We start from the raw sequence: 64792 nt of genomic DNA, 5'->3' as shown, positions 1-64792 counted from the left end.
TCGAGAGGAGCTGTGGTATCATATGAGGAAGTCAGGAGTGGCAGAGAAGTACATGAGAGTGGCACAGGATATGAACGAGGGGAGGGTGGAGGTGGGCTTACATCAGAGATCAGCTCTGAGACCCTTTATTAGCAATGGTGATGGGCAGGATGACAGATGAGAGTAGACAGGAGTCCCCGTGGACTGTGATGTTTGCTGGTGACATTGTGAGCTGCCGGTCGAGGAGAGGAATAAAGGTCTGTAGGACCACCAAGACCGAATACATGTGTGTGAATGGGAGGGAGGGCAGAGGATGAGGGAGCTCACAGTTCAGAGTGACAGCGAGTGCGATGGAGAGAGTGCAGGCAGGGTGGAGTGATTGGTGACAGGGAGGGTCTACAGGACTGTAGTGAGACCAGCTATGTTATATGGGCAGGTGACGGTGGCACAGAGTTGGAGGTGCATTGGGGGTGACGAGGATGGACAGGATTAGAAATGAGGACATTAGAGGGACAGTTGGGAGACAAAGTCAGAGAGGTGAGATGGCGTTGGTTTGTGCAGAGGAGAGAGAAGAGCTGCCAGGCAAGAGGAGGGCCTAAGCCAGGGGTGGGCAGATTCAGTGCTGGGGGGCTGCAGGTTTTTGTTCCAACCCAGTTGCTTAGTAAGAAGCACTTACTGCTCCAGTAACACTTCTGTTTCACTTTAATGGTCTCGCTCATTAAGATTTTGAACCCTTATTGCTTATTTTAGTCTTAAACAGCTGTAGTCTTGGTCTTTAATTCATCCTTATTAGCACTAAGATGCAAAGGACAAAAGAGAACAGCGTGTCTCCATTTACACCTCTCTGTGTATTTATCATGCACTATTGGCTTTAATTAAATACTTGGAAGGAAAGTGAAGGACTGAGAATAAGTCGTCTCTTCTAGACTTCAAATCACTTGGATGATAAAAAATCTAGGATATGAGAACAGCTTGACATGGCAGAGTTAAAGCACAAACAAGCCATGAAATGAAATAATCGACAAGGATGGGTTACTATATTAAGCAACTGGGTTGGACCAGAAAGCTGCAACCACTGCGGCCCCCCAGGACTGAATTTGCCCACCCGTGGTCTAAGAGAAGGTTTATGGATGTGCTGAGAGAGGACATGCAGGTGACGGGTGTGACATCCTTTAACTTTAGGTGACATTTCTTTAGTTTGTGAGGATTTCATATTTTCAAAACTGAATCTTCACTTGCGTGTTTTCGTTTTTTACCCGGAGAGATTTCCATTTTTTTATTCTTTGTTTAATGATTTAGTGTGTCACCCCAGCACTTTGGGGTCACTGCAGCTGTATGAGGGGTTGCTGAGGTGCGCTGTGTTTCCAAATTCTTGTTCTTTAGGAGAACAAACTGCACCTCTAAACTGTAGAAAAAGGAAGAGGGGCAGCAGAAAAAGAACACGGGGGTTTAGGGGGGTCCACACATCACTGAGTGGGCACAGAATGGGCACGCCCATCTCTTCTACTTGGTGGTTTAAAATGGTGAATTAACAGGAAATGAAGACAGTTAAGAGCTTAAAACTTTTATTTCCTATGACTGTAAATCTCCCACTTCTGAACACTAAAAGGCCAACTCATTAATCGGCAACATCAAGTAGGGGGGAAATGACTGGTGGGACAAGTCTCTGGCAGCCACTGGTGTGTCGTAATGAAGGGTCCTGCCGGTCGGGGCCTCTCACGTTCAGCTTTGGCTACAGGGCTTTGACACCCCCAGTTCCTGAGCAGAAGAAAAGCAGCCAACTGAAGGAGCACCTGGGATATTTTGGGCTTCTTCAGACCCCCTAAATAACAAGACGGTGGCAGGCATCACCCACCACACTGCATTAAAAACAGAAATCAATACAAATAACAAAACCACCACCCAGGAAGCATATTATGCCACGTTGTGCCAGAACAGAAGGAAAAGCCCACTGCCATGCAGACAAGCTTAGCAAAATGACAGCTCCACATGTGGATGGGCAGCATGTGACCAGGGACCACCACCAGTTCACAGTTGGGACGTCTGTCTGATCTCTCTTCTCATATTCTAATAATTTACAGGCCCGTTTACCCTAAACTGAAGCTGTGGCATCGCATGTGACGTCATCGTTCCTGCACAGAAGTAAACCTCGGGGTCTCTTCACGTTTGAAATCCCAACACAACTCCTGTGGGTTCATTTTAAATATGGGTGGTACCAGTGCTGCCTGGCATTAAGGAGACCACAGTTTATGTCCCAGGTCCTGTTTGCGTGTTCTCCCTGTGTCTGGTGGGCTTTCCACCTGTTGTCCAAAGACATGCAGGTTCGGTGAATTGGTAACACTTAATGGGCCCGAGTGTGTGTGCGCGCGCGCGCGGCCTCCGAGGGTACTGGTGCCCTGTCTAGTTTGTTCCTGCCTGGCGCACTATGCCAGCTGGGATAATAATAATTCATAAAGCACTTTTCTCACTACTCAAAGCGCTCAGCAATGGCAGGTTAAGGGCCCAACAGAGCAGGGTCCCTGTTGGCATTTATGGGATTTGAATCGCCAGCCTTCCGATTGCCAGTGCAGATCCCTAGCGTCACAGCTCCAGCTGCCACTGATGCAACAGGCTACAAAGTGACACGACTTCTAAACAAATGTTCTGAAATGACTCTGCCGAGGTGTGGGTGTGTATATATTATATATATTTATTATTTAAAGTCAGTGGACGATTGGCGAGCAGCAGTCAACCTCTCAGCCTACGTGAGCCACTCGGACGACACAAAGACAGTGCCAGGCTTACACAGACCTACTTAAGAGACGACAGTAGAAAAACACAATCAGACTGCGAGAAGAACCAGAGACTTGGCCCCCAGTCCACCACACGGCCCGCCATCTTTAAGGTCAGGCGAGAAAGGAATCCGTGATGGCATGAGACACGAGTGGGCAGCATCTTCCTCTTTCAGCTGCTCATCTTGTTCCATCTCTTCCTGTCCTCGTCATCCTGCTCATCCATAACCCTCCTCTTAGGCCTTCCTCTGTTCCTCTTACCTGGCAGTGCCATCCTTAGCACCCTTCTCCCAGTATACCCAGCATCTCTCCAAACCAACGCCATCTCGCCTCTCTTGACTTTGTCTCCCATCCATCCCGACCCTCTGATGTCCTCCATTTCTAATCCTCGTCCCACCCAATGCAAATCTTAACATCTTTAACTCTGCCACCTCAGGCTCGGAGTGGACATAACGTATAAAAAATATTCCTACGTCACGGGGTGGCAGAGTTGTTCCTGGAGGGCCGCAGTCTTCTGCTCCACTTATTGCTCAAGTAGCACTCTGCTTCATTTCGGTCGTCTCGCTCGTTGAGTTTTTGAACCCTCATTACTTTTTTTTTGTCTTAAACAGCCGTATTCTCGGTTTTTAAAGGCTCCTTATTACCAATAAGATGCACACGACACAGGAAGGCCGCCTTCTCCAGTTATTTCTCATGCACTATTTAGTTTAATTAAATACTTGGAAGGAAAGTGAAGGGCTGAGAATCAGTCGTCTGTTTTGGACTTCAAATCATTTGGATGATCTTAGAAAGGGGAAGAAAATCGAGGATCTGAGAATGAGCCGACACGGCAGAGTTACAACACCAACACGCCATGAAATCAAATTATTCACAAGGCTAAGCAACTGGGTTGGAACAAAAACTTGTAGTCGCTGCCCCCCCGGACCGACTTTGCCCACCCCTGACCTAGGAGAAGCCTGGATTAAGATGTTGGTGATGCCATTAGGGGTGCGCTTATGCTGTGGTGGTCCGTACAATTTATTTTAAAAGGGCCGCAATGGGCTTTAACAGATATGTGCCCACAGCAGGGCTAGGCTACCCATCCGGGCGTGGACCCCAATGCCCCACAGTGGCTGTAAAAATAAAACTGAGCCCCTTGGATAGTTTTTGAAAGAAAAATAGGGGTCCCACCTCCCCACAGCCTGGTCAATCTGCCCACCTAATGGTCCCTTGACCCCTACTGGCCAGCTGGTGGAATGAGCTGCACGCCTCCCGTGTGTTTAAAAGGCGTTTGAAGACCCCTCGTGTTTGTTATTTTCTGGCCCCCTGATTTTAGCTGTTAGAGGTTTTGTCTTTTAGGGAGTTTGACTCTTGGATTTTTATTTTTACCGTTTTTATGTTATTGTCACTAAACTGTACTGGGGCTCCTTTTAATAAACGGCACTAGGCTTGCAGAACACCTCACTGTCACTCGGACCACCAAGGCAGAGGTTTTTTCTTTTTAGTCTTTCTGGTGGGTGTTCAGACTACACACACATTTATTTAAAGAGCTTCTTTAAAAAGTCACATTTCCCACTGCGGACATATAAAGTTCTGTCTGTCTTGATGAGAGTTCTTCACTTTTGGTCCTTCAATTTTGTCCCCTTGTCCTAAACTGACGTTTGCTTGCTTATCTTGACTTCTTGTAAGTCGCTTTGGACAAAAAGCATCTGCTATGCAAATAAATTTAAACGGGAAGACCACCGGTACCCCACTGATTGCCTAAGCTGGTTGGAATGAAAAGCTGCAGGCACAGGTAGGGGCGCCAGGGGGTCTCAAGTTCTGTGGGGTTCGGCCACGGCCAGCATCGTTAACGGGACAGTCGCGTGTCTTGAGCCGGGACCCCATGCCTGCACAGCATCAACGAGCATTAAATATAAAAACGCCCCCCAGTAGAACTCCGCAGTTGTTCTTTTTCTTCACTTGTTTAGAAAGCGCCATGTTAATGTTAACAATCGTCTGCATAAAAACTTAACACCGGCCGAGAATGGCGAACGTTGCCTTAACACAAGCGGGCAGTTGCAAATTAAAACTTTTAATTTCTGTACAAAACCAAACATCCAACTCAATGAAGAAAGAAAAACAAATAAAGTTTGTGCGAGTAACTCGGCGGCAGCCACAAGAGCTCGGGGTCTTTCCGCTCCGTCGCTACCTTACATAATTCTTGGGGTGCAGCTGAAATAACTTGCCGTCCTGCGTTGGCTCGAAGCCGTACTTCTCCAGGTGGATGGGGTCGAACGTGTTCTCCTTGACGTCCTTCTCAATCTGCGGGGCGACCGCTTCATCGAAGAGCCTCTTGGCCGTCATGGGCGCCTCGGTTCCTTTGGACGCGCAGTAAGACACGTAGGGCTTTAGTCGGAAGCCCTGCAGAGAGGGCACCACGAACTCGGGCACCATTTCCCGGTAGGTGATGAACTTGCCGCTTGACACCAGCATTCCGGTACGCCGGGCTCCACGGTTCCTGAAGAAGGTGCGATGCCCCCGCTTGGTGGTGAATTCTGCCACCCGGTCGGCGCCCCTGAACACGCCGCGCGCCAATTCCGACAGCAAACCCATCGCTACGGCACCTCGAGGCTAAAAACACAAAAAGAGTAACCGCCGGATTAATAAAATAAATAAACAGCAGGCGAAAACCGGGGGACAGCGAGCGAGGGAGCTCACCTGCTGGAGCCTACGAGACAGCTGTGACTACAGGAAAACCGCCTGTCCTTGTCACGAAGTAAAAGTGAAGGCGCACTGCAGTCACGGCGCACACGACCGGAAATGAACTTGACGGAAGTACGTCATCAGGCTGTGGCGTGACAGGCAGCGCCACGACCAATAGGCAACGCCAACGCCAGTGAGGTCCCGGGCGCGTGGAATTGGGGTCGGGGAGCAGCAGGTCCAGAACAACAAGCAGAGCGACAGTGACAACCGTGACGACATTAACAGGTACGGGCGGAGTGACGAGGGGCCGCCGAAGTGAACGGGTGAAGGGACGTCATCTGCCGCCAGAGGCACGAGCGTAGCGCGGGAGACGGAGAAAGTGGGCAAGGGGCCGTGAACTGAACTGCAGCCCAACGGCGACTTCCAGCCTGTGCGGTGCCCAGCAGCCGCTCCCGAGAAACTTAAGCATTGACCGCGTGTGTGTCCGGGCTGACCTGCCGGCCAGTGGTCTCCCCAAGGACTCCAGTCGAAAGTCCCACAGCTGGTCTCTTGACTGGCCAAACGTCTCAACGTCCGACACCCCTGGCAGCCCGAGTCTTATCGCTAGCGGGGACCGGGCAGGGCAGCAAGAGGGTGTGTGTGTGTGTGTGAACAAGGGGAGAGGACGGCAAACAAACTGTACGTGTGCATGGAGAGAAGGAGAAGTCGGAGGGCTGTGTGGCAATAAGAACGAGGGGGGCGTGAACGGGCAGAGTGTGACAGCCAAGTGGGTGTGTGACAGGAGAGTGAGGCACAAATCACCGCTCGACAAGAAGTGGCCACTGCGTGCCAGTGCCAGAGAAATGGAAGTCTGTGTTCATGAGAAACAGGAGGAGGGTGATGAAGAGTGGCAGTGCCAGCGTAAGAGAACAAAACTTGATCAGGCTGTGTCTGTCAGGATTGGGGAAAGACGAGCATACGGGCATATAGGAGTACAAGGAAAGTGAGGGTCAGTGCCAGGGAAAGAGAAGCCAGCGTAGGAGAACAAGACACGAGAACATAGCTGGTGTGTCAGGATTAAAGAATGAAAAGTAGGTATTTAGGAGTGTGTGTGAGTGTGTGTGTGCGAAGAAAAAAGTAAGAGGAGTCACACAGTAAGTGACTAGCGGGTGTCAGTGCCAGGGAAAGCAAACGCCTTATCTATGAGAAAAGGGAGTACGAGAACAGTCCGAGTTGGAGAAAGAGGAGAGAGAAGAATGAGAGTGGCAGTGCCAGCGATGAGGGTGAAACATCAGCAGTCGGTGTGTGTCGGGACTAGAGAAAGACGAGTAGACGGGCATATAGGAGTACAAGGAAAGTGAGGGTCAGTGCCAGGGAAAGCGAAAAGAGTAGCCAACGTAGGAGAGCAAGACATAAAGTAGTGTGTGTGTGTCAGGAGTAGAGAAGGAGAAGCAGGCGTATCGGAGTGTCAGTGAGAGGGAAGTCAGCGTGTGAGAGCAAAAAATAAGTAATCGTGTGTGTGTGTGTGTCAGGAGTAGAGGAGGAGGAGGATCGGGAAAAGGAGAGCACAAGTGTCGCTGAAAGAAAAAGGGAAGTACGTGTGCCTGAGAAATCACTTGAGAAAGTAATTAGTGTGTCTCCCTATTAGAGAAAGCAACGTCAGTGTGCATGAGAAAATAAAAAAGAAAAGTACGAGGATGAAGAGTCCGTCACAAAAACAGAGAGATGATGAGAAATCAGGAGTAAGAGGACAGGGTCAGAGCCAAAGAAAGGCAAGATGGCGTGAAAATGAGAAGTCGTATAAAAAACAGAGAGTAAGTGCTCAGTGTGTACGAAGAGAAGGAAAGAGAAATCGACGCGTGAGAACAAATAGCAATGGCTGAGGTCAGGAGTGAGAGAAGTCGGTGTGTCATTAGAGGGAGCAAACAGTCTGGAGTGTCAGCCCCGGAGAAAAGTGAACTTGCTGTGTGTGACGAGGAAAGAGGAATCGGTGGAGGAGAATGTGGAGAAAGTCGTCAGTGCCGGAGAGAGACGTTTGAAGAGTGAGCCACCACCGGAGAAAGAGGAAAATCAGGGTCTGACCCACTGGGACCCCCCAGGCATGCCGAAGGGGTCTTTATTCCTTGATTAGAAGGGGGATTGAGCAGGAGCTCCATGTGTGTCAACGTCAGATAGAGAGAAACAAACGAAAGGGCAAGAGGAGTCCATCAAATGACAGAGAGTGCGGTGAGGAGCGGCCGCCAAGTGAGCGCAGATACAACGGCAACATGCATTTCTAGGGCACATTTTCATACAAGTGGCGCAGCTCAGAGTGCTTTACAAGACGAAGAAAGACAAGTTTATAAAAAGAAAAACAAGGTTAACTAAATAATAAAGAATAAAGTAAAGTCCGATGGCCGGGAGAGCGGCAGAGTAAGAAACTCAGGAGTGTGTGTAAGCTGTGTGTGTGTCACAGAGGGCGTGTGAGGACAGGAGATGTCACAGCGAGTGCCAGCATTGGATATGACAAGGTAGGAGAATGTACAGAAAGCTTGGCCAAGGAGCGCCTGGCATCTTAATGGCCTCGCGCCAGCTCTGTGTTTGTGACGACCCCCTGCTCTGTTGGGTGACACATTTTGTAGTTTGAATCAAATCAATAAGCAGTGACAGGGTGGCCAGGAGCATCCACTGCATTATGGAGTGTCACAAGGCTGAGACGTGAAAGACTTCACAGCATGAAGGCCAAGAGAGGTGGCAGACTGGGTTAGTCGACGCGTGTTTATGGCAGCTGGCAGGCGCCCAGCCGGGCCAACTTCATTACACGATCAAAGAAACTTCACAGGGGTCCGTGTGAAGGAGCGCCGGTCCTGTGGCGGGTACGTGCCGTCCTCCTGACGTTTTGTGCGTTCCTCCATTTCACTAGCTGAATGGAGATTTCCCCGTGGGTTGTGCCCGTGCCCGTGTCTCACAATTCTCCCTCTCCTCTTCCTCCCACAGACATGGCTGAAAAAGCAACCTGCGACACCTCCGAGGTACGTCTTGGCCGTTTCCTCCATCGACGGCGCCTTTTCTTAGGTGCTGATGTGAACGTGGAAGATAAGCAGGTGGTGGCTGGCACCGCTCCCTGCGGTTAGGACGCTGACCGTCACCCTAAGACTTTGTCTCTTTTTTCTTAGGTGAGTTTCCCAGTCGGGACAGACATTCGCAGGAGGGTCCTGCAGTTCATGGAGGAGCAGATGCAGACCACCATGGTGAGTCAGATGGCAGATGGGATTGTGGATGTGGAGCTGATGCTGTTTTGTTTGTTAGGGTGGCCCCTACGCTTTGACCCCCTCAACTCCGTGGCCGGTGCCCTGCTTTCCATTCTGGGTGCCCACCTCCTATTGATAGTTTCTGCTCTTCTCTTACGTCTCTCCTGTGTCGTGGATGTGCTGGTTTGGCCCCTTCACGCAGGACTGGGCCTACGAATTGAAGACAGGACTCTTGACCTATGACAGGGGGACAAGTATAGAAAAGTAGATGAGGGGGAACCCAAAAAGAACTGGAATCGGAAAAACGGTTGTTTAAATAATTTTTACTGTTCGTCACCTTCAGAGTCCTCTGCATCTGAATGAATGCACTCGTCCCAACGGTTTTTCCCACCGGTGGAAACATTTTTGGAATCGCTAAAGAGGAGCGTTGTTCAAGGCCTGCAGCCATTTGTCTTTTCTGTGACTTCCTCCACGGTACAGAAACGCTTTCCTTTGTGGGGAACCAGAAAAAGTCGCAGGAAGCTAAAGATCAGGCGAGTAGGGAAGGTGGCGAGAACTCCGAGACACGCGAGTCAATTCAGAAATCTCTTCCATAGTCCGACGACGATCTTTGTGAATTGCATTGCAAACTTTTTCAAGATTCTGGTCATTCCTAATTGTGGAAGGTCGGCCAGATCTCGGTTGGTCTTCGGGTGACATCTCCTGTCGTTTGAAACGCGAAACCCACTCGTAGACCGGCGTTTTACGTAAGGCTCCCTCATTAAAAGTCGTTTCGAGCGTCACTACAGTCTCAGCATTAGAGAAAACAATAGGGTTGGAGGAAAGATCCTGCCCCACGTGGAGGAGTTCAAGTATCTCGGGGTCTTGTTCACGAGTGAGGGAAGAATGGAGCGGGAGATCGACAGGCGGATCGGCGCGGCATCCTCAGTGATGTGGGCTCTGCATCGATCTGTCGTGGTGAAAAAGGAGCTGAGCTGTAAGGCAAAACTCTCAATTTACCAGTCGATCTGCGTTCCTACCCTCACCTATCGTCATGAGCTGTGGGCAGTGCCCGAAAGAACGAGATCACGAATACAAGCGGCTGAAATGAGTTTCCTCCGCAGGGTGTCTGGGCTTTCCCTTAAAGATCGGGAGAGAAGCTCAGAGTAGAGCCGCTGCTCCTCCGCATCGAGACGAGTCAGATGAGGTGGCTCGGGCATCTGATCAGGATGCCACCTGGACGCCTCCCTGGTGAGGTGTTCCGGGCACGTCCAACCGAGAGGAGGCCCCGGGGAAGACCCAGTACAAGATGGAGGGACTATGTCTCTCAGCTGACCTGGGAATGCCTTGGGATTCCCCCGGAAGGGCTAGAAGAAGTGGCCGGGGAGAGGGAAGTCTGGGCGTCTCTGCCGAAGCTGCTGCCCCTGCGACCCGACCTCGGATAAGCGGAAGAGGATGGACGGATGGAAAACTGAACACTGACTCGCTGCTCTTTATGATCACAAAAATCACAGAACACGTTTAATAAGCGGCAAGAAAAACTGACACAGAATGAATGGCATTCGAACAATATGGAGCAACGCCGCTGGGCAGACTGGCACAGAATACGCAGCTAAGTCGAGGTTGTGCCCCAGGAACAGATTCCGGTTATTTTTGACTACCCCATCATATTCTTAAAGTTGGTGATTTGTTTTTAATCAAAGAGAATCGCGAGCATTTAGGAAAATCGGTGCCTGCTAGTATAGTAAGGGTTAAAGCACAACAGGCCTGGGTATTTTTTATTTTCCTTGGCAAGCTGGGACCCCACCAGTATTTAATAAGTCACGGCCAGGTATGCAGAGAGGGGCTCCACCCTCTTAAAAAACCACCTCCAATGAACCCTTCCTTCTTGGTGAAAATGAGCTGAGGACTGGAGGTAATGGTGGCAGGAACTGGACGGGCGCAAGGTGGGTAAGAAGGCCTGTCAAGTGGGCACGATGGATAGAAGAGATAACTGCGCACATTAGGGTGGGAGACACCAGTGGGGCTGATTAGAGCCAGGGAGTCGGATGAGGATGACGAGTGAGGTAAGATGGCCCCCGTCGCTGAGCTGAGTCTGCATGTGCATTGCACAGTAAAACTTGAATCTGCCGCCTGTGCGGAGACTCCGAGTGCCTTCTTTGGGCTAAGGGTGCCCACCGCCGCTCCTCTTTGTGGACCACTCTCTTTATCCAGAGCTATTCATCCACCTTAATAAAAGGGCTGTGTGTTTCCAGCAGGGGGCGCATGCAGCCTGGGCGGAGGTTTGTTGGAGACGGCAGCCATTACTGACCTCACAATAAACATAAAGGTGCCACATGGCGGTCGGTGACTTTAAACAGAATAAAGGAAAACCGAAGGAAAATTCTGGGAGCTTTTGTTCAACATCAGCTCAGCACTCCCAGATCTCTGTATGTAAAAGTCAACGTGTGTGTGTGTGTGTGTGTGTTTATGTTCCAGCGTCACGTCCGAGATTCTCATGAAACTTGGTGCACACGTTTCTCATTGGTCGACTAAAAATACCGTAGGGTGAAATCAACCCAAACACCCACCTACCCACTTCTGGGTATGTTGGTGATCTTGCAGTCTTGTATGCCTGATATCATCCAGGTGACACTCCAGAGGAACGACCACCAGAGGGCGAACTGGAGGTGACTGCCAGCATTCTGTATGTTTGAGTGGCACCACCGTGCCCGCCTGTCGCTTTTGAAATGAAATCGAGTTGGCGTCAACTGGATGATAACAAACATACAAGACCACAAGACAACACATTCGTCAGTCGTCATTGTTTGTTCATTTACTTTTACTTTTAAAGTTGGGTTTATTTTAAATATAATTTTCTCAAAAAAAAAAACCCACTTTATTTTCCTTCCGGGCACCGCCAGCTGTTTCAGCCAAGTTAGTTAGTATGTAATACTCGAAGGAGAGCTGCTTGGCCAAAGCCTGGTACAGTTGAGGTTTACTGCACTATAAACTATTGGGATCCCCCCAAATCATTGAATTCAGGTGTGCCAGTCCCTTCCATGGCCACAGGTGTGTAACAGCAAACACCTCGGCATGCAGACTGGAATGGGCCGCTCTCAGGAGCTCACTGAATTCAAGCCTGGCAACGTCATAGGATGCCACCTGTGCCATTCGTGTCATGTTCTCGCTACTAAATATTCCATGGTCAGCTGTTAGTGGTCTAATAACAAAGTGGAAGCAAATGGGAACAACAGCAAGTCAGCCATCAAGTGGTAGGCCACGTCACATCACAGAGCGGGGACAGCGCAGGCTGAGGTGGGCAGAAGTCGCCAACTTTCTGCAGAGTCCATAGCTACAGACCCCCAAAAGCTCAAGAACGGTGCAGCATGGAGAGCATCACGGGATGAATGGGGTCTCCATGGCCGAGCAGCTGCAGCCAAGCCTGACATCACCAAGTGTCGGGTGCAGTGATGCTAAGCCCCCCAGATGCCACCTGACACTGGAGCAGTGCAGACGTGTCCTCTGAAGTGACGAATCACACGATCCGATGGACGAGTCTGGGTTGTGCCAAGTGTGAAGTTTGATGGAAGGGGGATTAGGTTGTGGGGTTGGGCTCGGCCCCCTTAGTTCCAGTGAAAGGAACTCTTAACGCTTCAGCATGCGAAGCCATTTTGGACAATTTCAGTTTGGGGATGGCAACATCACTGCACTGCACCAGTGCACAAAGCAAAGTCTATAAAGAAATGGAGGAGCGACTTCGGGGGGGAAATGCTGCACAGACCCTGACCTCAACCCGACAGACCACCTTTGGTATGAATTTGAGTCCGAGACTGCGAGCATCCAACATCGGCGCCTGACCTCACAGATGCTGTCCTGGTCACAAATCCCCACTCCTGCCCCTTGTGGAGGGCCGTCCCAGAAGAGCTGAAGCTGTTAGAGCTGCGCAGGGTGGGCCGACTCCATTTTAAGAAGGGGGTGTCATGAAAGTTCATGTGTGTGTAAAGGCCCGATACTTTTGGCAATGTGGCGTAATACTCGGTGGAGATCTGCTTGGCCAAAGCCTGATGCACTCTGGGTTTCCTGCGCTTGTCCAACTTCGAGACGGAGTGTGGGAAAGCATTTTGGTGGTCCTGGGCACAGGGAGGAGCAAAGTCTTCCATCCGTTGTTAGGTGAGCTTTTGTACATTTTCTAGAGTGCAGGGGTCTCAAAGAAGATCGTGCCAGCTCTAAATGTGGGCACATTCTGGTTTGCTGGTTGGTCAGTCACAGAAAACCAAAGCGCCCCTTTCACTGAACGCCCGCACATCCCTACTTCTCCTGAATATCCTGCCTTGTTGCTTATCTTCTTGTCGTATTGCTGAGCCTAGTGAATCCGTCTCCCCCTCTGCCCGTCCGCCTACCTCGTGCGTTATGGGAGCGTCGCGTGTCTTTTTTCTGTCTGCTGGCTTCTGTTCATATGAATACAATCAGGTACAATGAAATAAACGTAACAGACCATAGTGACCCACTTTAAAGGCTGGCTACACCGTGTGTCTGCTCTCCAACAGATGGCGCCTCACAAACCTTACCAGGTGGTATGTAAAAGAGATGCGGCATCAAGACGGGCACACTGCACTGCAACGTGAATGCCGAGGTCTGCCTTGATGACTCAGACGGGTAGCCTGGCCAGCGCCACAGTGTTTTGTACGTTGTGTGCACACAACTGGGTGACTTGATGTGTGGCTTATGTGACACGAGTACTGTGACATTTTCTTTTCCTGGCTGTTTTTTGAAATTGCCTGCTGTGGTCCGGCATCGGCCTCCTCAGACGCCTCTTCTCAGTCACAGAAAAGGGAAATCATTTTTATGCAAAGCATTCCTTAAAAGTGAGGTTTTTTTTTCCAGCCGATCTGCCCACCGGTGCACATCCTGCCACATCAAACGAAACAAACTGGAACCTTCTTAACAGTTTGCTAAAACAGGAAAACTCCAAAGTGCGCCTTTGTCACACTCGGGCCACCTCTGCTCAGTGGCACGCCTCAGAATTAGCAAAGCGTCACTTGGAGGATCCTGCGCAGATGTGGCCTCAAGTGGCACTTTCTGGCGTGAACACTCAGCAGTGTGTGTGGCGTAAATGTTACAGACTGGGGACACCGTCCGCACTGTGCCAGTGCCATGTGGTGGCAGTGACAGGAAGATGAATGTTACACAGAGAGACCGAAATTTAAAACTGCAGAAAGTGTCACCTGGGGGGCTCCGTCTCTTAACAGAACCATCAGCCACAGCAACAATGGAGAGCCTTAACGTGAAGGAGATGAAAGTCCTCGAGTGGCCACTCTCTTGAGAATGCCATCTGTGGTGAGGCCTTAAAACTGCTGCCCACCCACAACTGACCTGGCACAAAACGCCAGTCACTGATACTGACTTGGGAATGGGGGGGAAGAGAAACTCAAACGGCAGTCGTGCAGCCTGGCCGAGGGGGCAAGCGGGCAAATTCACAATACTTGCTTATCTGGGCCAATCAGTGCCCAGGGAGTGAAGGGGATGTTGTCACAGCGGAGATGACCCCCTTCGTGCAGTGAGTTGGCATTCATTAAACCAAATGTAATATTGTGAATCCAGTCAGGACCCACGACCAACAGCCCAGTAAGTCGCTCAAAAGGGAAATAAAAGGTGCAAAGCGACGTAATCCACATATTGTAGACCTCCGCATTAACACGAGCAGGGCACCATCTGTTAGAGTGCATTTTGTAATGCATGTGCTACAGTAGTCATTCCAACAGATCGTACATCACAAACATTTGTAGCATTAAAATACATTACTACAAAGGTTTATTTATTTATACGCCATCTGTTGGAATGATAAGTGCAGTGCAGATCACTCTGTTATGTGCCATTTATTATGGGATTTGGAAAGAAGTGTTAATGTTTGTGAAGCGCCATCTGTTGGAGTGACATGCAGTGCATTTTATCACTGAAAATGTTTGTGAAGCGCCATCTGTTGGAGTGACGGAGACATAGCAAGCGAACAGACAGAGACACCGACAGCAGAAACGATAGATTTAAAGTAAAATAAAAAGTTCTCTCGCCGTCACACCAAGTAGCTTGCATGACCTGTAAGCAGACAGGCTGAACTTGATGCCATCACTTTAAATGACATTGGAAGTGGCACACGGCTGCGTGTTTCTGGGTAAGATCTTCATGGAAACACGGCGACGCACAAGCGCCAATGCTTGTAACAAAACGATAACAGCGTCACGGCAAGAAGCAAAAATATTTAAACTTTTAAAGGGAAGCAGACGTCGTATTCGGATTCTTCTCTTCAGCCAGTTAGTCAGTCAGTCAGTCATTATCCAACCCGCTATTTCTTAACCACAGGGTCATGGGGGGTCTGCTGGAGTCATTCCCAGCCAACACAGGAAGCAAGGCAGGAAACAGACCCCGGGCAGGGCGCCAGCCCACTGCAGGGCACACACACACACGGGCCAATTTAGAATCGCCAATGCACCTTACCTGTATGTCTTTGGACTGTGGGAGGAAACTCACGCAGACACGGGGAGGACCCGGAAAGCAAATCCAGGTCTCCATACTGTGAGGCAGCAGCACTACCCACTGTGCCACCGTGCTGCCCTTCAGCCAATTAGATGTGCAAAAAAAAAAAATGTCAGGAATTCCTTGAAAGAAAAAACTCCCATCATGACCGGCTGTCGCTCTTTCCAGTGCCACCCCTTTAGTGTGGTGACCCCCAGGTATTGGTGTCTCCATGCCATCCAAGGGAGCCAAACTCGAGTCTCCTGTCCGCCAACTTCATGTTTCTTATGTTTAGATGGGAGCTGGAGCCTTAGACCCCCCGTCTCCCTCCCTGTCATCCATGTTCTCTTTTTTCGTGGATGGCCACGGCACACACGATTATGCACAAAACTGCAATCGCACAAGTGAGGCGTGAATGCAGACGACGTCTTTGTGTTACACGTGTGGCGGCTGCCCGATGGCGCGGTGCTTTGTGTTTCAGCTCAGGGCAGTTTAAAGGGGCAAGCAGCACCCACCATCACCTCTTGTGCTTCTCCTTTTTGTCCCAATTAAATAACGCCGGCTCTTTGCTTTTTTTGCAGCTCACAGGTGTTGCAATCGGCGCTGTGGCGGCCATTTTACTGGTTGGCGTGGCCGTGTTCTTCATCTACCGGAGGTTCATGCAGCCAAGTAAGTGGATTTTATGTTGAAATCATCCCTGGAGGAGGAGGAGGAGGAGGAGGCCGAGGCCTCCTTTCACTTTCCAGTCTGGCGTCTTACCGCCTTTAAGTTGCAGCTTTGGTCAAAGTGATGACGGGCCTGCTGGGTGTTCTTGATATTGCAGAGGAGCTGCAGCCTGGGGTGCCCCGCTATCGCTTTCGAAAGAGGGACAAAGTGCTCTTCTACGGCAGGAAGATCATGAGGAAGGTAAGACATTTCTAACACTCTGGACGAGAGCGGGCCATTCGGCCCAACAGAGCTCGCCAGTCCTACCCACCTAATTCTTCTAAAATAACATCAAGTCGAGTTTTGAAAGTCACTCAAGTCCTCTTGTCCACCACACTACTTGGTCGCTTGTTCCAAGTGTCTGTCGTTCTTTGTGTAAAGAAAAACTTCCTAATGCTTGGGTGGAATTTCCAGCCGTGTCCCCCCAACGTGTTCTTGATGAACTCTTTTTAAAGTCACCGTCTCGATCCACTGGACTGATGCCCTTCATCATGTTAAACACTTCAGTCAGGTCTCCTCTTCATCTCCTTAAGACTCAGCTCTTTTAATGTTTCCTTCTCTGGTGCTGCTGTGTCTTTATGGAGACCCAAACTGCACCCAGGACTCCAGCAGAGGCCTCACCAGCGTGTTATAAAGCCTGAGCAGACCCTCCTGTGACTTGAACTGCACATGTCAAGGCACTATATAACCTGACAGTCTGTTAGCCTTCTTCATGGCGTCTGAACACTTCGACTCGATTTCCTGACCTCCCATTGTTTGTATTCATACCTAACATTTTGACTTCCTATGGTTAGTTCTTTACATTTACTGACATTAAATGTCTTCTTCTTCTTCTTTCGGCTACTCCCGTTAGGGGTCGCCACAGCAGATCATGTCCTCGTCACACCCATCACCTCAGCACATCCATAAACCTTCTCTTAGGCCTTCCTCTTCCTCTTGGCAGCTCTATCCTTAACATCCTTCTCCCAGTATACCCCTCATCTCTCCTCTGCACATGTCCAAACCAACGCCATCTCGCCTCTCTGACTTTGTCTCCGAACTGTCTCACTTGAGCTGACCCTCTAATGTCCCCAAGTCTAATCCTGTCCGAACACTCAATGCCAATCTTAGCATCTTTAACTCTGGCACCTCCAGCTCTGGCTCCTGTGCCACCGTCTCCAGCCCATATAACACAGCTGGTCTCACTACCATCCTGTAGACCTTCCCTGTCACTCTCGCTGATACCCGTCTGTCACCAATCACTCTTCCTCTCCCACTCCACCCTGTCTGCACTCTCTTCTTCACTCCCCGTTACTCTGTACTGTTGATCCCAAGTATTTAAGCTCATCCACCTTTGCCAACTCAACTCCCTCCATCCTCACCATTCCACTGTCCTTCCTCTCATTCACACACATGGATTCTGTCTTGGTGGTCCTACTGACCTTCACTCCTCTCCTCTCGTATCTCCACCTCTCCAGGGTCTCCTCAACCTGCAGATCACAATGCCATCAGCAGACATCACAGTCCACGGGGACTCGTGTCTGATCTCGTCTGTCAGCCTGTCCATCACCGTTGCACTGACATTAATCTTCATCGTCCACAGATCTGCCCGGGCCTCTCTGCTCTCCAACTCCTTCTCTAAAGCTGATGATTTTCTCTTCTCTTCTGTAGACCGTACGTCGTTGTCTCTTATTATTTTACATCTCAGATGTCTCCCTTAAAGGTTTTCCAGTGCTGTGTCTCTCCCGGTGTCCACATAAACTCAGTCTTTGCCTGACGAAGGGGCCCAAGTTGCCTCTTAGCTTCCATTTTGTAATCTTTTTGAGGTGTCGTTTTGCTTGACTTCTCTTTGCATCCATAATGGCTAACGTGGCACAACACCCGAGCACCAGAGAGCACCCTCAGAACAGATGGGTGTTTCTCCAGCCTTCACTTTTATTTATTTTGTTTTTCAAATATTTTGGATTTACGAAGCATTGAGACCCCCGCCAGTCTCTGTGCACGTCATCGTGTTGTAGATGTCATTTCAAAATGGGTGAATTTGCTCGTTCTGCCCATCGGTTTACACTCAGTAACACAGAATACCAAAGTGAAAAGGTGTTTTCAGAGAGGGTCACTTCTTGTTCTTCTTCCTCCTCATCTTCTCCCATTTCTGTGTGCTTGATGGGCCTTCTCCACAGAGCTCATCCTACACCCAAGCTGATTGGACCGAGTCCACCATTAGGAGTTTAGCTAACGTTTAACAGCCAGGTGCCCTCGCTGGCACTAACCTTATCTGTTTATCAAGGCTTGAGACTGGCACCAGGCTGACTAGGTTTGCCCCCACAATGGCTAGATTGTTTTCAGAAAGGGGCAGGTGCTTGGGTACCAATTCCCCCAACACGAGGTTTGATGTTGCTCTCCGAATTCGTTTCCATCAAAATACACAATACCTACAGTGGGATAGAAAAAAATCCATCCATTATCCAACCTGCTATATCCCAACTACAGGGTCACGGGGGTCTGCTGGAGCCAATCCCAGCCAACACAGGGCACATGGCAGGAAACAAACCCTGGGCAGGGTGCCAGCCCACCACAGAGTAAAGAATCCCCCCCCTTTGAAATATTCCCATTTGTTTTGCTTTCCAGCCTTAAATGAAGACACACAAACTTAATATTTCTTCCCAGCTTTACTTCCTCAATGCCACCGCTAACATCCAAGTGAAAGACATCACAGCTACAGTTCAGAAAAGTGATAAAACATCAAAACAAGACCTACTGAGATTAATAAAGGACCCCCAATGTCACTGTCATTTTGTTGACCCCCTTTTGCTTTAATGACAGCCATGAGTCTTCTCTATCAGCTTTACACACCCAGACTGAGCCCACTCAATTTTTGCCCCCCACTCTTCTTTACAGTTTAACTCTTCAAGTTCGGTCACATTGGATGCTGAGTGTTGGTGGTCTGCTATCTTCAGATCTTTCCACAGATTTAGCTCTGGGCTCTGACTGGCCACATCAGGACATTCGGCCATTGTTTGCTCAGTTTTGGGTCGTTGGCGTGTTGAAAGGTGAACATTCTGCCCGTCTTCACCTTTCTGGCAGAGGGTAGCAGGTTTTCCTCCAGAATTTGATGGTATTTTGCCTCATCCATTGTTCCTTCTCCCCTAATGAGAGCCCCAGCCCCACAAACAGGATGCTGCCCCCTCCATGCTTTACTGTCAGTGTGGCGTGTTGTGGATGGTGAGCTACATTGGTGTACCGTTTGGTGTTAAGTCAAAATAGTTTGATTTTGGGCTCATCTGACCATCAGACCTTTTTCATCCACTTGGCATCAGAATCTTCAAGGCTCAAACGAGCCTTCATGTGGCCTTTCTTGAGTAGTGCGACCCTCCCGAAGAAGGCACAATGGTGGAGCGCTTGTCAAATTGTTGTCACGTGTGCACCATTAATGACCGCTCTTTGCCATCAAATCCTGTAACTCCTTCACAGTGGCCATTGGCCTCTCTTCCCAGTTTCCTCCTTGCTCTTCCATCCAGTGTGGAGGGTCCTAGTAGCCCCAAACACTTCTTTATGTTGGACTTTACTGAGCTCCTTGGGATTGATAAAGCCTTTGAGTTGTTTTTGTCTCCATCTCCTGCCTTCTGTCCGTCCACCACTCTACCCCTGAGATCTTCTGAAAGTGACCTGCCACCCATAGTCAGGTGTTTGCTGTCAGTGGCACTACCAGGGAAGGGAATGAATGGACCAGGATCAGCTTAATCACACTCATTACAACTGAGCCAGTAACCGCAATGGAAATGGTGGGCACTGACACCTGATTGAGTTTGGGGGAGTGGGGTCCTTTATTATTTCTTCTTTTTGATGTTTTCTCATTTTTCTGATCTGTAGCTGTGATGTCTTTCACGATGTTAGTGGTGGCATTGAGGAAGTAAAGCTGGGAAGAAATATCAGTTTGTGTGTCTTCATTTAAGGCTGTAAAGCAAAACAAATGGGAATATTTCAAGGGGGATTCTTTTCTGTACCCTCTGTAAACACACAGTCCGGCCACGTCTGTGCTGGCTGTCGCTTCATCAATACAATACAATTTATTTTTGTGCAGCCCAAATTCACACAAAAGAGTGTCACAATGGGCTTCAACAGGCCCTTCCTCTTGACAGCCCCCCAGCTTTGACTCTCTAAGAAAACGGGGAAAAACTCCCTAAAAAAAACCCTAGTAGGGAAAAAAATGGAAGAAACCCCCAGTGGTTAAGGGTGTCCCGTCAGCGTGACTGAAACACCATCCTACACCTCTGCCAAGACCTGAACACAACATGTGGCCCACCCAAAGCTGACAGAGGTGTCGGTTCCACAGATTCAATCACTTCCTTCATCAGTGAGCATCTCAAGCCCGCTCTGATAAAATACCCACAAGTCCCTGCTGTAGTACCGCCACATCAGTGAGTGCTGATTGGTGCTCAGACAGTTAGGAGGAGGAGGAGGCTGGGGAGCCTGAGCCACACCCACTGCATGACAAGCCACCTGAATTGGGACCCGAATGAGGCAGGTGACACCTCAGCACCATAATGGGGCAGTGTGAGGCTTATTTGCCTGTGGCTGGAGTGCCAGTCCTGCCACCAGCGCCTGAGGACCTGCTTACAGGGCTGGGTGCCGATTAACATCATAATTGCAGGTTAAGGGTCTCGCTCAGGGGCCTAATCTTACGATGGCTGGCACTGGCACAGCATCTTGTGCTTCTGCTTGTGCCCGTCACGTCCCACTTGGATAATCCCTGTCTCGGTAGGAGCGCTAAGTTCGAGTTATCTTCTTTTTGCAGCTCACTGGTGTTGTAGCCTCAGTGCCACCACTTTGCCCAGATTGATTGATTGATTGACACTTTATTTGTCCCCAAGTGGAAATTACAGAAGCTTGAGAGAGAAAGAGAAATGTATAACCATCCAATATCCCACCTGTTATATCCTAACACAGGGTCATGGGGGTCTGCTGGAGCCAATTCTGGCCAACACAGAGCGCAAGGCAGGAAGAAATCTCAGGCAGGGCGTCAGCCCACCGCAGGAATTACAGTATATAACTGATATATAATTAATTAAACAAACACGGACCCCCTAAACGCACATAAGAATCTCTGGCTTGGCTACTGGGGGACGGCTGTAGGTCTGACCCGTCCAGCTGTTCACATTTGAGTGGTCCAGCTTGTTGTGTCCGCACGTACCGTTAGACGTTGCTTCAGAACGACTTCTCTGTCTTTTGGCGAGTTTCAAAATGAACATCAGCAGGGTGCTGCGGCCGCTCCTTGGCGCTAATGTGGACACCCTCAGTCCGCCATTCCCAGTCCGGGTCGCACTTTAATTGCATTGTGCCCTTGTCTCCTTCATGAGTCTCCAGACGCGCTCCTGCTTTTACCGCTCTGTCTGATCCGATCTTGAAAACTAGCTGGTGCTCCGCAATAAACAAATGCCACAGTGCCAGGGACAGCCTCTGACTCGCCATGAAAGCTGATTTAAAAGCCATCAAGCAATCCACAGTTACGGAGACGGGCCAGTTGTGAGTCCTCTGAGCTGGTGCTGTGATGAGGTGCCACAGTCCGCGGTGATCACACGTCTATAGCAGGAGGATAAGAAGTTAATTAGCAGCACCAGCAGGTCACTAATTAAGAGAAGGGTTAGAATGAAAACCTGCAGCCACTGCGGCCCTCCGGGTCTGGAGTTGGGGACTCCTGCTGTCGACCTACAGGTGCAGGCAGCCCCCCTTGGGTCATGCAATTCTATTTCAGCTACAAGTCCATTCCGATGACCAATAGAATACGTCTGCTGGCCAGTGAAGGCGCTCAGGTGCCACCCGTCCTCCAGCTGCTTTGTTCAGGTGCCACCTGTCTCTGCCCGTGACGCGGTTTACGGCCCTCGTGGTGTCTGTGCCAAGTCATAACAAGGCCCTGTTCTACATTTCACATTCTAAGTCGGTACTTAATACTACCTCCTAAAGGCTCGGGGGTCTTTGGGGCTTAGAACGTTAGAGCAGTGCAGATGAGGAGTGGACATTCAGACCAACAAGGCTCTCCAGTGCTGTCCTCCATTATAACATCAAAACACGACTCTTCTTACCAGTAAAGTAAAACGTGCCCCCAAAACGCCATCCCCGATTACATTTAATTTGTGGACTCTTTGACATATGAAGTGTTTATCACCTTCTGTCCTGAATGTCACTCATTTGATGCTCCGTTACACATTCTTTTTTTTTTTTTAAACCACATAAAGCCCCTAAATCCTCTTTCTGTAGGACGGTGGTCTCCCATCTTGTATTTTAGTGCCCACGTGTAACAACTGAATGGCTGAGCTGCAGTTTAAAGTAAAACACTTCATCGATCATCGTCTGCCTTCAAGGGCCCGGCGTCCCTGTGGCGGCTGAGATCCCGTGACAGCGCCGGGTTCCTAAAGGCAGTGGCGTCTCACGTTTGCCTCCGTTTTGATGGCGACCGCATCATTGCCGATCGGCGGAGCATTTCAGAATGATGGCATCATAAGGGAAGGACTTTCCGGTCCTTTCGTCATTCAAGTGACAATCCTCTGCTTCAGATTATTTATGCCGCTGAACTCATGTTAACTGCTCGCTTGCAGTGTGAATTGTGAATGTTGCTGCCAGGCCTGATCAGTTGAAATGAGGGTGGCACTGTGGTAGCCCAGCACCCTCACAAGTAAGGAGACCAGGGCCCACCTTCCAGGTCTGGCCCTAGTGTGGTGTGTGCGTGTGTGTGTGTGTGTGGGGCGCCCTGTCCAGGGTTTGTTCCTGCCTTGCACCCTATGCTACCCGGGATAGGTGCTGGCACCCCCTCATGGGCCCAGTCTGGATTAAGTGGGTTAGAAACTGAGATGACAGAAATGACAACACCAGAGTGAGTTCAGTGCAACGTGTGCCTGATGGTTGCTTGTCTTGTGTCAGGTCTGAGCCGACTGACTCTGTGTGTGTGTGTGTGTGTGTGTGTGTGTGTGTGTGTGTGACTGGATGAGAGTGTCCAGGAGTGCATGAGGGGGTGCGTCTCCTAAAGTGTGTGAAGTTACTGCTCAGTCCTATCCGAGGAGCCCCTCGTTTTTAGATGTCTTCACATCCTATGCCTTCAGCAGCCAGCAGGCGGCCCCCCTGCCTCATCGGCGTCTTTGACTTTGGCCTCATTTCCAGAGACCCCCGAGGCGGCGGCGGTGGCACTGCATTTTGATAAAGTGCTGAAAGTTGGTTTTGCACCTAGCAGCTCATTACTCAACGTCTTGCTAAAGTAGAACAGCCGGCTCCTTTGCCGAATGTCTCGTGCTTCCCCACGGGATCAGGCAGCTTCTGGCACTGCAATCTGTCTGCTCGGCACAAGAAGGGAAAGAGAAGTGGCAGCCATTCCTCAAATCTCCCTGACTGCCCGCGCGGCGGGGTCACCTCTGAACGAACAGCACGAGTACAAGCAGGCCAGCGTGTCGAGCCGCCCCTAGTACCCTCCTCTAGTACCCTCCTAGCCGTACAGAAATGGAATGGTCAGGGGTCCTGATTAGGGGTCCAGGCATGTGCCATCAGTGCACCCCACCGCCTCACGCCCCCTCCGCACTCTGTGAGTGGGTCACCCTACCGTCACCTGCATGCGAGTCTGCCGTGACTCTCGTTGATGATCGTCTGGCCAGCGGTCTCACTGGTGTTGGACCAGAATGTCTGTTTACTGGGGCAGCAGCCCCCCAGCAGGTGACGCCTGTCAATATTCAAAGATTGAAGCTGCTGAGAATAAACAGAATCGTGCAGTCGTGTGAAAAAGTAAGTACACCTCAAGATTTGATCCTCATTTAGACAACGTCTTCAGATAAAGCTGATGTGATGTAACAAAAATCAGGTCACGGTTATGTGTCATGTGTAGGCCATCGTATAATTGAAAAAGACGTGTGGAAAAGTAAGTGCACCCCTACGTTTATCACAAACGCCTCGGGTGCAGATGATTAGAACTTTGTCTCTTATTTAAACCTTGGACGCAGAGTTCGGTTTGCCCTTTGTTGCCGGAGTGTGTGTTACCTCCATGCTGAGATCGAAAGAGGTCAGTGAGGCCTTCAGAAAGAAGGTTCCAGATGCCTGCAAGGATGGGACGGGGACTGTGAAAGATTGACTATAGAATGTCGATCACCTACAATTGGAGTAGATTTCAAACATCTGCCAACTGGTCCGGGCCATGCCATGCCATGCCCCAGCACGTTCAGTGCCAGATCAGAACACTGGCATGGTGGCACCGTGGTTGCGCTGGTGTCTCCCAGTAAGGAGACTGCATGTTGTTTCCTTTGTCTGTGTGGGCTCCCCTGCCACAGTCCAGTGACATGCAGGTTTGACCCCAGTGTGTGTCACCCACTGATGGACTGTCCAAGGGTTGTTCCTGCCTTGGGCCTTCTGCTTGCTGGGATCGGCTCCAGCTGCTCTGTGATCCTGCTCTGGATAAGCAGGCTTGAAAGGTGGATGGGTATCGTTACAAATTGGTGTGTGTGGCACCAACAGGGAGTGTGCCCGACACAGACAGACACAAGAGGCATAAATACCAGCACATAGGACTTTACCGTTCTTTTTCGCCTTCCCCGTTTCCCACAAGTATTACACTGTCCCACCAGCACGATTTAGCACAAGGCACAACTCTTCTCTTCTCTTTTCTTCTTCTTCTTCTCTTGCTCTCTCTCCCTCTCTCTTTTCTCTCCTCTACTTCTCCCAGTCAAGCTTCGTCTTCCTCCTCCTGACTCTGCCTCACCGATTGTGTCTGCTGACCCCTTGTATAAGGCACCCAGATGTGCTCCAGGTGTCCAATGACCTACTAACGGCAGCACTTCTGGGTGTGGCAGAAGAAATACCCATGAGCCAATGGGGCCCACTGACCAAAACTCCAACTCCCATGGAGCCCTGCGGGAGTCCCAGGCACCGCTGCAACCCAGGGAGCTGCCATCTAGCGCTCTGGCCACACTTGCTCCCCCGGTCCTCCCAGTGTGGAGGCATCCCGACCAGGCAAGGGCCCCGCCTGTCTGTTAACGATAGAAGTGAATATCCACGTTAAGAACAGGCGGCCAGGCTGATACTGGAGGTCTGAGCTTGAAAAGACCAAAGAGAGGCCCCCTATGAGGAGCCCCCCTACACATTCAGACGCAGACTAACATCAGATTCAGTGAGGGGTCCTAAAAAACTGTGCAGTGCTGTGGAAAAGAATTGCCCCCCGATGGCCTCAGCCCCGAGCTTCAGCACTTCATCTCCCAGTTATTACCCATCATTTGATATCTTAGGTCTGCCCATCGGTAGGTTTGTGGGCGCCAGCTGCTCATTTAGGGTCCTGTCCGCTGGGTTCAGGTCAGAACTTTGACTTGTAATTTGCCTCCTTGTCATAGCCCGGTGATGCTGAGGGTCACAGACAGGTGAGGGGACATTCTCCATAAGAATATTCACAGAAAGTGCATCATTTATGGCTTTCTCAAGAGCGGCAAGTCTTCAGAGCTTCCAGACCCTCCATGTCTTATTGTAGACTTGATGTTCCTACTGTTGACCACCCAGCGTAGCGGCCTTGTGTTGTCCAGAGTGTTCTCCTAGTGACTCGTCTCTCGTTGTTCCAGAAGGCTTGGGGATCATCCAGGAGTTTCTTTGTTCTTGGATAGCAGGGGTTTCCACTATGAATCCCATTTTCTTCCGTCTCTTTCTTATCATGGAGTCGTGAACGTTGACCGTAGCCTGCCATTCTGTGGATGTTCTCCTAAGGTCCTCTGTGACTTTTTGAATGAATCGCCGCTGTGTCCTTGGGGTCGTTTGGACAAGTTCCCTTTCATCTGAAGATGCCCCCCTCTGTCCCACATGTTCTCCAATTGGAGGTAGTGATGGAGTCTCTGAGCTTTGCAGATGGCTTTGTCACCTTTTCTTTCCTTTTTCCTCTTTTTTCCTCTCCTCTTGATGAATGTCATTGATCGACGCCTGTTGTTCTTCTACCAGCCTTATGGTGACCATGTGGCTTTCATGTTGGGGGTCCAGCATATGGTGACAGGGGCTGGCTGTGTTCAGTCTGGGTAGTTGAATAATCAGTGAACCTTGGTCATGTGTTGGAGTGAGAAACTAAGGGGGGCATTACTTTTTCACACAGACTATACTGGTGTCACGTAACGTGTTTGCGTACTATAAAGAGACAAAGCACAGAGAAAGTGTTTTGGGGCACCGCGAAGGCCAACCTCATGTGTTATCAGACACAAACAACTTCCATGTTAAGTGTTGAGTCACGTTTAGTATTCTAAACAGGCTGTCCAAGATGGCGTCATTGCTGGTTCTGAGGCATTCTGGGAGGAAGAGGTGGGCAGAACCCAGGAGTGACTTCATCGGTGGAATTGTGTCAATGTTCCTTTCTGCAGAGGGAAGAGAAAAAGAGAAAATGTTACTGCGTAGCGCCTCCTTGTGTATGCCCTTCTCCTCCATAGCCGGTTATTCTAATGCCCACCCCGATTCTGTAATAGCATCTGATATTTACGCACAGGTCTATGACGTACATTAAACGTGTGTTTTGGACAGTGTCCCCCTAAATTAAACATGTGTCAGACCCCAATGGCCGCTTCACATCTGGTTTTCTCTTTTGTTCAGGTGCAGACCTTGTCGGCCACCTCAGGCACCAGTGGCAACAGCGCGCCCCGACAGAGGAGCAGGAAGCGGCTCAAGATGTTGTCCCTGGCTGGCAGGTGGGTGGTTTGTGTGCCCGTTCCTCAAAGCTGACTGCCACGTGGGCTCTGGCCGCACGCTTATGTGTGATATGTCATTGTGTCTTTGTCAGGATTTTAAGAATTCGCCGCGAGCCTCCAACCCTCCAGCCTAAAGAGCCGCCCCCGTCGCTGCTGGAGGCCGACTTGACGGAGTTTGACGTGAAGAACTCCCACCTGCCCTCCGAGGTGCTGTACATGCTGAAGAACGTGAGGTAAGAGATGGGCATGAAATGGCAGAACAGTGGTAGGGGGGAATGGTGATGACAAGCTCGACATCGATGATGCCAGGCCTTCAGACTGGGGTCCTGTACTGACCCCCCCTACCCACGGTGTGCGACCTTCTCCGCAGGGTCCTGGGACATTTTGAAAAGCCGCTTTTCCTGGAACTCTGCAAGCACATGGTGTTTGTGCGCCTCCAGGAGGGAGAGGTTGTGTTCAGACCTGGCGACGCGGACGACAGCATCTACGTGGTGCAGGAGGGCCGGCTGGAGCTGTGCATTCAGGACAATGTAAGTAGTGACGCAAGGGCTGCTGGGATATGCGGATCACGAGCAAACCCACGCTTATGTACTCCTGGTTTGTGTCCGGCAGGATGGGACGGAGCCCGTGGTGAAGGATGTGCTGCCGGGGGACAGCGTCCACAGCCTGCTCAGCATTCTGGACATCATCACGGTAAGGACCACCAGAACTTGAATTTCTTTTTGAGGGCGACCATAAATATTCTGTGTGCGGATTATGGATGGGACAACGCCGTCCTGCAGGCACACTGAGACGAATGGTGGCACCGTAGTCCCGGCCCCCCCTGCCTGCCGTTATCTGCCTGAGATGATGGAGAGTCAGGTGGCCAACCTCGAGATTCTAGAAAGTGGGTCACAGGCTTCAGGAAGCGCTCCTGACAGCTCAGGTGCCTCTACTTTAATTGTGTACTTGTATTCCTCCAACACCTGGGGACGGACGCGTCACTGCGCCATTGGACTCCAGGGGGGCCGAGGGGAGGCTGCAGAGGCTCATGAGTAAAAAAAAAAAGGGAGAGCAGTGACGCTCTGATGCGTCTCCTCTGGGGACACGCGCCACCGTCTTTAATCTCGTCCTGCTCTCCTGAGGCAAAGCCTGCACTGAGCAAGGTGACTGCTGTGCAACAGCGCAGGACAAAGGGACGAGCGAGTGACAGCAACCTGAATATTTAAACAGAAGGGGAGCAGCGCCGGGCCGTCTCCTCGTTCGGCGAAATTAAACGCACAGTGAGCCTAAGGTTAATGATTTGTCTTAAAGTAGGGGACTTGTCTCCTCGGGCAAAATCATCGTCTCATAGGACGAGCTCAGGTGGCCCTCACCAGGACAGTCGTGAGGCCAGACGCCAAATCCCTGGCACTCGCTGCTGCACAGATTTAAAGCTGTAGGACTCGTCTCTGTTACGACACACGAGAGGGTCGACGATTATTATTATTGCGTGCGAGATGATGAGAGTACGTAGAAGGTGAGGGTCGATATACCAGGCGGCGACACGAAATCAAGCAGCCGAAACAAAGTCAAAAGTTGAAGCTCAAAGCTGGGAAGCCAAACGTATCGCTGGGGCCGCCTTGAGTCAAAGCCCACTAGCACTACAAAGCCCGAGGGGTAACTTGAAAGTGCGTATGACGCCATACTTGTGTGTCACGTGATCAATGCCGGGTTCGTCACGGAAATAAAGAAAATCAAGACTGAGTTTCTAAATTCAATTCAAATGTTAAAATTTGATTCTTTGATAACCCAACAATGGACACATCACTAGATGGGTGGTTTGATGAAAGGTCTGTGCAGGCCAAACCCAGAAGTTAAACCAAAGCCTTAAGTGGTGGCACAAATGATTATACTTTATTAATCCCGAAGGAAATGATTTGATACTCCTTGGGGTCAGAGCGCAGGGTTAGCCATTGTACAGCGAGAGCCTCTGGAGCAATTGAAGGTTAAGGGCCTTGCTCAAGGGCCCAACAGAGTAGGATCTCTTTTGGCAGTGATGGGGATTCGAACCGGCAACCTTCGGGAAATTATTCAAAGTATAACACGGCAAACTCTTGGGGACAAATCCTCAGTCCTGAAAGAAGCGTCCCAGTGCGGCCCGTGCTTAAATACGGACGCACTGATGATGTCATACAGGCTAACATCAGGGACACGCCCCCTGACAGCCGTCTGTTGCATCCTAGCAACAGGGCCAGAAAAAGTCAGTGCAGTTAAAGAAAACAAAATGGCGAATCCAACACATACAGCGATTCATTTTTGTAAAGCGAATACAAGAATTAGCAACAAAACAGATCCAATATTTAGAATTACATAGAAAACTTGACCTGAACGTCAATAACAAAAATGATTAAACTACAGAAAATCTTTAACAGCAAGGAGCCGGGCTCTCACACTGAGCCAGTCGCTCATCCTGCCAGTCTGTTCTGGTGATGGTGCGCCATGTTAAACAAAGGTTGCTGATTCAGTTGGCCTCCTCGTTTCTTACAGGGTTACCCTGCTCCGTACAAGACGGTCAGCGCACGTGCAGCCGAGTGCTCCACCGTCCTGCGGCTGCCAGCCACCGCCTTCCAGTCCATTTTTGAGAAGTACCCGGAGACGCTGGTCCGTGTCATTCAGGTACGTCGCTCGGCATCCTCGTCTGCTGTCTGTGTCTTTAATGCCAGGCAGGTTTGTGCTGATGGCCTCTGTCTTCATTGTGACCTGCAGATCATCATGGTGCGTCTTCAGCGCGTCACCTTCCTGGCTCTCCACAACTACCTGGGTCTCACGACGGAACTTTTCAACCCGGTAAGACGTGGGGTCTGCTAAGAAACGTTTCTGTTTTGAGGGCAGGGAGGCTCCATCACGCAGGTGGGACAGGAGCATTTGTGTTCCCTCGGAGTACCCCGGGGGGTCTTTATTGGTGTGAGTGGGGGCACTTTAGAGCCATGCCAATCTGTCTCTCTGACGCACAATGTACTATATATTGTGCCCATTCAGGAGAGCCAGGCCATTCCTCTTGTCTCAGTGTCCAGCGTGATGGCAGGTGGCAGTCCTGGACGCAGTGCTCGGCGCCACATATCCACTGCACCCCTAGACGAGGAGGAGTGTGAGGTCGGGCCGGCTGGATCTGGTGACGCAGGTCAGTTCCGATGGGTGGGCATTGCAGTCTCTCGTGGTGTGACGTCAGCTTACGCTGCTGCTGTCTTTGGCATTTTGCAGAGTCGGTTAGGCAGTTGTTGGTGGAGTCTGCCTCGGCCAGTTTTAGGAGAGTCCGCTCCCAGTCTGTGCCATTAGATACCGAAGGTAACTGTGTTTCCCCCGATTGGTGTAAGCTGCCCTTGACCCAGGTGCACCGTCAGCTCACTTTTTTTTCCCATTTTACTAGTGTCACAAGGTCATGGCAAGACCGACCTCGGCATGGCATACGAGCGTGCGAGAGTGAACGTCACCCAGGAGGAGGCGCCCCCGAGTCCTGTCACTTACAAGGTAAGCCTGCTGGTCTTCAGACTGCACACTTCCGCCTGCCATGCTCAAGTCTTTGTGGTTGATGGCCGCCAGACTCGTTAGTAGAGGTGAGGACACCAGAAGCAGTGTTGGGTAATGTGATAAATGATTACAAATCGAACATTTTGGGAATCACAGCTCTGCTTGCCTCGTCCTGTTATGCCAAGAAGCAGTTCAAGCGATTGATTACTGCTAGTCACTCAAGCATGCCATCCTCACTCATCCTCCCTTTCAACGAGAGCAACTCATCGTACAAAATATCAGTAATTTGTTTGTGCCGTCTTATTCTCTTTCCTCGTGGCTTACCCATCTTGTGTGATCTGTGCGATTCTGTTTCCCATCACGCGTGTACAAGCCATTCCGAGCTAACGCTGAGTTTTGATAAGTGTGATTTACTGGCCATCCCTGATTGTCTTCTCCAGGTCCTCAGTCCTCGCGCCTTGAACTTCCCACTACGTTTAATATTTTGGATTTAGTGGCCGATGACATCACAGGTTTTGACATCACCTGAATATAATGCGCTGTAATCCTCTCAGATGCTTACACTGCACTTGTCATTTACATACTTGAGTATGATGCAGCAGGCCCCACTTCCGGGCTCCACAAACGTTGCCCTCTAAATTTTGTGAACCAACACCAGAGGTAACGTGGCTTTGGCTCCGGGTGTCTGTATTGCGTTGTGATATCCAACACAACGAAGCACAAAATGGGGCAGTGGGCTTACAAACACCACACAGAAACATACCAGGCCTGCCAGACAGGCCTCACCCCAGGCTGCACTTCCCCAAACTGAAAAGAGCTTTAGAAAAATTTGGATGAGAAAGTAAACCCGACCATCCTAGCCATGTAATTTCTCCAAAATAACATCAAGTCAGTTCCTTCTGTCCACCAGACAACTTGGTCACTTGCTCCTCGTGTCCCTTATTTCATTCTACAAAGTGTTAACATTCGTGAACTCCTACCATGTCGCCAAGTTCTTGTTGATCTTATTGTAAAGTAACAGCTGAGATCTCCTGCACTGATTCCCTTCGTAATTTTCAACACTTCAGTCGTCTCATTTCTTAAACTGAAACGGTTTGACTTCTTTAATTTCTCCTCACGGCTCGTCCCGTGCAGTCCTCAAGTTAGCCTTGTTGCTCTTCTTTGGACTTTCTCTAGTGCTGTTTTGTCTTTTTGTAGCCTGGAGACCTAAACTGTAGCCAGTACTCCAGATGAGGCCTCACCATAACGCCTAACCCTAACCCTCCTCTGACTTGTACTCCACACATCAGGGCTCCATATAGCCTCACATTCTCGTAGCCTTCTCAGTGGTCAGACCACCGTGACTCCCAGGCCCGTTCACGTTTCAGACCTCGCATTGCGTATTCAAGTCTTCCTACGAGTAACGCTTTACATTTACTTAACGGTACGTTTCATTGTTCATAAATCTACTGAAGTCTGTCCATCTGTGATGACTCGGCTGCCTCCTGACTCTCTGCCCTTCCACCTCATGTGGTATCCTCTACAGTCTTAACTCGCTCATCGATTAAATTCTTATCATTTATGTAAATTAAAAAGAGCCGCAACCTCTGCAAGACACCACTAATTCTGATGGTCCTTACGCCGTTGTCCTTTGTTTCCAGTGTGCAGCCAACGTGACACAATAAACAGACGAAAAATCAAGAAAAACATTTGGGGAAGCTTCACCGTATAATGTCCGGTGTTCAGGAATTCAGAAAAGACTGTAGATTGGTCAGAGGTTGCAGAAACATTCGACAACACAAGATGGGCAGTTGGGTTATTTAAATAATGGCGGTAGGAAGGAAGTTGAGGGCAGACAGAATACGAGGTGTGGCAGAAAAGTAATGAGACTGGCAACACTAAGCGATCTGGCAAGGCTGCGCTGTTGTCCTTGACAGAGCCCGTGTATCAGTACCCCCATAGCTCAGTGCGAGTTTCAACTCCTTCCGTTAACTACGTGATTTTTGTGACTGCTATTAGCGAAGTTGTGTTTTTGGTTGTGCGTCACGCAAAATGGAACAGCGGAATTTGGAGCAACGTTGTGCCATTAAACGGCAAGTGTGACGTTTGAAAAGTTAAAACAGGCCTATGGGGAACATTCTTTATCCCGAGCTCAAGTTTTTTGCTGGCACAAATCATTTTTGGAAGGCAGAAAACACGTTGAAGATGAACACCGTTCAGGGAGGACTTCAACTTCGAAAACCAACGAAAACATCGAACGTGTGAACACTCTTGTGAGATCAGACCGTCGTTTAACATTAAGAATGTTGAGTGAACAATTAAATTTGAACAGATTTACCGTTCATCAAATTTTGACTGAACATTTGCACATGCGAAAGGTCTGTGCCAAAATGGTGCTGAAAAACCTCACAATTGAGCAGAAGGACAATCGAAAAAACAAGTGTCTTGATCTTCTTGACAGAATCGCTAATGAGCAAGATTTCTTTAGTCGTGTGATCACAGGTGATGAATCATGGACCAAGAGGCAAAGTCAGGAGTGGCACACTGCAAACTCTCCTCGACCAAAGAAAGCTCGAATGAGCAAATCGAAGATCAAATCAATGCTGATTTGTTTTTTTGACAAAAGGGGAATCGTCCACAAAGAATTTGTTCCTCCAGGACAAACTGTCAACCAAGTTTTTTATAAAGACGTCCTTGAAAGGCTCAGAAAAAGGGTCATTCACGTGAGACCAGACATTGCAGACAAATGGATGCTCCATCATGACAACGCCCCATGTCACACTGCCCTCTCCATAACAGAATTTCTGACCTCAATAGGCATTCCTGTGGTCCCCCAGCCCCCTTATTCACCTGACCTCAGTCCGTGGGACTTTTTCCTAAACTGAAAAATGTCCTCAAAGGACGTCATTTCGGGACTTTAGAAAACATCCAAAAGAGTGTAGCGGACATGCTGAAGACCATACCGGTTGAAGACTTCCAGCGCTGCTACCAACAGTGGGAACAACGTCTCCATCGGTGTGTAGCTGCCCAAGGGAACTACTTTGAAGGGGATAACATTGATGTTTGAAAAAAAGAAAAACTTTGGTAAATAAAAAAATCAGTCTCGTTACTTTTCTGCCACACCTCGTATGACGTCATCGTGACTGGCTAGAAGAGACGTCGTCAGAGGTGGGCCAGTAGTGACGTCATCAGAGGTGGGCCAGTAGTGACGTCGTCATCAGAGGTGGGCCAGTAGTGACGTCGTCATCAGAGGTGGGCCAGTAGTGTCGTCGTCAGAGGTGGGCCAGTAGTGTTGTCGTCAGAGGTGGGTCAGAAGTGGTGTTTTTATAATGAGCCAGTATAGATGGTACCAAGTGGGACTGAAGCGGAAAGGACTGGTTAATCTTCTGTTGTTCTGTTAAAAGAGAGAGAAAGGTGTTAGCGCTTTGTTCCAATCCCTTATCCTTTAATTTTCATGCTCACTTTGACCCTTTGGCTGCCCCCAAAGCACACGTGTGTGACACCAGTTAGGCCTCTGCCTCAATCCTCACTTCTTTTAGTTTGAGTTCTAACCTTTCCTGTGGCAGCTTCTCAAAAGCCTTTGGAGAATCGAGCTGAACAATGTCATGTGCTCCTCTCTGATTTTCTAACTTTGTTGCTTCCACCTCCCCGTCTGAAGCCACACCGGCTGCTCACCAGCACTCCTGTTGTTGACGTGACGCACGTTAAGCTTGCTGGTCTGGAGTTACCCCAACCTGCCCGGTCACCCTTTCTATAAACCAGGGTCATTTTTGCTACTTCCCAGTCTTTAAGAATTTTCCCTGTGTGCTTTGGGGGCTTACAGTATGGCTGCACTCGTGTCAAACAAACACCTAGCAGCACTTGACATGAAGTAGAGGAGAGCAGTCAGCTGCGTCCGGCGACTTAATGACGTGTCCTCCTCTGACCGACTTGGACAACTCAACCTGTTTAGTCTCAAGGAGTTGGGGGGGCCTCATCCGGGTCTTCAGACTCCACAAAGACATCGATAAAGTAGATCACACACTCGAGGACACCTTGGAAATGAAGGAGAAGTGCATTTAGGGCTGAATGGTCTCCCCTCCACTGAGTCAGCATCTTAACACGGCGGAGTGGTCCCGTTGGAAGTCAAGACCACCCACGGCAGTAAAGGTCAGAGGTGAGGGGTCCTGACAAAGACTGACCCCGTCAACCACAAAACTTAATGGTGACTCACGTACTCGAGGACACCAGTGGACACTAGGAGCAACTGCGTTTAGGACTCAAGCCTGGAAGCTGTCCTTCATACAAAGTGTTGTAGAAATCTGGAACCAAACTACCAAGACATGGAGTCCGGATGAGATGAGGAGACCCCTTAGCCTTTAGCTAAACGGGCTAATGTTAAAGCTGAGTGGCGCAGGCCCCTTCAGCCCTAATGAAGGCACTCGGAGACTCGGGACAGGCAGCAGAATCAGACTTTATTGTACTGCGCACATTCAGACTCCACTCAGATGGGACAATGCAGCAGTGGGCATCTTTTACTTTCATTACCATTCTTATCATGTCGGCCATTATTCTTCCTCATCTGACTTCCATCATTCCATTTCTCCAGTCCTGCCTCAAATTAATTCCAGCAGTAATTGTTAGCTGCACTCTGTCCATCTTATCTGTTTGATGATGGCTGTTCTTTCTCCCACCATGATTTACAACCCAAAAGTCCACATTACCTTCTTTTAAGCGAGGGGCCCATTCTTAGGCTGCCTAAGACGTCTGACCTTTGGCTTTTGAAAAACTGGTGTTTTCTGGCTCCTACAAAATAATAAGGAATATGTAGTGTCCCACACGTGCGATTAGGAGAGAGCTGAGTGGACCAAGTAGGAGTAATTATCTGCCAGGCCAGGGGGTGGCGGGGTGCGCTAAACCTTCTTCAGTTGTGTCTGCAGGCCAAATATGGGAAAACCCACCTCATTTAACAACAACGTCACTTCCTGTTTTCGGCTCCCAGAAAGACATCACTTCAGGTTCCAGAAGGAGGCAATCCTGCCGACTACACCAGTTTGAAAGAATGAGTCTCAGCGTACTGGAATGGGTTGGGGCAGCCACCCGTATATTGTCCCTGGCTGCAAAAAGGGTTTTGAGACTGGCACTGATGTGCAGAGGTTGAGTTTCAGGGTGAACTGATTTAGTGGCGGCTTTAAAGGGTGATACCGGAAGTGGTGTCATGTGAGGCCGGAAACCGGAAGCGATGCCTTTCTGGGCACCAGAAACGGAAGTGACGTCATTCTTGTCGATGGAAACGGAAGTGACGTTGTTGTTGTTGTTAAATGAGGTTGGTTTTCCTGTATCTGAACTGCAGAGACAACAAAAGAAGGTTTAGCGCACCCTGCCACCCCTGGCCTGGCAGATAATTACTCCTACTTGGTCCACTCAGTATCTCCTAATTACACATGTGTGACAGTAGGCATAAGTCTATTAATCCTAACTATTAATGATTAGTATAAAACAATGCTTATTTGCTCATGTGTTTATAATACTTTTCTATTATGTGTAAATTACCAATTTTAAAAATGCAGTTTTCTGTACTAGCAGCAATCAAGACTGAATGGTCTCCTCTCGTTTGTCAAAGTTCTTATGTTCACTTAACCCCCTTAAGCACTCTAAAGCTTACAAATAAAAACCTCTCTGATTGCCCCAAAAAGCGTTAAACCTCTGATCCAAAACAAGACAAAGCACTTGAAGATTTGTTAAGGATGATTCACAAAAAAGGAAAGGAAACAGGAACAAACCTTGAAGGTAAACGAATCCGATCCACTAATCCAAGAGCCAGGGGTCAAACCAGAGAGTCCAGACAAGTATAACAGGAACAACAAGCCACCATCACCACCCCTGAGGCTTCTGCTTAAGTACTGCTGGCCTGGCACCCCAGCTGCATGACCGGGTGGCCCCGCCTCCTTGGGCTCTACCTACAGTAGGCAGGGCAGATCTCATCAAACACAAAAGGTAACGGAAATCATTAAAGTACAAAAGCAGAGTTAGGAACACAGCAGCTGAAATGATTTATAAACAACAGCAAAGGCCACACAAACAGAAAATAAACTCCAGCCAGGGTGCCAACTGTGGCGGAGCCCAAACTTCCACTGGTGAGCTTCTTAGGACACACCGCTGCGATGTGCTGACCTCTGAGGATGAGAACTGTAAAACGGGAGCGGCGGTGATGCTCTCAGGGCAGTTTTGCTTCGTCCCTTTCAAGCAATGCAAATCTTTTTTTTTTTTTTTGTTTGAAATGTGGCCAAGTAGGTGGCATGGAGGAGTCATGTGATTTCTTGTTTCTTGGTGCTTCTTGTTCATTGAGCTACGGTGACTCGTCTCATTGGTTGTTCTCTCCCAGTCCATCCTGAAGAAGAGTGTGACGATGCAAGAGACGCCATCTGCCGTCATCCACTATACCGGGTCGGGGGACAGCCCCAGTGAGGTGCCCCCGAGCAAAGTCAGTGCCATTTTCGAGGCGGCCAAGAAGGATCTGCTGACACTCATGAAGCTTAATGTAAGTGTTCTGACAGAACTGCACAAGTTTGAAAATGAAGGTCATTGTCTCTGGCGCATTAGGGACGTACTCTGAGAGATGCAGCTTCCTGTTGTTGACAAAGAATTTTGTGCCTTCTTGTTGGTGGTCCGCCATGTGAGGTCCGGAGCTGTCACTCTCTGCTCCTCCATTTGTCACCATGAAATGTTGTGTGAAGTTGAGGGTCACACATTTCTCAAACTCCGTCTTTCTGGCAGGACCCAAGTCTGCTGAATGGCCGGGTGACCCTGCACCAAGTGAAAGCTGGCACTGTGGTTGCACGCCAGGGAGACCAGGTAAGTGTGGTGTGGTGGGATTTCTACTCGTAGTGTGCATCCTCCGCCACTCATGATGCAACCCTCTACACTCTTGCATTTCTTTGTGGCCCCCCAAGGATGTCAGTATCCGTTTTGTCATCTGCGGCCTCCTGCACGTATACCAGAAGATGATCGACCGTGAGGAGGAGACGTGTCTCTTTGTCACACACCCGGGGGAGCTGGTGGGGCAGCTGGCTGTGCTGACCGGAGAGCCGCTCATCTTCACTGTACGTGCCCACCGAGACTGCAGCTTCCTGTCTATCACTAAGGTCCACTTCTATGAGTGAGTAGCTTGGGCACTGCCCCTCGTTCACCTGAGAGTGGGTAACATTCAAGCAGGCCTGAAGGGGTGTGGTGGCCTTTGTCCATGAGACCTCCGTGAGCTCATCAGGAGAGGATGGACTAATGCCCAGGAAGGTTAAGACCCCTTCGGTCAGGTTCTGTCGGCCATCAGATTCCTTCTTCTGAGAGATTTTCTGTCTCTGTGAGCTCAGCTGAGGCAGGGTGGTGGTCTGTCTTTCTGATTCTTATGGTTGTGCCCACAGGATAATGCGCCAGGAGCCCAGTGTGGTGCTGAGTGTGGCTCACACGGTGGTGAAGCGAATGTCGTCTTTCGTACGCCAGGTTGATTTTGCTCTTGACTGGATGGCAGTGGAAGCTGGCAGAGCGATTTACAGGTACATCTGACTAAAGGGGGCAGTGACACGCGAGCCCGGAGAGGCGATGACGCTGCTCTTTCTTTGGGGGTTGGCTTTTCATTTGTTCTCCCCGTTTGTTTTTGGCTGCCGTCCACAGACAAGGTGACAAGGCGGAAAGTACCTACATTGTCCTCAACGGTCGCTTACGCTCAGTCATTTTGAAGGACAACGGGAAAAAAGAGCTGACTGCAGAGTACGGCCGAGGGGACCTTATTGGTGTGGTGAGTCAGAGCGGACCTTCCCCAGGGGTCTTGGAGGAGAGGCAGCCGCTGACTTGAGCCTGTTTTGTATCTGCAGGTGGAGGCACTCACTCACCAGCCCTGTGCCACCACAGTCCATGCGGTGCGAGACTCGGAGCTGGCTAAACTCCCAGAGGGGGCCCTTAGCTCCATCAAGAGACGGTACCCCCAGGTGACGTGGCAGAAAAAAGCCATCTAGAGTTCCCCTACCCTGCTGCCATCTGGCTGTCCTAACCTCTGTGCTGTTCTTCTGTCCCACTCAGGTCGTCACCCGCTTAATACACCTGCTGGGTCAGAAGATCCTGGGGAACCTGCAGCAGGTCAGCGGCCCCCTTGCAGGTCAGTCTGCAGCCGGTGCAAGCCCCCCGTTAGTGTCCGTCTCGGCCTTACCCGTCCACCTTTGCTTGTGTGCAGGTCGAGGCCTTGGTCTACACACCCCCAGCAGTAAGTGGGACGCTGGCAATCCGTCCAGTAATCTGTCCACCGTTGCCATCCTTCCGGTGTCTGAAGAAGTGCCCATGACAGCCTTCAGTCTGGAGCTGCAGCATGCCCTGGGAGCGATTGGTGAGTCGGGTACGCCTGGGCAGAGAGCCTGGCATCATTTTAAACCATGGAGTGGCTTAATGTTAAAGGAAGTAGGGCTTAGTGTCATCGATGTACGGAGCATTCCATGATGTTTGGGACAAAGACACATTTGTCCTTCGTTTCCACCTCTGCCCACAGTTTAAAATTACAAATCAAACAATTCAGACATGGTGATTAAAGTGTGCATTGCAGGCTTTCCTTTAAGGGGGCTTTGCATGTGCTTTGGTCCCAAACATTATGGTGGGCTCTGTACGCCCTGCCAGTGGTTCTGACATTGTCGGGTGTTTGTTGTTCGTGATAATACATCAGACGTCATCAGTCATTGTTTTATCAATCCGAGGGTCACCCAGTCCTCACTCCCGGCCCCCTCCATTGTCCTTGTATGTCTGAACTCACCAGTCTGTCACAAAGACAGACAAAGTAAATGCAGCCGCGTTTTATGGTCAGCGTCAGGGGTGACTGCTGCTACTGCAGTTAAAAACTTGTCAATTTGACCCCAGGTGACAAGACAGAGCGGCCAAGCAAGCAGTAGGGTGTACACGTTTATTCCGGGAATATCGATCAGTTTAGATTGATGGATAGATAGAAGTTCGTTTGTCCCAGTGGGGAAGAATTCAAAATGTGCCAAAAACTGAAGCAGAGCAGTGAGTGTGACTGGCAAAGCCCAGCAAATGTGACCTGATGGGTAGCGGCTGGGAGTGCAGGCGTCCGATTTGTCCAAGTGCTCGGGTGGCTCTTCAGCTTAGTGAGTTTACTGGCCTGTGGTCCGGCGTGGTCTCTGGGTGAGTGAAATTATAGAGACCCCCAAGGCTTCTCTAGTAGCCTGAATGTACAGGTGCGTCTCAATAAATTAGAATATCATTGAAAGGTTCGTTTATTTCAGTACCTCGATTCAAAAAGTGAACCTCAATTCATTACACACACAGTGACAGATTTCAAGCGTTTATTTCTTTTCTTTTCATTTTGCCGATTGTGGCTTACAGGTAATGAAAACTCAACATTCAGTATCTCAGATGTTGGCACGAGACTCACTCTGCCAGTTGTGCTCATCACTACTTGTTGGTTGCAGACGAGTACCTGAGGGAGTGATAAGGAGGACTGGGCAGAAGGACTGGCCAGGGTGGGCCTGGTTGGGCATGGGAAGGGCAGCTGGCATCCTTGGCATAGTATTACTGATTAAGGACTGTGTGGAGTAGTAGCACATAGCATAGTAAGGATAAGAAGGAGGATGGCACAGTGTCTTAGTACCAAAGAGAAGATGGCATCGGGAGAACTCTGGCCAGGTGTGCCCCCACCAACTGGGCTACAAAGCAGCAGCAGATCATTTGGGTTCTACCACAGTGGCACCGATCTATAAGATTTTGCCCCTTTGCTGGCACACTGCCTGCTCATTCGTGGCCCCGTTGGCGTTTGGGAATTCACTTCTGGGTGCCTTAAGCTGCTCTTTTATTTCTGTTTTTAGGACCCACGCTGCTGCTCACGAGTGACAGCATTAAGCAGAACCTTGGCTCAGCGGCCCTCGACAGGTAAGTGGCAGTTGGAGGTTTCGGGACTCGGCGCCTCCATCGGGATTCTAATGCCAGCTGTCTCTCTCTTGTCCAGTGTGCACGAATACCGCCTGTCCAGCTGGTTAGGACAACAGGAGGACATCCACCGCATCGTCCTCTACCAGTCGGACAGCGGGCTCACGCCGTGGACTCAACGCTGCATCCGCCAGGCGGACTGCATCCTGATCGTCGGGCTTGGGGAACAGGAGCCTTCAGTGGGAGAGGTGAGTGGAGGAGCGGTGGGCCGCGTGAGTGGGATCAACCCGACGCTCCAGATTACCTACCCCACTTGTCTTGCTTCTCCGTGTTTGCCAGCTGGAGCGCATGCTGGAGAGCACGGCAGTTCGAGCCCAGAAACAGCTGATCCTGCTGCACCGTGAGGACGGGCCGCCCCCCCACCGCACCGTGGAGTGGCTCAACATGAGGACCTGGTGCTCGGGACACTTGCACTTGTGCTGCCCCCGCCGAGTCTTCTCCAAAAGGAGCCTGCCAAAGCTGGTAAGATGACCGGGGCCACCGAGCTGGCAGAGGGCTAACGGTGTTCAGAGCAGAGTCTGTTAGTTCAAACTCGGGGCAACCTGACGCAGCCACTTTAGGAGCTACATCAGCAGGTGCCCACTAGATACCCACATCTGGTGTGTGGCCTTGTGATAATAGAGTTTCTTATTACGTTCTCTCACTTTTAGGGGGTCTCGCACTCAGCTGAGCTCTTCAGCCTCCATCTGCCCCTCACTGTTGTACCCCAAAGGCGGTGGCGAGACTGGAAGGAGCGACTCCTGTCCTTGTGTGTATTTAAACTCTTTAATAATAACAATTCATTCCATTTATATGGCGCTTTTCTCTTTGTCTACCCCTGGCAGAGGGAGATGTATCAGCGCGTCTTCCAGAAAGTGCCGGATCGCCACTCGGACTTCTCCAGGCTGGCACGGGTCCTGACAGGAAACGCCATTGCTTTGGTGCTGGGTGGTGGAGGAGCTAGGTGAGCAGACGTTTCTTGACTAATCTGAGCAGGTGGAATATGGGGGGCTTGACTCAAGACGGGTACTAGGTGAGACACCCAGTGGCAAGAAATGAGCCCGGTGCTGGAGGGGTATGAGTTGCCCTCCTTCCTGATGTTTTTCATGCCATTTTTTAAGTCGCCTTCTCATTTCATCTTCAATTCCAGGGGCTGCTCCCAGGTTGGGATCATCAGGGCCATGACGGAGGCAGGGATCCCAATTGACATGGTGGGGGGCACCTCCATTGGTGCCTTCATGGGTGCCCTTTATACTGAGGAGCGCAGCTTCACCCAGATGAGGATACGAGCGAGGAAGTGGGCTATGGTATGGATGGATGGAGATTTTAAGGGGGTCGCAGGGTCTGGCCAATGGAGGGGTGTTGAGTATACTGACCTATGGGAGGAAATGTGGACCCTGGGGCCATCAGCCAAGTGTCACAGACAGCAGCAGATGGGTGGTCTTATATCAATTAAGAGTAGAAGTTGTATTGTCACAGATTCCATGCACCACATGGCCAAAGGTATGTGGACCCCCACGCGCGCCACACCCTCACGTGCCTGTTGAACGTCTCATTCCAACACTTTGGGCGTATTAATGTGGAGTTGGTCCCCCTTTGCCTCCCCTCTTCTTTCCAGCATGGCTGCAGATTTCGCTTCCTTTCTGCCACAAAAGCTTTAGTGATGTCGGGCACTGATGTTGGTCATTGGCGCCGGGCTCACAGCTGGCTGTCCAGTTCATCCTGATGGGTGTCTGATGGGGCGCTCTGTGCAGGCCGCTCCGGTTCTTCCACATCATTTCTGTATGGCGCTCACTTAAGGGCCTCCTCCCCCAACTGTCACAAAGTCAGAAGCCCACAATCCTCCAGAATGTCACCGTGTGCTGCAGCACTGAGACTTACTTCTCTTCAGTGGGGTTAAAGGGCATCACGCAACCCCTGGCAAGCTTTGCTCCTTCTCCAGCACACTTTACATCTGTGCCCTCCTGGCATCCACCAAACACTGGTTTAGCCATCAGTGGGACTTGTCACTCCATAGATCTATTTCCACAGCTCCAGAGTCCAATGACAGAATGACAACTGTGCCACGCTGGCACTGAAAGCTGCCCATGAAGTCTAGCGAGTCTTGTCAGTTAATCATTTTGATCTTTACATACTTGTGAGATCAGCACTTTGCCATGTTGGCACTGTTGGATGAACTTTTATTTTATGCGCGTACTCTCACATGACCGTGACCCCCTATAATGGCATCGTCAGGTGACCCTCGTGCTTGCATTTGTTGTCATCAGCATTTGTGTGCAGCCTCCTGACTGCTGTCTTCTGCCGGTATGCCATGTATAATTCTTGGTTGTCAGGGCTCTGGAGAGCAGCAGCGTGTTGCATGGTGGTCAGACATACCCTACATGACCAAAAGTATGTGCCCCCCTTCTAATGCAGGGGTTCCGCCATTTCGGCCACATCCACCGGTGCATGAAGTCTACCATACAGCGCTACAGCCTCCATAGACAAACACCGGCAGCCGAAGGGGTCCCGCTGAAGACCTCAGTGACTTTAAATTTGGTACCACCTTTCTAACAAATGGGTTATCAGATGTCTGCCAGGCTTGTGCTGTCCACATCACCTATAAGTGCTGTCATTATGAAGCAGAGTGACCACAGCTCAGTCACCAAGTGGTCGGCCACATGAGCTCACAGAGCAGGATTGCTGAGTGCTGTTGTGTGTGCAAATCATCTTGTCCTCGGTTGCAAAGTGCTTCTGGAAGCAACGTTGGCACCAGAACTGTTCATTGGGAGCTTCGTTATGCGGATTACCAAGACCGAGCAGCTGCCCACAAGCATAACATGACCATACAGAGTGCCAGGCGTCAGCTGGAGTGATGTAAAGCTCACCGTCATTGGACTCTGGAGCGATGAATCACAATTCACTATCAGCTTGTCTGACGGGTGAATCAGGGTGTGGCAGATGCCAGGAGGACGCTGCCCGTCGGAATGCATAGTGCCAGCTGTAAAGTGTGCCATACTGGGTTGAAGGTTTGGACGAGGCCCATTAAATCTGGGTGCTACAGCATAGAGTGAGTGACATTCTAGAGGACTGAGGGTGCCAACTAAGTGGCGGCAGTTTACAGAAGGCCCTTTGCTGTGGAGGAGCGTGAATGGCTGACGTCAGCCCCATCCAACGTCAACTGTGACCCCCCGGCCCTCTCAGCCAACATCCGTGCCAGACCTCACTAGTGCTGCTTGGGCCAAATGGAATCTCCAAAATCTGATGGCAAGAAGAGTGAAGGCTGTGACAGCAGCACAGAGGGGACCAACTCCATATTAGTGGTGCTGGAATGAGACGCTCGAGAAGCCCACGTGGGTGTGATGTGCAGGAGTCCGCATGATGTTGGTCATGCATTGTAAACCAATAGGGGGGCATCCTGTGCCCCAAACCAGGACACCAATAAGGGGGCATCCTGTACCCCAAACCAGGACACCAATAAATGGGCATCCTGTACGCCAATTGGGGGGCATCCTGTACCCCAAACCAGGACACCAAAAGAATGGCATCCTGTACCCCAAACCAGGACATCAATAGGGGGGCATCCTGTACCCCAAACCAGGATGCCAATTGGGGGGCATCCTGTACCCCAAACCAGGACATCAATAGGGGGGCATCCTGTACCCCAAACCAGGACACCAAAAAGGTGGCATCCTGTACCCCAAACCAGGACATCAATAGGGGGTCATCCTGTACCCCAAACCAGGACACCAATAGGGTGGCATCCTGTACCCCAAACCAGGACACCAGTAGGGGGCATCTTGTACCTCAAACCAGGACACCAATAAGGGGCATCCTGTACACCAATTGGGGGCATCCTGTACCCCAAACCAGGACGCCAATATGGGGGCATCCTGTACCCCAAACCAGGACACGGTTGCTTCACACAGGAGTTCCAAATGGCTCATCGTGTAGACACTGACCCACAGGTACTCCTGAGATTCTGGTCTCCTGTCTCGTCTTCGCTCCACTCCAGATGAGTGTTGTCCCCCTGCTTTTCTTCACTCCGACTCTTACCAGCTAAAAGCCGGCCCCTTGAGAGCCCCCCAGCACATCACAAGTGTACACTGGGAGCCCCTTATGGGTCAATCAGAGCTCCACAGTGACATGTAAGGCCCCCCAACAGAGGCTCTGAAGGACTCCAGCAGGGTTGCCTGCTAAGACTACATATCCCAAGTAAGGGGGTACTGCCATGTGACCTGGAATGCAATCCCTCACCGTCCCGACTGGTGAAGGTACCATCAACCATCCAGGCTGTGATGCCCCCAGTTACCGGCTGTTTTTTGGATGTCTGAACTCGTCGTCTGTTCCCTTGTTGCTTTTTCATTCTGCTTGTGGTCGTCTTTCTTTATTGGCAGGGACCCTGGGGCTTGACGTGACTGGTATGAGCCTCACCTAACCAAGGTGGCGTGGCAGACTCTTGGTGCGGAGTAGTGTGACGTCTCATTCAGATATGATGCTGCCTTGTCACCGCTTTTCTGGTTTTTCTCCCACGTTTCCTTCTTGTTTGCTAGTCTTTGACCCCATGCTGCTCCAAGTCAGACACGTGTATTGGCATTCAGACCAAAGCTGACTCATCTTGTCATCCTGTACATGATTTATCTCAAATGTAAGGGCACTGGTGATGTTGACCACAGCTGTGCGTGGGTTCTTGCGGGGGTATGGGGGTTTGATGCTGACTCTGACACCTACATTTGGCCGCTGGTTCCACTTCTGGACACTTTTTCATCTTTCTCATTTTAATCAGGCTGTGCTTCTCCTGTGTTTGTTTAACTTCCTCCTGAAGTCACGACTTGTGTAGGTGCGCCCAGCTGAATGGACTCATCCACTCTCCTCTCTCCTCCTCTCCTCCTCCTGCAGGACATGACATCTGTGTTCCAGAAGGTGCTTGACCTCACCTACCCAGTTACGTCCATGTTCACCGGTGCCTCTTTCAACTCCAGCCTGAGCAACCTCTTCAAGAGCAAACAGATCGAGGTGGGTCACGGTGCCTGTCGCTCTCACTCCACTTCCCATCATGCTTTGGTGACCCCCGTCACTATAGAATGGCTTAGGACTGGCACCGTGAGCAGGCTGGTCATTTCCATTGCTGACGCCCATGGTGACTCACAATCACCAATCCCTGGTCTGAGAGCTGGACAGGACTGGCCAGTTTGTGATTGGTCACTGACTTCTGTTTTTATGAGCATTTAAACCCAGTCACCCATTGGTGGCGTCGACTTTAGGCTTGCCATTATTTCTGTGTTTTATTTTGTGCCATTGTTATGAGCAGATTGTTATTTTGGTTACCGAGCTAGTGGGCATTGCTAACTGTGCAGACATTTGTCACACGAGACCTGCATAGCGTGGCACACTCCTGTACTGGCAGCGTTACAGCCTTCAGTCACTGCGGCCTCTTACTTGAGATGATGGCCCGTGAAAAGGGGTGCAGGCCTCAAATGAATTAAAGTCAGTCCAGGCCTCCAGCAAGGCAGCCTATCCCCGAAGTGAGGAGGCCCAAAGTGTCTGTAAATCTCAAGGAGAGAGAGGGGATATAAAGAAAGGCATATAAATAAATATATCTATATCTATAAATCTATAAAGGAATATTAATAAATATGTATCTATAAATATAAAGAAAGGCATATAAATAAATATATCTATATCTATAAATCTATAAAGGAATATTAATAAATATGTATCTAAGGCGTATAAATAAATATATATCTATAAATCTATAAAGGAATATTAATAAATATGTATCTAAGGCGTATAAATAAATATATATCTATAAATATATAAAGGAATATTAATAAATATATCTATATATATGAAGGAATATAAATACTTTAAATATATATCTATAAATATAAAGAAAGGCATATAAATAAATATCTATTTAATCTATATAAAAGCCAGATCCCACTGACTCACTCATCATGAAATCTCCCGAACTGTGAGGACTTGGGACTTGACATTTGGCGTGGCGGTTACCCTCGGCCCATAGGCGCTCACTATGAAACAGTTTTAAAAATTTTGTGGTCCAAGCATGAAATGTCTTCTAGTTTTTTAGACCCGTTTGTATGTCTGTCCGCTTTACACGTGAGAATTACACTTGGTGTTTTGTGGTCTGATATACTCAGTGCCTTATCATCTGCACTTTCTGTTCAAGTCCTTCTCTGATAATCCCCTTTATCTCATAAGCATTTCAAAAGTAAAGAGCCAGTGGCTCGGTGGCGACAGGGGGCATCCTTGTCTGGTACCCTGTTCTATTTTAAAGGAATCTGAAATTATGTTGTTAATACAAAGTGAAACTTCTGGACTGGTGTACAGCAGTTTGATCCACGCACAGATGTTAAGGCCAAGCTAAAATTTGTGCAAAGTGGTGAACAGGCAGTTCCATTCGACCATATCAAATGTGTTTTCTGCATCCAACAATTTTATCATCTCTGGGGTATTAGAATATATCACATTAAACAGGCGTTGAAGATTGGAAGCTAAGAGCCTGCCTCTAATCAATCCAGTTTGTTCTTGTGATTTTACTGAAGGCAGCACTTTCTCCACCCTTCTAGCTAGGACTTTGGCGAGTATCTTAACATCGTTATTCAGAAGTGAGATTGGTCTGTATGAGGCACATTGTGATAAGTCCTTGTTTTTCATAGGAAAGACGGTAATTAATGCTTAGCGAAACATTTGAGGTAGATTATTTCTATAAATGTTGCTAATAAGGGGGGAGCTGACTTAATTGAAAACTCCAAAGTTCTTGAATGCTTGTGTTAATTATCAGACTTTGTGTAAGTCTTTATTTAGTGGTTTGGCTACAATGAACGATTGGATCGACTCCTGGATTTTAGCCTGAGCTTGTTTTGTGGCTCACGTTTCCTCCCCTGATCTCCATTTAAAATTACGTCTGCCTTTTCAACAGAAGGCCTTACACTTAAACACAGCAAAAAGTTCAAAAACAGAAAATCAAACCCTAGCGGGTACAGAAGTAAGTCCAAGAGAGAAGGAGACAAACAACAACAGGGAGTCTAAAGCTGGTTAGGGGCGGGGCCAGTGCTGCAGTAGACTCGAGACACGTCAAAAATGCAGTAAGTACGAGGATTAACATCAAATACAGTACAGCAGGATAATCCAACTACAAAAAGCACAGCAAAGAACAGAAAGGTAGAAAAGAAAAAACAGCCAAGCATAACATTTATAGAATTATATTATAAAAAAAAAAAAAGGCAGCAATGAGACCGTGGCTGTCCTGTAACAGTTATGGTGGATGTCTTCTTTCATCTTTAGGATTTGTGGATTCCGTATTTCAACATCACCACGGATATCACAGCCTCCACCATGAGGGTCCACACAGATGGTGAGTGTTTGGACGGCGGCGGCTCCGTCGTTTTGTGTGCCTGGTTTTTATTTAACGTGGACTGGTGTGTGTTTGCAGGTTCCCTGTGGCGCTACGTCCGTGCCAGTATGTCCCTGTCGGGCTACCTCCCTCCTCTGTGTGACCCTAAGGACGGCCACTTGTTGATGGATGGAGGTTACATCAACAACCTGCCAGGTACGTTTCGGCCCCTGAAAGCTCGATCAGAGTCCTAGCAGTAGGCATCTGTGAGTCCAAACCTCTAAATGCTTAGTCCGCTAACTGGGCTGTGATGTCAACTGGCTGGGGTTACAGAGGTGCCACATGCTGCCCTTGGCACTGCTCAGGACATGGTAGACGGGTTATCAGGTGCAGACTGAACTCTTATATTTATAGGTTTGTTATTGTGACATGAGCAGAGAACAGAGCCCCCCGAGTTGGCATGCTGGGCCCGTGGCGATTTCGGAGATTCTTGGGACCGCTGCACTCGCTGCTCAGGACATGCAGGGTGGGGAATGAGGTGATGGGTTCACAGCTTCTTCTTTTTTTATTTTTTTTTTATTCTTTCTTTTACAATTTCTCGTATTAGGAATTTGTTTTCGCATACCTCTTGATGTCAGAGCGCAGGGTCAGCCATTATAAAGCGAGCACCCCTGGAACAATTGAAGGTTATGGGCCTTGCTCAAGGGCCCAGCAGAGTAGGATCTCTTTTGGCAGTGACAGGGATTCAAACTGGCAACCTTCGGAATACCAGCGCAGATCCTTAGCCTCAGAGCCACCACTCCACCCCATAATGCCAAGGCAGAATCACAAAAAGCCTGACACTGTTATTGGTTTATTGGTTCATTATTGTCATGGGTACAGGGCACTGTGACCCCCTAAACTGGCATGGTGGGCCTGTCAACTGACGGTGGGTGGGGTTAGAGTGCTGCTGCATGCTGTCCTTGGTTTGGAGTCCGTCGTTGCTCAGCCTGTGCAAACCTCCATGTTGTCCGAGTCAAGGGGGGGTCATCGTCTGTCACTGACCCCCCAGTGTGGCGCATTTGGCCTGTTAAGTGCATGATGTCCTTGTGGTTGGCGTCACTCGCTGCGCAGGCTGTGTCATGAGTACTTGTGACTGCTGCCTGTCCCTGAGTTTGCTAAACGTTCTAATATTCTTCTCCTCTCTAAGTTATTCATTCTGTTTTGGATTGGATTTGATTTTTGTTATTACAGTGAATGCTTTAAATTATTTAGTATTTACTTTCAGCCCACTTTGTTGTGATGTAGGTTTCATTTTAAAGGGGCTTTATTGGCTGCTGTAGCCCATCAGCTTACACTCAGTAACCCGTCATGATAACGTGAACATACGTTTTCAGAATCCAAAACTGAAATCTCTCCTTCCTGGGAGCCTTCAGACTCTTAATTCAGTTATTAGTAGAAGACCCTTTGGCAGCACCTCCAGACTTGGGGTCTCCTTGGTCATTCTCTACAAGCGGTGCACTCCTGGATTTTGGGCAGTTCATGCCCTTCTCTCTGGCAGATCTTCTCAAGCTCCATCAGCACCTGTAAACGGCCATCTTTGGCTGGGCCACTCGGGGACTTGTCATGGAGCCTCCCCAGCGATGTCTGAGGTGTTCTGTGCCGTCTGCAGCAGCGGGTTTTCTTTGAAGACCTCACCCAGTTTTTGTCAGCCTTCACCCTTCCTTCAGTTCTGACTGGTCTCCCTGTCCCCATAGCGTGATGGCTTCATCGTAGGGATAGTGTGAGGCAGGCGATGAGCGGCGTGTGATCTTCACCAGACATCGTGCTTGCGGTTCTGCTCAGTGAGCGCCATCTTTGTCTCGTCAGCCGAGACTCTCCGACTCCTTTCCTCAAAAGGGGCTCCCATCCCACCACACTACTCTAAACGCCTGACTGAGGGGGTGCTGCTGAGATGGTCATCTTTACGACAGGATCTCCCACCTGTGACCATTGCATTGTTGGTCCCTTCCTGGCCAAGACCCATCTTTCATGGGTACTCAGATTGGTTTGAATGACCAACTCTAGAAAGAGTCCTGGTGGTTCCAAACATGAGGTCATTGTGCTCCTGGGAACACTCGAGACCACCGTGATGGCTTTGTCTTCTTGTCCTGATCGAGGCCAGAGGTCTACAGTGAGTTCCTCGAACTTCATGGCTGTTATTGTCTAAATTGTGGGATCTTCCATACGCAGGTCCACGTAGGCCTTTATAACCAATGTCCAGTCGCTTCAGATGGCCACCAGTGGACTCCAGTTACGTTCTCGATGCGTCTCAAGGAGAATCAAAGCACACAGGAAGGAGGCACCTGAGTGGCACAGTAGAGGATCTGAAAACTGCCAGGAAGGAGAGACTTGAGTTGTCGAGTTGTAATACGACCTTTCTGAAAACCTGCTGCCACTCTGAAATGACGGACTACTGAGTGCAGGCTGGTGGGCAAAAACGGCAAACGTATGCATTTAACATGAAATCTGCAGCACAATATAGTGTAGGGGTCTCAGTGCTTTCTGAATCCATGGTATGTGCCAGCCTTGAGTGGAGGGAGCCTAAGGAGGGGGGACCCCCCGATGTCACTACTGAAGGACCATCCCCAGCCTGTATATTCTGGATGAGAGTGGCAGTGTGCTGGAGTTCAGAGCAATCAATAGACAGATAGTGAAAGGCGCTATATAATAGACAGATGTGAAAGGCGCTATATAATAACAACAACATTTATTTATATAGCACATTTTCATACAAAAAGTAGCTCAAAGTGCTTTACATAATGAAGAATAGAAAAATAAAAGACACAATAAGAAAATAAAATAAGTCAACATTAATTAACATAGAATAAGAGTAAGGTCCGATGGCCAGGGTGGACAGAAAAAACAGAAAAAAACTCCAGACGGCTGGAGAAAAAAAAAAAAATCTGCAGGGATTTCAGGCCATTAGACTGCCCAGTCCCCTCTGAGTAATAGACAGATGTGAAAGGCGCTCTATAATAGACAGACAGGTGGATCCTTTTATTGTCGTTCAATTTAAAAAGAATGAAACTGCCAGGTTATTTAATTATTATTATTATTATTTTATTTATTTATTTTTTTTCTGTTGTCTCTTCCACTCCCAGGCTGTCTTTGCTCATATAGGGTCAGGGCTGGGTGGGCGTCTTGTTTTATTGGTACATTACGCCATATTGCCAAAAGTATTGGGATTCCTGCCTTCACACACACATGAACTTTCATGACACCCCCTTCTTAATATGGAGTCGGCCCACCCAGCGCAGCTCTAACAGCTTCAGCTCTTCTGAGACGGCCCTCCACAAGGGGCAGGAGTGGGGATTTGTGACCAGGAGAGCATCTGTGAGGTCAGGCACTGATATGTTGGCTCGCACTCTCCGCTCCAATTCATCCCAAAGGTGGTCTGTCGGGTTGAGGTCAGGGTATGCGCAGCCCCCCAAAACTCACTCCTCTCTTTCTTTACTGACCTTGGTTTATGCACTGGCCATCCCCAAACTGAAATTGTCCAAAATGGCTTCTCATACTGAAGCGTTAAGAGTTCCTTTCACTGGAACTAAGGGGGCCAAGCCCAACCCCACACCATAATGGCCTCCTCCATCAAACTTCACACTTGGCACAATGCAGTCCGGTGAGTCCCACCAAACCCTGACCCGTCCATCAGATTGTGTGATTCGTCACTTCAGAGGACACGTCTGCACTGCTCCAGAGTCCAGTGGCATCTGGTGGGCTTTACATCACTGCGCCTGACGCTTTGCATTGCACTTGGTGATGTCAGGCTTGGCTGCAGCTGCTCGGCCATGGAGACCCCATCATCCCATGATGCTCTCCACTCTGCACTGTTCTTGAGCTTTTGGGAGTAGTTATTGATTCTGCAGAAAGATGGCGACTTCTGCCCACCTCAGCATGTGCTGTCCCCACTCTGTGATGTGACAACATTTATTTCTATAGCACATTTCCATACAAAAAGTAGCTCAAAGTGCTTTACATAATGAAGAATAGAAAAATAAAAGACACAATAAGAAAACAAAATAAGTCAACATTAATTAACATAGAATAAGAGTAAGGTCCAATGGCCAGAGTTGGCAGAAAAAACAAAAAAAACTCCAGACGGCTGGAGAAAAAAATAAAATCTGCAGGGGTTCAAATGCCATGAGACCACCGGCCCTCTCCCCTCTGGTGACGTGGCGTACCACTTGGTGGCTGACTTGCTGCTGTTTCCACTTTGTTGTAAGACCACTGACAGCTGACCTTGAAATATTTAGTAGCGAGGACATGTCACGAATGGACTTCTTGCACAGATGGCATCCTATGACGGTGCCAGGCTTGAATCCCCTGACAGCGACCCATTCCAGTCTGCATGCTAAGGTGTTTGATGTTATACACCTGCGGCCATGGAGGTGATTGGCACACCTGAATTCAATGATGTGGGGTGGGAGTTTCGTCCCAATACTTTTGGCAATATAGTGATATAATGGACCTTTCTCTGAGCAGTGAGATTGCTGTGCTTCCGCAGAACGGTGGCCATGGCTAAAAACAAATACGCAGCGTAAATACGTCTAACAAATACAAGTGCTGCACTTCTGCTAGATTGTACAGTCAGCCACACTTCACACGAGAAGCACATTTCCAGGAAAGACCCCTGGGAGGCCGGGGCTCGTTTTTCACAAAGTTCAGTTCAGTGATGCCCCCCAAACTGTTGCTGAGTCTCGAGCTGCCGGTTTTTAGAGCCCTGAAGTCTTCGAGTCTTTTTGTTTTTTGGTTGATGGCATAGCTTTTGGGGAGCAGACCGGCTTTGTTTGAATCAGGTTACCATTTTGCCACAAATTGTTTTTCATAGCCTGCCCTGCCCGTTTTCTGCTTTTCCCCTTTAATTGATTCAGGAAAGAGGTTTGGGGGCAGCCGCCCGTATTCTTGAAATTAGCGTTCAAATAGTTGGGGGTGCAAATTTACAGAGCTCGGTCCATAACAAGAGAATGAACAGTATAGCAAACATGGCGGTTATTATGATGTCATCAGGTAGCGACTGGAAGTGACGTCCTTGGAGCCAGGACGGGACCAGAAGTGGCATCTTCATATAAAACCTGGAGGTGACGTCATCGGACCCAAGTGGAATTTCCTGTGATCGGTCTGCCAATGGAAAAGAGCAAAGATGAATGCACTCTGCCATCCCCTGGTTTGGAGAGGAATTACCGTCTCTTCACTTTTTAGCTAGCGGCCTCCCATGTGCACGTGCGTGACACACTGTAATAAATATCTTTCATCAAAAAGAAGCTTTTGGTGGCGTCCGCAGACCAGAGGTTTACAGCTCCACTCTCCCCTTGAGTCCACGTTTGAAGTTCTCTTTAACTTGAACAACTTTTATCTCATTTGTTTTGGACTTGTGTAGGCCTGAAGCCTGCCTTTGGAGTTGGAGTTAGGGTTAGGGTGAGGGTTAGGGTTAGGCCTGAGATACGAGCCGCTCTGACTCTCTGCACCTCTGCTGTTGTCATTTGTGGCTGGAAACCCTAACAACGTAGACCATGTGACAATGGATGAACACTGTCACTAAAGCCCTGTACCGGCCCGCCGCTATGGCATGTTGAGCCAGGGTGGGCATGGTCAGGTGTCACTCAGTACTTCCTTGTCCCACTGTATCCAGGAGGTGCAAACTCTTATGAGGTGCTGAGGTTTATGGGGTCCAACTTGTCAGATTCTATGGGGGTATTTGGGCCTCCAAACTTGATATAAAGGCTTCAGAGTGAAGAGCAGGCCTCAAAAGTAGGAAACGCAAGGCACATCCAAAATGGAGAGGTGGGGGTTTGGCTGTACAGGCCCTGGGCCAAAGAAGTCAAAAACAAGGAACGTTATTGTAATGATCTCAAAAATAACACAAGTTAACAAAGGCAAAAACAAAATCCAAAGCCAAGGGGAGCAAAACACAGACGCCAAAGAAGAGTCGAGAGGCAGCCAGCCGAACAACACAAGGGGCTCAGCCGAGAACTGAGACCCCTGTAAGTTACACCTGAAGGCCTTAAGCTCAAGCCAGCAAGGAGAAGGACCACCATAAAGCTACTGTGCCGACATCACAATACACATAAAGGGGAACAACAAGCGAACGGGTGAAGACCCCCAACATTTACAGAATGTGAAACGACGCACTGCTTGTCGTGTCCCTTTGTCATGCACTGGGGATCTCCTTAAGACTTCCCACCGGCTATTACATCACAGGAGTCCTGGTGGGTGACAGCATGGGCTCACAACATGCCCTCAGTCGTGCCAGGTGCCCGACACCTCCGGCATGTCTCGTCATATTTGTTTGGTGTCCCCACTTCTCAAATTCCACCTTTTTCATTTTTTTCAGCGGACGTGGCGCGATCAATGGGGGCCAAAGTTGTCATCGCCATTGATGTGGGCAGCCAGGACGAGACGGACCTGACGAATTACGGAGACACCCTGTCCGGCTGGTGGCTGCTGTGGAAGCGCTGGAATCCTCTGGCAGAAAGGATCAAGGTACCCGCTGGCTCGACCGTCACGGGGTCCCCAGCTGGCTCCTCGTTTGTGTGTTTTTTTTTTTCTTCTTAATTCCCAAGGTCAAGGCGGTGTGACACACGAGGACCAATTTGCACCTTCCCACTGTGCCTCTGCGCAACCTTTGGGACTCCAGGATTGTCTCGGCGGTGTCAGGCTCGTGACCTTCTGTGACACTCGGTGTCTGCCTTTTCAGTGTTGTGGAGTTAACCGCGCGAGTTTGAACCTTGCAGGTCTTGAACATGGCGGAGATCCAAACCCGGCTGGCCTACGTCTGCTGCGTCCGACAGATGGAGATGGTGAAGAACAGCGAGTACTGCGAGTACATCCGGCCGCCCATCAACCGCTACGGCACCCTGGAGTTTGGCAAGTTCGACGAGATCGCCGTGAGTGCGGGCCAAGGGATGGCGGGGAGGGGGGCCCTGTGGCTCACGGTGACAAATGCTAATGTGTCCCTGCAGGAGGTGGGCTACCAGCACGGCAAGACCCTTTTTGAGCTGTGGATTCGCAGTGGTGTCGTTGAGAAGATGCTGAAGGACCGGCATCAGGAGGAATTCCACAAGACCAAGTCGTCCGATGTAAGTCAAAACCCGACCCCGCTCTGTCATCACTGTTGTTTCTCACAATGTTGGGGTCCACCCTCCTAGCCCCCCCACGGCCGAAGCAGGCGGCACCATCCGTAGTCTGCTCCCCAGTGCCGTGAGTCCTAAAGAGGAGGTCAGGGAGCCATCTTAGGTCTGGCCAGTGAGGGCTTAGTGCTGCGAAATGCATTGTGGGAAAAGTTGTTCTGCTTACCTTGGCGTCTCCAAGCCGTGACACCAACACAGAAGGGGAACTTTACACTTGGCTTTTATTGAAGAATTGCTCAGTCGGGCAGTGCCAGGCGGGACCCCCTCTGGCCTGCTCGTCCTTGCTGTCACTCTCTCTTGTGGTGTCACTCTTGTCACTCTCGGTCTGTCTCACTTGCAATGCACCCTGAACTCACTGAACGATTACGTGACACCACAGAAGTAGCTGGTGGGCAGGCAGGCAACAGTCCGTCACTACAGACCACACAGGAAGGGCATGTAAAACTCGATGGAAAGGCGCTATATAATAGATAGGACTGAACTTGTCCCAAGGGTATAGTGACAAGTCAAGCAAAATGGCCCCTTTTATTAAACTGTAGCTTTTAGAGGAGCTCAAGAAAAGATGAAACGCTAAGAGAGCAGTGACAGTAAGGCGCTATACGGGACCCCCCAGTTGGCACACTTCTGCTGAATTATTGATTGACTCCAAGTCCTCAGTGGTGTTGTGTCACAGAGTTGTTCATGATGGCTGTCAGTTTTGTCTTCATTTTCTACTCCACTGCGACCTCCGGGGGGTCCACAGGGGGTCCCATGGCTGTGCCTGCCCTTTTGAATTAAGTTGTTTAGTTGGTGGGCCTCTCTTGAAGTGAAGCAACCATCCTGGCACACGACATAACAGCCTAAACAGTCTGTGCCATAAAGGGTGGTCCAGAAGTCGTAAATGTTGGCAGGGAGCACAGACGTTGGGGTCATCATCACAGAAACAAAAGAAATGCGCAAAGGAGGCCGATGGACAGAAAATGGCGGCAGAGCAAGAGACCGGAAAACGGCAATAAAGAAACACCAAAGTTAGATGGCAGATAACCGAATATCTCAGTTGGCATTTAAACAAAGAATTTCCTGAAGTGTCGTGATCAAATGGGTGTGCCCCCCCATGGGTTCACTTCCGCTGTGGTGGTCCGGGCGTATGCAGGAATTTCAGATAAAGTTAAATAAATCAACACGCAAATAAATGCATTGTGAAGTGGGACAGTAGATGAAGAGGAAAAGGACACGAGAGCTGAAATCGTGAACAACGTTTGCCACGTCGTGTCATTTTCTAACCAGTCCCGGTGTCGTCCTGGGGGGCTGGCATAGGGCATAAGGCAGGAGCACACCCCGGATTGGGCACCAGTCCCTCGCAGTGCAGACACACACAGTGCCAACTTTAGCATTGTCCATTCACCATCCAGCATGTCTTTAGACAGTGGGGGCGGAATCGGACCCCCCAGAAGAAACCCATTCAGGCATACAAAGCTCCACGCAGCGAGGACACAGGATGCGAACCCGGACCTCCTTACTGTGAGGCAGCCGATTGAATTATTTCGTTAACTTCGGTGACAACGCGTGGAACATCCGACGCGCCTTTGAACTTTTTGCCTGTCAGAGTGAAGTGGGCGGGTCTCTAGCAAGTCCTGTGTTGTGATTGGTGAATTGTCGGTGACGCGCGCGCTCAGAGTTGTGCCCGTGGTGGACACGAGTTTCTGCATGAAGCGGTGACTTTAGGGGTGAAGGATTCCCCATCGGGGGTCTTCATTTGATGTGCCTGTAAACGTTACACTCGATTTTTGTGGAGATTTGCATCCACCAATCGAAACACAGTACTTGCTAGACAGAGCCCACCCTCTCAGCTTTGTCATCTCGGGCTACGTGTCATGTCACACATAGTGTCACTGAAAGAAATGAATAAATACGCACAGAAATAGGCAAGACAAGACAAAGACTCAGTGAGACGCTTCATTGTTTGGGGGTCCGTGGCAGTGGGCTGCCACTGGGTGTTCGGTGGGGTGGCACACACAGCAGCCTCAGATTTGATTGTTTCCAAAGTTCATTTAAGAAAGGTCTGATGTGAGCCACCTCTCTGACGCGCTCGGTGTCTGCTGTGTCTTCCTCAGATGGTCACCTGTCCCAACGCCTCTTTCACTGACCTGGCAGAGATTGTGTCCCGGATTGAACCTGTGAAGTTGACGGTGGTGGACGGTGAGTTTGGGGGTCCTGAAGATGTCCGCTGGCTAGTGAAAGCGCTGACCCGTCCTGAAGCCTGCTGACCACTGACTAGACGTCCATTCACGCTGTTTGTTTAACCCTTTAGATGAGTCCGATTATCAGACCGACTATGACGACGAGGGTCCCGACGCAGCACTGGGGGACTTCAACGCGTCCAGTGTGACTGAGGAGGAGATGTTCGACACGGTGAGTTCACGAGTGATGCCCTCTGTCCCAGCTGCATGGGCACAGCATGTCGTCCATTACCTCTCATGCTGTCTGTCTGCTGTTCCTCTTTCAGGATGAAGAGGTCAAAGTGCGGCAGCGGCACACGGGCACACATGGGGCACAAAGACATCTGCAGTAAGCAGCCAGAGCTGCCCCTCTGCCCACTGGGTGTCGCTTTGGAGCCCTTTGTCCACCTTGCCCATCCATGCCAGTGACTGCCTCTCATCTCTGGTAAACAGGATTGACGTTCTCTCACAAGTGACTGTGGTGCCTTCTGACCTCCGTGCCTTGGACAACCCACTCTGTGCCTAACCACTCCAGGCTTCCTGGGGGGCCTGCCACACTGCACTTTGGCATCAGCTGGGCAGGTCATCTTGGGTGCCAGTGGTCAGTGCCATTCACCAGCAGCCAGTGGTGCCTTTTCTGGTGTGTTGCACCACCCATTTAGTGCCTCTGTGATGTCCTTGTGTGTGAGTATGCCAGGTTGGCATCGTAGCCAATGCACATAGAAGTCTGTGGTGTAGATTTGGTTACAAGGGTGACCTGGACGCGGGTGCAAACCTGAGCCCATCCTGCTGGGTCCTTCCCAGTTGGCTGATCAACTTATCAATGCAAAGTGTTCCTTTATAGCGCCTTCACTGTTCTTTACTGGTTCTGTTATTAAAATGTCATTTGTGTCACCGTCTGGCCAGTCACAGGCTGCCTGCTGACCGTTCTCTTAAATACGGACTGGTCCTCTTCATGCTGACTGTGGACCCTCATACTGGCTGGTCATTCCCACTCTAATTACGCCGACCTTCTCCTGCTGCTCGACTGGCCCCCTCTGAACTGCCATCTTGGCCAAAAGTGGTGAAGACTCCTGCACAAGTCAGCCCGCCAGTAGCCTTACTGGTCACTCCTGGTGACTCTGGCAACTTGGGTGCTGTGCTTAATAAATTGGGGGCTCTTTCACTTTTTGGTTTTCCTGGCTGTGCTTGTTTCATTACCAGGCATGCCACTCTTTTCTCCCTAAACCTGTTTGTTGATGCCAGCTTAACCATCCATAGTGGCAGGAAATCTTGGTTGCCTCTCTTGCTTTATATAGCGCCTTTCACACTGAAGCTCATCATGGAGTGCTTTGCAAAGCTGCAAACAGAAATACAAGGGGAAGCACCGATGGTGCAGCGCGCTGTGGGGACGTCACAGATGTGCCAGGGCGACATCTGAGACGGGGCACGCAAAAGACACGGACGGCGGCTCGAGGAGGTCACAGGCGGGCATCACAGGCTGTGAGATGGAAAGCAAAATGAAACACGGCGGGATGGTGAGGGAAACCCACGTGTGTCTGTCTGTGTATGTGTGTGTGTGGCGCCGCCATGTGTGATACCATCGACGTGCAGGTCACATGACTGGAAACGGCGAGTAGAACACGACGAATGGGCGCCGCAGTTGGGACGCATGGAGCCGTTGAGAAGCTTTGAGGGCGACTGCTGCTTTGAGACCACCGGTCTGTCACTGGACCACCGTTTGGATTCGGGCGCCGCCATTTTGTTTTTCTTTATTTTCTGTTTTTGTTCTAATGGGCCGCCATTTTGGTTTGCTGTCGGCGCCGCGGCTTTGGTTTTGTTGAAGCTTTTTATTTTTTTCCTGTTTGGCCTTCTGCCATTTTCTGATTTTATTTTGTTTTTATTTTTTCGGTTTGTGGGTTGTGCCATTTTCTTTTATCTTTATTTATTTTTGTTTTTTTACTTTTTTGTTCATTTGGGCCTCCAAATTTTAATTTTCCAAGAGTGCCACCATTCTTTTTATTATTTTGTTTTTAGATCTTTATTTTTATGCTGTGATTGTTTTTTGTTTTGTGTTACACGTCTGCCATTTTGATTTGTATTTATTTATTTGAATTATTTTGTTATTTTTTATTCTGTCTTTTGATTTCTTCTGGACGTTTTGTTTTATTTTTATTTATTATTTATTTTTTAAGTTTTATTTCATTGAAACTCTCTTGTTATTTTTTATATTTTTCTCTTTTTATTTTTCTGCCCTCTCTTGTCTTCTTTTAGATTTTTTTTGGGCGCTGCCTTTTTATTTTCTTTATCTAATTTTTTTTTTGGACCATCAGACCACCATTTTTCATTTTCTGTGGGCGTCGCCATTTCTTTTGGTTTTATTTTTTTTTTCTTTGTGTTTAATTTTTTATCCTATTTTACCTTTTTTTCTGTGATGCTGCCATTTTGTTTTATTTTTATTTCTTTTGTTTAATTTTTTTTTTTTGCTGTATTGGGCCGCCATTTTGTTGATTTTCTTTCTATATTTTACGTATTACTTCTTTTTGTTGTTGTTGTTGTTACCTGCGGTCCGTTGCTAAGGTGCCATTCTGCGGGTGCCAGTCTCTCTCACGATGCGACTGCCGTTGGCGTTATTGGTGGCCAGGCTGTTGTGTGACGACTTCACCGACTTTGGTTTTCTTCCTCCTCCTTTCCCGCCATTCGTTCCGCCCGTTGTCCAGTTCAGTGAGTGCCCGTCAGCATGGCCTTCCAGGACTGCCCAGAGGGCGACGACGGCAGCCAGTCGTTGGCCTTCATTGGATTTCTGCCCAGCGTTCACAGAGCAAATCCCTTAACAGAAGCCGAGACCCCCGAAGCCTCAAAATGAAAGGCGAGGGCCGCACAACACCCCCGACCTGCCACGGGCCGAGCGCAGGCCCACCAGCGGCACTTTGAATTCAAGTGACAGAGAGAAAGGAAACCTCCGATGCATCCGAGACAAACACGATGACACCTGACACTTGAAGAATAAGAAAAGCGAAACACAAAAGAATTCCCAAACACCTCCCCCGCTGTGCCAGTGCGCAGAGCAGAGGGCACCGCAGCCTCTCAATGGTGTCATCGATTCTGAGGGGGTCCTGGCATGGCGTTGTCTGCCATCTTGAGAGGGGGGGGGTGGGCTGTGGCCATGCCAGAGGCCCAAATGTGATTGGCCACCAGAGGTCCTTCGTGCCCCCCTCGCCATGTGAATGGTGCTTTATTGGCACACCTTGTGTAAAGATTTGTACGGAGTGGCGCCTACACGTCTGTGCCAGCGGTGTCCCCTGCAGAAAACAAAGTGAAGAAGTCAATATAGCGCCTTTGAGGTCAAGTGACGACTGCAGGCTGACCGATGAGATCAGCCGTTCATGTTACACCCAAACTGAGGGTCCCAACTGCCAGTCTACTGCAGGGCACACCACACCAGTTTAGATGGCCCAGTTATCCCAACGGGCACCTTGCCATTTGAACCCAGGACTCTGAAGTTGTGAAGCTGTAACATTAACGTCGTGCCCCTAAAGTGCCAGTGCCTGGAGGTGTTGACCACCCTGTCTGTCTTCATCCACATTTGAACCGCAGTGTTAAACTCGGGGTCGCAGGGTCCTGGAGCAGCACTGGGTGTAACCCTGGATGGCATGCCAATGCATCGCAGGGAACTCTGACTCACGGTGACCAGTCCGTGCCCACCTAATAAGTGTGCATCATAGTGTCTGCCACAGAGAAGATCCTCTCCAGCTCCCCGATAAGCTGATCACTGGTGGTCCTCCAGGCAGGTCACGATGCTCATGTCCTTGGAGGCTTTGTCTTTAGAAATGGCCACAGGGTGACACCGGTCAGGACAGCTGGTCATGGAAGAGAATGCCAGAAGGACAAGGAGCCACCAGGGCGAGCTGTGAGCTTGTGGATCTGGGCATCCTCACCCAAGGGCATGAAGTTAAAGAAGGATGATTAGCTGAGGCTGCAGGGGACTGACTGCATGAGAGCTGTGCCCGCTTGTGTTTGGGCACTGCCATCCCATGACTTTGCACCAATTCCCTTGCTTGTGCCAAGTTCAAATATGGGGTGAGATTAGGTGAGTGGGTGTGACTCCCAAGTATATTTGTGCCAATAAGACCATAAATGCCAGGGAGAAGGAATCACCATTAGACTTGGGCAGATGCCCTAACAGTTGAGGGGCAGTAAACCACAGCAATAATGGGAGATGTGATGGATGTGCCCATTTGAATAGAGATTGGTAGAGCTGCTCCTTGGCACAACTTTTAGCTTTTTACAATCTGCATCACATGTGGCACAAGTGTTGGCATCTATGAGATAACAAACCCTCTGTGATATTGTGAGCATATGGGGCACCACTCACCCAAAGTGGCACTTTAACCAGTTTGTGTGGCGTCCCTGCATCTCTGTTATATGCACAGTGCTACCTGGCAGTCACATGTGTTCAGAGTGGGCACCAAGGTGGGCATGTAGCCAGGTCTATTCCTGTGCTTACATCTCCTGAAATAGCTGGCCGAGTGGTCTGATCACATGGTGGCCTTGAGTAGCCATTGTGCCATGCGTGCCCTGGAGCAGGGTATATTTGGCTGCCCCCATGCCCGTTGGCCTCTTTTTTTTTTTTTGACCAGCCTGCCACTCTGGCCTTCTTCTTGAGCGCTGCTGTCAATGCCATGATGAACTGTTCGCCCGGCACCGATTGGCCTCGGCCTCTGAGCTCACCGCTTCTGTTTTTAGATGTCAAATCCTTGTTTGTGTTTCCATGGAAGTGCAGCAGATTGGAGCCGCGATCCGAGGCCTCCCGAGGATAAATTAGCAGAACAAGGTGGGAAGACACGGCTGAGGCCGCCGATCGAGTCAGCGCCACGTCACTCGTGAGCCTGGCAAGCGACGTGGGGGCTGCTTAGCAACCGCATCTGCTGTCCCACAGTAGGGGGCGACCTACGTCAGGATCCAACAGCAGCCGGGTGGGCAGGAGGATGGAGGGAGCAGCTGACCGCCTCGTGTGCAGGTCACCTCCATGTTTGGGGGCTTCGTTAGCCTCGACCGGCGTGGGTTATAGGGAGAGAAGTGGAAACGGAAAGAGAGGAAAGACCCTCATAACAATTTAGAGATGAGTCGAGGAGGAGCAAACGTGAGAAGGAAAAGACAGGAGTGAAGCGTGGGAGGGAGGATTATAGGGATCAAGAGCGGAAAAACCTTAAATATGAGAGTATAAGGAAGGAGGAAGTGGAATAAAGGGGAAAAAAACTACAGGAACGATCACAGGGAGGGAAAGACCAGTGATATATAATGGGGGTAAAGGGAAAGAGTCACACGGAGAAGACATGTGGAATTGTCATAGGGAAAGAAATGGACAATCAGGTCATGAAAGACCCTCAATAAGTAGAAGGAGGCAAAGCAAACATAAACGTGAGAAGTAAAGTAGGGATGATCAAAGGGAGCTGGAGAAAGGAAAGGAGGAGTAAAGAGAAAAAGAGGAAGTAGAAGTACAAGGCAGGAAGAAATGTAGGGAAGGAAATGGGAATTCAGGAAAGGAAAGACGCTGCATAGGAATTTATAGGCATTTGGAGCAAAAGGAGGAGGAGGAGGAGGAGTGTGAAAAGAAAATGTGGAAAATTAGGAAAGGCTGAATAGAAAAGTGGGATACAAGAATGTGAAGTGAAGGAAAAGACTCTCTAGGAATATGAAGGAAGGAGAAGGAGGAGGAATAAAGGGAGAAATAAAAATGAGAAGCAATGTGAGCAGAGAGAGTGGGACGAGTACAGCTAAAGAAGTGAGAACAATGTAGGGATGATCAAAGGGAAAGGAGTAGCAACCGGAAAACGGAAAAGCCCTGTCTGGGAAAATATAAGGAAGGAGGAGCAAAGGGAAGGGGGGGGGGGGTCATAGGAATAGCACTGGGAACCTTTATATGGGGTGGGAGGATGTGAAGTAAAGGGAAAAAATATTTGATAAAAATATGGGGATGATCATAGGGAAAAAGTGGGAACTGCGGAAAGGAAAGACCCCCATGGGAATATATAGGGAGGAGGAGGAGGAGGAGTAAAGGGAAAAAATGAGACAAAATGTGGGAGGAATGAGAGACGATTGTTGAGAACAAGAAAAGTCTGCATGGGAGGAGGACGTGCCAGCTGTGGTCATCCCAGCTGGGTTGGCACCGAGGTCAGCTGATTGAAGGTTACATACAAAGACCTGGCACTCAGAAAATCAAGGCACACATGAAAGCCAACCAGCCTGAAGAGTCCAGTGCAGCGTCCCATCCAGCAGCCATGTTTGCCCAGTGGTCTGTCTGGACAACGTGGCTCTGGGGTCCCATCAGAGGCCCTCGGGTTTGTTTCAGGGTGACCTGGGCTTTCTGAAGGAGGTCATCCTGGTATGAAGTGCTGCCTGAGCACATGATGCCCCCCGAGGTCTGACTTGGTGCCCGCTGAGCTCTTTCATTATATGTGAGGCCTGCAGGGGCACTTCTCATCCAGCGTCAGCTGAAGCCCCCATGCCGCGTACACAGCACACTCTAAAGGGTTAACAGCTGCCTGGCAGCTTGAGAAATGCCCACCTCAAGTGCGAGTCTTCAGCGAGACGACAAAATCCATTTGAGATGCTGTGGAGAGCAGCTGCTGATCGGCTCAGGCAATCAATAAAGTTAAAGAGCATGTCCGAGACGGGCTGGGCACACTGGGCAGGGTGGGCACTGTGAGAACGTCAAACAAACTGGAGAAGGGCACACAAAAGGGGTTTAATGTCCTGAGTGGGGCCGGCTGGAGGGGTGTGGGTGGTAAGTCCAGAGGCGCCCCCAAATATCTGACTGCATCCTCAGGCATATGGCGGGCGGAATGGCTGATATTCCTGGGACACGTGCCAGGCAGGCATTTGGGGCTGGGCGGAGGGGGGGGGGCACATCAGTAAAGAGGGAGCCTCCTGACCTTTTCAGCCAGCTTAGTCATTTAGCCGCTGCATTGGCTGGAGATGGGAAGCGCAGTCGTACCGCTGCCACTTTAAACGCCAAGCCCCCTGAAACACAACAAAATTAGAAATGCCAGCCGTGCAATGGCACATAAAAGACTTGGAGGACTAATGAGTGCAAATTAATAATTAGGCAGAGCGCCGTGAAGGATACGCTATTTAAACGAGCAGAAGCGTATAATCAAGCTGTCCACGGCGCATCTCAGCACACAAGAATGACGGGTGACTCATCCGAGGGAGAAGGGAAAGCGGGGGGCCGCGGAGAAAAACGATGAAGGAGCAAAAATTGGAGAAGAAGTGTGAGGGATGATTACAGGGAAAGGGGGAGTGAAACCCACTATAGGAATATCTGGGTATGGGGGGGTGGAGTAAAAGGAAAAGAGTGGGATGAATTACTAGAAGGAAACAAAATGGGAAAAACCTGTATTGGAATGCATATGAGGAGGAGGAGGAGGAGGAGGAGTAAACAGAAAAAATAAAAGTGGGGAGCAGAAATGTGTAAGGCACGGGAGGAATAATTAAAGGGACGGACCTTGAATAGGAACACACGGGTGGAGGGAAAGCAGTGGGAAACCAAGAAGGGCCTGCAGGAGATATTTCTAAGGAGAATGAGGAGTCAAAGGGAAAATACAGAAGGGAGAAGGAGTGTCTATGAGGGGAAGGGATGAGTACAGGGAAAGACAGGGAATCAATATGGGTAACACCAGGGGGAGGAGTAAATGGAAAAGAATGGGATGCATGACTACAGGGAAGAGAATTGGGAGAACAGGGATTAGGTGCCTAGGCATAGATGTGAGGAGGAGGAGGAGGAGGAGCTGAAGTGTGTAAAGCATGAAAGGGATGATTAAAGGGAAGGAGGGAGAATGGAAAAAGAGAAAGACCTCGGAATCGGAATACGGGTGTAAAATGAAGAATGAAGGACAGGGGATTATCAGGAAAGACCGACACAGAGATGGATGTATGGAGGAGGAGAGAAAGGAATAAAGGGAAAAAGGGAAAAGAAATGGCTAAAGAGTGAGAGGGATGATTAAAGGGAGGGGGCAGGAAACCTTGAATAGGAATAAAGGAAAAGGAGGAGAAGTAAAGGGAAAATTAAATAGTGTAATGAGCCTGGGGATGATTATAGGGAAAGAATGAGAATGGGGAAGGTAAAGACTCCAGATAGACACACATGAGTAGAAGGAGGAAGTAAAGGGAGCAAAGGGAATAACAGAACTGAAAGGAAATGTCGGAAGAATGAGAGGGATGATTATAGGAAAGGGGGAAAATAAGAAGAAATATGTCAAAAAGAA

General features: G+C 49.6%; 2 protein-coding genes across 3 annotated transcripts; one reads left to right on the top strand and one right to left on the bottom strand.

Annotated features, from left to right (window-relative positions):
* Positions 1-4782: 4782 nt before the first annotated feature.
* On the bottom strand, positions 4783-5529 carry mrpl41 (mitochondrial ribosomal protein L41). Its single transcript, XM_039775999.1, has 2 exons — positions 5430-5529; positions 4783-5342 (listed from the first exon to the last, which is right to left on the bottom strand). The coding sequence occupies exon 2, from the start codon at positions 5322-5324 to the stop codon at positions 4917-4919; it is 408 nt and encodes a 135-aa protein (XP_039631933.1). The 5' UTR covers positions 5325-5342; positions 5430-5529; the 3' UTR covers positions 4783-4916.
* Positions 5530-5602: 73 nt separating this feature from the next.
* Positions 5603-57712, top strand: pnpla7b (patatin-like phospholipase domain containing 7b). Of its 2 annotated transcripts, none has more exons than XM_039775997.1 (36): positions 5603-5699; positions 8370-8404; positions 8549-8623; positions 15676-15763; positions 15918-16000; positions 26363-26457; positions 26550-26690; positions 26828-26987; positions 27070-27150; positions 28966-29094; positions 29185-29265; positions 29458-29599; positions 29680-29763; positions 29846-29946; positions 36290-36445; positions 36682-36759; positions 36858-37063; positions 37326-37457; positions 37576-37699; positions 37776-37889; positions 37981-38056; positions 38132-38281; positions 39765-39828; positions 39905-40073; positions 40165-40347; positions 40710-40828; positions 41015-41171; positions 44743-44859; positions 47152-47221; positions 47300-47416; positions 53553-53701; positions 53953-54105; positions 54181-54297; positions 56442-56526; positions 56639-56739; positions 56834-57711. In XM_039775997.1, exons 2-36 carry the CDS (start codon positions 8372-8374, stop codon positions 56897-56899), a joined length of 3996 nt encoding a protein of 1331 aa, XP_039631931.1. In that variant the 5' UTR covers positions 5603-5699; positions 8370-8371; the 3' UTR covers positions 56900-57711. The 2 variants fall into 2 exon arrangements, with proteins under 2 accessions (XP_039631931.1, XP_039631932.1); XM_039775998.1 differs by lacking the exon at positions 5603-5699 and adding an exon at positions 5720-8248 and having other exon boundaries at positions 56834-57712.
* Positions 57713-64792: the final 7080 nt, after the last annotated feature.

The sequence above is a fragment of the Polypterus senegalus genome, chromosome 13 (assembly GCF_016835505.1).
Source record: "Polypterus senegalus isolate Bchr_013 chromosome 13, ASM1683550v1, whole genome shotgun sequence".
NCBI classification, from domain to species: domain Eukaryota; kingdom Metazoa; phylum Chordata; class Cladistia; order Polypteriformes; family Polypteridae; genus Polypterus; species Polypterus senegalus.
The sequence above is the reverse complement of the archived record's forward strand: the minus strand, read 5'-3'. Positions and strand labels throughout refer to the sequence as shown.

Bases quoted from the DNA above. Each gene is read 5' to 3' on its own strand.
- mrpl41 (XM_039775999.1), bottom strand. From the start codon at position 5,324: ATGGGTTTGCTGTCGGAATTGGCGCGCGGCGTGTTCAGGGGCGCCGAC.
- pnpla7b (XM_039775998.1), top strand. From the start codon at position 8,372: ATGGCTGAAAAAGCAACCTGCGACACCTCCGAG. The intron at 36,446-36,681 runs GTAAGTGTTCTG...TCTTTCTGGCAG, and splicing joins TGACACTCATGAAGCTTAAT to GACCCAAGTCTGCTGAATGG. The intron at 54,106-54,180 runs GTGAGTGCGGGC...GTGTCCCTGCAG, and splicing joins GCAAGTTCGACGAGATCGCC to GAGGTGGGCTACCAGCACGG.